General features: G+C 40.0%; 3 protein-coding genes across 5 annotated transcripts in view; 1 reads left to right on the plus strand and 2 right to left on the minus strand.

Annotated features, from left to right (window-relative positions):
* Positions 1 to 1,454: 1,454 nt before the first annotated feature.
* Positions 1,455 to 27,811, minus strand: LOC136833050 (ATP-dependent RNA helicase DHX30-like). The gene is given in 11 exon segments (XM_067094697.1): positions 1,455 to 1,761; positions 6,745 to 7,008; positions 15,558 to 15,768; positions 16,127 to 16,365; positions 22,032 to 22,255; positions 22,993 to 23,197; positions 24,216 to 24,936; positions 24,939 to 24,957; positions 26,552 to 26,683; positions 27,168 to 27,252; positions 27,624 to 27,811. Coding segments are annotated over 11 exon segments (2,499 nt in total). The 3' UTR covers positions 1,455 to 1,550.
* Positions 27,812 to 57,010: 29,199 nt separating this feature from the next.
* On the plus strand, positions 57,011 to 58,344 carry LOC136833051 (uncharacterized). The gene is made up of 3 exons (XM_067094698.1): positions 57,011 to 57,174; positions 57,466 to 57,652; positions 57,745 to 58,344. The coding sequence occupies exons 1-3, from the start codon at positions 57,011 to 57,013 to the stop codon at positions 58,342 to 58,344; spliced, it is 951 nt and encodes a 316-aa protein (XP_066950799.1).
* Positions 58,345 to 66,848: 8,504 nt separating this feature from the next.
* The window catches only part of LOC136833413 (uncharacterized), a 250,548-nt gene continuing 245,307 nt past the window's right edge, over positions 66,849 to 72,089 (minus strand). For all 3 annotated transcript variants that reach the window (XM_067095545.1, XM_067095543.1, XM_067095544.1), the window contains exon 3: positions 66,849 to 68,635. In XM_067095545.1, coding sequence (XP_066951646.1) covers positions 68,467 to 68,635 — 169 coding nt within the window. In that variant the 3' untranslated portion in view covers positions 66,849 to 68,466. The remainder of the gene's footprint in view (positions 68,636 to 72,089) is intronic.

Raw genomic sequence — 72,089 nt, forward strand, 5'->3', positions numbered from 1 at the left:
TTTTCACTGCAAATCAGTTTTCAGTGTGTCATTTTGGTGCACTTGTGAATTTTGATGAATAGGTAGCATATTTTTATGCAGTTGTCTACATGCTGGCATATCAAGGCTCATGTAGTGTGACTGGTTCATTTTTATTTGTTGAAAAGTAAGTTAATTTTTTTTTTTTTAAATTGGCAACATGTAGTTCTGCTGTAGATATTAATATTTGTAGGTTTAATTTTTATATAGCATGCTTGTTTGTTCTTGCTGTAGGAAGCAAGTGTTATTTAAAACTTTATGTACAGCATTTAAAAGTGCTGCCTTATGGGAGTATTTTTTTTTTTACTTTCCTGTAGTAGTTCTTAGCAGAAGTCTGGGATTTGCTACATGACTTTCCTGTAGAAGTAGAAGTGGTCTCACTAGATTGCTTCCCATGAAGTTCATAGGTCAACTGTGTTGTTCAGGTGGACCTTGCCATCAAGGAGACTGCCACCAGAAAAAGGATTATAAGAATTCTTAAAGATTATAGTTGGAGAATTTGGCCATGCAATGTTACTGTATAGCTAATTTTTTCAGTGTTCTCAAGCAGTTCACTGTAGACATTACTTGATGTTATGTGCAGCGTTCCTTCACCCCTAGCTGTAACCTCTTGCATACTTTGACTGTACCTCTGTTCTTATTCTCTTTCTTCCATTTTACTCTCCACCCTCTCCTAACAATTATTTCATAGTGCAGCTGTTAGGTTTTCCTCCTGTTAGTTCTCGGCTAGCACTCTGCTAGGCCCGAGTTCAAGTCTCCAGCCGGCTGGCCAATGAAGAATTAGAGGAATTTATTTCTGGCGATAGAAATTCATTTCTCGGTATAATGTGGTTTGGATTCCACAATAAGCTGTAGTTCCCATTACTAGGTAACCATTTGGTTCCTAGCCACATAAAATAAGTCTAATCCTTCAGGCCAGCCCTAGGAGAGCTGTTAATCAGCTCAGTGGTCTGGTTAAACTAAGGTATACTTGACTTTTTACACCTTTGAAACCTTTTTATTCTCAATTTCCCTTTCATTGCTAAATGATCCTATAGGCCCAGCGCTTGGTCTTGGCCTAAATTTTATATTCCATTGCATTCCAGACTTTGCACAATTGGGTTTTATTCATGAACATCAACCTAGTCACCTGGTAGAAACATGAATGAAGGGAGGGATATTTTGGGTAGCTTTTATAGGGTAATGGCATTTGTGCCAGGGGCAACTTCCAACTGGATGCTAAATCTCAGGGCTAACCAACCCTGGTGAGTGCGTGGCATACCATTGTCTTTAACCACTTACCACTGGGTTTCTTGTCTGCTTAACCACCATATAGATCAGTTATATAATGTTGTGGTTCAGCATAATTTCAGAATTTTTATTTGGACAATAAAAAATTTATGTCACTTAGCAGAGCACCTTCTTTGTGTGATAATGCAGGATACAAAAAGGCAAAAAAGTTATGAAATATATTACAGTAATTTACTAATAATTAACAAAAAATAAATTACAATTTATTTACAACAACTCTTGTCATACAAATCCATATCTCACTAATCATCATCATCATCATATAATATACTTCTCTTTGTATTTTTCTCTTCTTTGAAATCATAGTATTCTACTAAACGACTTACATATTGTATGAGTGTATCACAGGAAGCTTCAAAACTTGAGGATGGCACATCTAAGCCTCGAGTTTCTATTATTATTTCAACCAGCTGACGTACAGCATTACGAAGTTCAATAAGGAAATTCCCAGTTCTGGAAAAGGAAAACTATTATAAGAAAATTATCTCAATTCCAAAAAATTAAAAATTATAATGAGCAAGTCACTTTCTCACCACATCAATCTTGTTCGTTTTCATCAGAAGATGATGAGAATATAAATCAGAAGAGGTATTAAAAGTTGACACTGAGGCTGATGTCATGGAATTTTTAAAAACTATTGATATTTTTTATATTTAGTCATTTATATTTTTTCCCATATTTTTAAATATTACCAAATTATTAATCACTTGACAGTTTTATCTTATAACCATTTTCCATTATGGCATTGAATGACCAAAATGATTCCACTGCCAGGTCATCAGACCATACTTTCATACATCAATCAATTATTAGGCTTCATGGTAAGTACCGTATTTGACGGCGTATAAGACACTTTTAATAAAAAAATGGCTAAAAAATCCCCCTAAGTCCCTATGTATAAATGTAGGCTCAAAATTTAAGAATTTTTGGCCGAAATTATATGAAACGCCACGTGAATGTTGTAGCCTAGCCTAACATTCGGTGTTATCCTAATAACCTATTAAAAACCAAAGTTTATTATAATTATTTATCATTATCACACTTACCATTACCACAATTACTACTGCTGGTATTATAATCAATATCTACGTTAAAGTTATCGATATTTTCATTAAAATGTGTTAATATCGTTATCGCGTCGTCTACAAGCGCATCTCCGCATTCACATTTACAGACTTACGATGCGTGTGCTGCCACCTATTGGTGATTATCTCGAGATGCTTTTTGGATAACAAGGTCCGTTCAGTTGGTGCAGTTGGCAATTCCTGCTAACATTCTCTTTACAGCATAACAAAAATGGCTTCAATCAATTGGTGGTTGACAATTCCTGCTATCATTCTCTTTTAGGCATAATAACAAGGCTTCGTTGAGTTGATACTTAAGTAACTCGTTCTAGCATTCTCTTTTAAGAATAATAACATGGCTTTATTCAGTTGCTCACGAGACTTGAGCCGTTACATAGGGAACATTTTTATTTACTGAGTTTTACCTGCAAATATGGATACGGGGAAGCAGAGGCAAAGTTACACTCATCTAGCTACAAACTTCAGATTATAGAATATGCTAAAGAACACAGCAACAGAGCAGCAGCAAGATATTTGGTCCTCCTCCTACTGAAAAATGGTACGTTCTTAGAGGCTGCAAGAAAATAAACTACGGGAGGAAGAAAGGAAACCGTAACCTTCGTTTTCAGCCCCACATTGGCCTGCAATTGATGAGGAAATAAAAAGTGGGTAGTAGATCAAAGGAACTCAGGCAGGTGTGCATCTCACAAATGATCAGGAACAGAAGCCAGGAAATTTGCACACGAACACAAGGATTGAAAATTTTAAAGGCACAGAAGGGTGGTGTTATCGGTTTATGAAAAGGGAAGGTTTGTCAATGCAAACAAAAATTACAATTGCACAGAAAATGCCAGCCGACTATGATGATAAAATAGTAAAATTTTCATCATTTTTATTATAGCTGCCAGAAAAAAAACTCCTTTTGAACTAGGCCAGATTGGAAATATGGATGAAGTTCCACTAACGTTTGATGTTCCATCAAATAAAACTGTGAGCTTAGAAGGAGCAAAAGACTGCTGCAGTGAAAACTACAGGTCATGAAAAGACACATTATACGGTTGTTCTTTCATGTTGCGCCGATGGAACAAAACTGCCCCTTTTCTTATTTTTAAAAGAAAAACTCTTCCCCAAAGAAAAATTACCAAAAGGTGTGCATGTTCATGTTCATCCTAAGGTTGGATGGACAAGGATGGGATGAAGTTATGGTTACGAGATGTATGGGCAAGGCCGTCCTGGTGGATTATTAAGAAAACCTTCCCTCTTGGTTTGGGATCAGTTCCGAGCCCATAGAACTGGAAGTCATTAAAAGGAAAGTGGCAGAATTAAAACTGAGATAGCAGTTATTCCCGGTGGGCTTACAAGTCAGCTGCAACCTTTAGATGTATCTCTTAATAGGCCATTCAAGCAAAACATGAAGGAGCTTTTTGGAACAAGTGGATGACAATGCCAAACCACGACCTCACACCAACAGGAAGGATGAAAGACCTAGCATTGCAGAAGTCTGTGAATGGGTAAAGCAAGCTTGGAATAACATCAAACCAGAAATTGTTGTGAAATCTTTAAAAAGTGTGGTATCAGCAATGCTCTTGATGGAACAGAGGATGACGCATTATTTCAAGATGATGATGATGATGATGATGATGATGATGCTGAGGAGTTCCTGGGTTTTAGTGACGAGTCTGGCGGCGACGGTGAATTTTCTGGTTTTGAAGAGGAATAAGGGTGATGGCCCTAATTTTTATTTTTTGTTATGCTCACTTATTATGATGTCTTACGTTTTATTATTTTATTTTCCTAACTTTGGCAATAGTAAGGTTTCTGTGTATGGATTGTGTTTTCTTCTTCCCAAATATTTTCCATAATCATTTTACTGTACATCACCAACGCCGTTCTGCACGCTTACAAGATGGTGCTGCCACTAACGGTATTCATGTCAAGCCAGAGGCAGCTTTCAGCTGCAGCGATGAAACATAGTAAATTCAGACTTGATTGCATACTTTTAATATATAATGGATATATATAACATATATTACATGAGTAACATCTTTATTAATGTTTTTGTTGATTCTGCTGGTAAGAAACTGTTTACAAATGAATGTGTTGCAATCTATTGGTAAACCTATGAGGTAGCTTTCAGCAGCAGACGAAACATTCGATCATAGTAAATGGCTGATTGTATATTACATATTTTGATAAGTATAAATAAGGTAAATAACTTCTTTATTAATGTTTTGTTGATTCTGTTGGTAAGAAACAATATGCATATGATAACTAATACTACAGTTTTTACTTACCAAAATCATATGAGCATAGGCTAAAACATTTTTTCCCTCAATGTCCTGAAATTGGGTGTCGTCCTATGCAGACATGCGTCTTATAAGCCATCAAATACGGTAATTATTTCTTGTAAAACCCATGTAGACATTAGTTTACTAGGATGGGCAAGTGTAATTATGTAATGATTTACAAACAAATTTAGGTAAATTTAAGTGACCCCTGAAGCACATTACAATGGGAAATGAATGACAATGCACAAAACTGAATGACAATAGTGTCAAATAGACCTGGCTGAAAGTGGCGGGTACACAAAGGTAACTGGTGTTGGCACTGGAGACTGGAATACAAAACTGTTGCTGAAGCTGGTGTTATTGGTAAAGTAAAAAAATCAATCATCCCTGAAATTATACACAAACACTTGAAGTTTTTTATCTTGAAATATTACGTCTGATCTGCCTTCCCAATTACTTGTGGTGAATGCTCAAACGGACGGAAATGAAGTGTCAAATGCCAAAAAGAACTACCATGTTGTGGCGTATAAGACGACTTTTAATAAAAAATGGCCTAAAAAATCCCCCTGCATCCTATGTACATAATGTAGGCTCAAATTTAAGAATTTTGGCGAAATTATACCTGAAACGTCACGTTGTTGTTGTAGCCTAGCCCTGGCATTCGGTGTTATCTATAATAACCTATTAAAACCAAAGTTTATTATAATTATTTATCATTATTACACTTACCATCACCGCAATTACTACTGCTAGTATTGTAATCAATATCTACGTTGTTATTATCGATATTTTCATTAAAATGTGTTAATATCATTATCGTCGTCTACAGCGCCATCAGCATTCCACATTTACAGACTTACACAGTACATGTGCTGCCACCTATTGGTGATTATCTCGAAAACTTTACGGATAACAAGGCTGAAACGTAGTAAATTCCAGAGCTTGATTGCATGCTTTTATAATATATAATGGATATATATGACATATATTACACAATGTAGGTAACATCTTTATTAATGTTTTTGTTGATTCTGCTGGTAAGGAACAATGTTTACAAAATGAATGAATGTTGCAATCTATTGGGAAACCTATGAGGTAGCTTTCACCAGCAGACGAAACATTTATCGTAGTAAATGGCTGATTGTATAATACATATTTTGATAAATATAAATATGGTAGATAACTTCTTTATTAATGTTTTTGTTGATTCTGTTGGTAAAAAACAATATGCATATGATAACCTAATACTACAGTTTTTACTTACCAAAATCATATGAGCATAGGCTAGGAAACCTTTTTTTTTTTCCCTCAATGTCCTGCTGAAATTGGGGTGCGTCCTATGCAGACATGCATCTTATAAGCCGTCAAATACGGTACTTGTCTGACAAAAAATTAAAAAGCTGCTTCCTAACTTTTTTTATTTACATTAACCACTTTTAACATTCAATTTACCTATAAAACATTCACGTCTTACATCATCAATTCATAATTAAACCCAAGACTCCTCTGCCCACACAAAACTGAACATGTGTACAAATAGTGAACAAAACGACAACTTCAATTTTCTGAGTGCAGAATGACTTTAAGGTCCTAGTACTTGAGCTATGGCCATTAATTTCACTGATCCACCCACTCCAGCTTTCCTGCATTGTCATAAGACCTTGTCTAGGTGTTGATTCTTGCTAATTTTCAATACTGTTTTCAATCCTATGCTAGTTTTGGCTTTTAGTTTTTACATATCTTACAAATATATGATTGCTCCTGACATTTTATATGTGACTGAACTAAAGCTCTGCCTTCTAATGCCATCCAATTTAATTTTTAGACTCCTACACAGCTGATCTTAAGGAATTATTCATTACTGAGGAGTGAATATTGGAAAATTACAGTTGAAGAAATTTGACAGCTTGGTGGGAAGACTGTTGCAATTAGTCAAGACTAACATTCCTTATTGTGTTAGATCTGCAAAAGCAGACTAAATTCCTTTGCAGCTATGACCAGCATCTGGTCATAAGTTGGGAGCTTTCTTAAAATAAAATCTATATTGACATATGATAAAGACCTAAACTGATATGTGGACTTACCTCTGGTCAACATGAAATGACATTTTTAATTGGCCATCAACCGAGAGTAAATACTGTTCTCCTGCTAGGTGAAGAGATATTGCCCGTCCAGCAAACAATGCAACTGTGATTGGCTGAAGCAGAGACAAGTCTCTTGCAACTGTTCTCCGAGACGTTTCATCCCTGGTCAAGTGGACGCACAACAGATGGCGGGAATCATCATCCAGATTTTTTGGGATGCTGTGTAGTACGCAGTCACTGCCAGTGTTAATAACTGTCCCTTCCCTAGGAAAGTAAAAGTATGTTAAAATGTTTTTGTTGAGCTCCACAAAAAAAATGTCTAGCCCATACTATATAACTCGTCAGTTTTCATTTTGTAGCAAGATGCTGCTGGCTGCTTATTTTAAATGAGACATTGGTAACTTCAGATCTCAATTCTCATCAATAGGATTTGTTTTTATCACTGGAGCAAGGTAAAATTACAGAAATTGGATAGCCAAGTTACAAGAGACTGGAGGGAGCGGATGAACTTGGGCGGAAGCAAGCACAGATTATGGCAAATGAATTTAATATTTTAACACTGATATATTAACAAAAATAATTTTACAAAAACAGAAGAATATGCAGAAACATGCTAGGAAAGAAAAATATAATCAAACAAGTTTTTGTGCTATGAAGTACAGTATAGCAAATCATTTGACAAACAAGGGAACTGCCTGATCACTCGCATATAACAGCAGATCTTTGATATTCTTGTGCAACTAAAAAAAAGGTAGTTTATACAATATACCTGCTAGATATCTTTACAGAACAGCAGCAGCAGATAAGTTTACAGTACAAAACCACAATAAATGAGCAGGTGTGTTAAGCACACAAAACTCCATGTCTTCTATAAAACACATGAATAAAAACAGTGTTTATACAATGAAAAGAAATATTTAGCGAGTTTTTACTAAAATAGTATAAAGACACACTGCATAAATATTCGTAACTTCTCACTTACAGTGTTAAAGATTGTCTGTTCCAGAAGTTGTCTGAGTAAGAATGGCACTGAGTGACAAAGGTAAGGTATAAAACATATAGAATCCACAGTAAGTGTCCTCTGGAACTTCTGAACTTCAGACATGAGTATGATAAATAATTAGTTGAACAGTAATATTTGACTATGGACAGGTAAAGGCTTCTAAACTTGATAGCAGGGCTGTGAAGGTTACTAAAGAGGTGATTTTAAATAATATCTGAATATTAATCCAAATGGAGGGGGTTGGGGAGTTCCCCATATACTAAAACACAGGGTGAATGAATTATTCATCAATAAAACTAATAATTTTTTCTTTTACTGGACTATTTCATGATTACAAAATGACAAATTTTGAAAGTAATTTGTATTTTTCCAAACATACAAACCTGAGGTCTTTACATAGGAATTACCTTTAGCACAAGCTGGAGCTGGCTGTTCTACACAGCAAGGTTGTTTGGTAGTAGAACTACTGGTGGGAGGGGCAAGGGGTACCCTCACTACCCCCCTTTGCTGAGTTACACAGCCACTTGCCTAATAGCCCAAGTATCAGAATGAGGGGTGGCTAGAGGTGGGCAGTGTATGTAAAGACCTCAGGTTTATATGTTAGGAAAAATACAAATTACTTCCAAAGTTTGTCACTTATTCCTACACAAATACAAACCATTGGTCTTTACATAGGAAGACTCACTGATTGGTGGGAGGATCTGAGTAAGCTTCATAACCAACTGGATGTTTGCCTCACCTATGACTTTTTCTGGTCATGCCTCTGATCGGGGGAACACCATTGTGCTCGACTGTCAGACTTCTGGGCTTTTCAAGGTAATAGGTTTGGAAACACCATTATTTTGAAAAAGGCTTGGAAGAACCAACTGTCAGACTTCAGGGCTTTTCGAGGTAATAGGTTTGGAAACAACATTATTTCAAAAAAGGCTTCAAAGAACACTCTGTCGGAGACAATAAAGCTAAAAATAAGTAGTCCGTTAGTTTTATTGCCAATCTCTCTCTCCCCTTGCTAGAGAGAGGGTAGGACTTGCTTCTATTAGATCATATCAATAGAAAAAATAGAAAGGCTGATAACTCGTCTGCATCTGTGCCTGTCCAGCACATGACAGTTTGAAAACCCATCCTATGCCCACCGGAAAAGGAGAGGTAAGAGAAAGGGAAGGGGGGGGCAGTCACATATAGATGCTCTCATTTCTACAACCGTACATCTTAGACCAGATGCTACCTGTCCTGCTAGGGAAACTGGATGAGCTACACAACTTGTTGAGCAGCCACCTAAGGACCCAAGGAAAAGGTGTCCAAGGACCTATGGGCAATGTCCCTCAGGTAAAAGGAGATGAATGTCGTCTGGCGCGACCACACTCCTGCTCTCAGCACCTTGATGTACCAACTGGTTCTTCTTGAATGTGAGGGACAAAGCAATGACTGACTTTGTGAGCTCTGGGCTGGGATGTACCCGAATCCTCTTCGTCTGACGTTGAGTACGCCCGCTTGATAGTCTCATGAAGCCAGAAAGAGATTGTGCACTTGGGCACCTCCTGCTTGGTCTTGCCAGTGCTAACAAAAAGTTGTCAACACCCAAGCCTGAGTTGTCGAGTCCTCTTAAGGTAGCACTGCAGCACTCTGACTGAACATAGTAGCATCTCATCTGGTTCATTACCTACAAAGTCCTCTAGGAAGGGGACCGAGAAGGACTCGAATCTAACGTCAGGGACCGATGGATTCTGATTCTTCACTACGAATTCCGGGGCAAATTCGAGCAAAACATATCCCATTCCCCTTGAGTGTTTGACATTACAAAGGCCATGGATTTTGCCCACTCTGTTTGCTGATAACAGGGCAAGCAGAAAAACAGTCCTGAGGGTCAGATCCCTGTCTGATGACTCTCGTGGAGGCTCGTAAGGAGCATGCGTCAGGCTTCGAAGGACGAGAGTTACATCCCACTCAGGGGGCCTGATTTCTCTGGGAGGGCAAGACTTTTCAAAGCCTGTCATCAGCAAGGGGATGTCCCATAAAGGAAGAGAGAGCTATGCCTTTTAGGTGTAGGACTAGGCCCACGGCAGCTCTGTAGCCCTTAATTGCTGAAACAGAGAGATGCTTCTCTCGGCGAAGGAAGATAAGAAAGTCCACTACTTGCTGAATAGTAGCTCTGACTGGAGAGAAACCCTTTCCACAACAACAACCACAGAAGATAGCCCACTTCCCCTGGCAGATGTCTGCAGAGGATTTCCAAAGATATCCAGACATCTCCAATGCTGTTCAGTGAGAAAAGCCTCTCGCTCGCAGGAGACGCTGGATAGTCTCCAACCGTGAAGGGATAGGGACTCTGCGGACTGGTGGGACCTCTCTACTTGGAGATGGAAAAGGGGGTTGTGGTAAGGAGGAATTTCTCTTGGTGCCTTGGTTAGCAGAGCTAGTAGGTCCGGATACCATTCGGCATGTGACCATTTGGGAGCCACCAGGGTCATTCTGAGATTTGTGGTGATCATTACCCTGTTGATCACCTGACAAATAAGACAGAACGGGGGAAAAGCATATGCATTGAGATTGTCCCAAGGTTGCTCAAAGGCATCCTCCACTGTAGCCAGAGGGTCTGGGATGGGTGAGTAGAACACTGGCAATCTTCCTTTTGTGCCGGGTTGCAAATAGGTCTATTACTGGACGTCCCCAAAGGTCGAACAATCCCTTCACGTCTGGGTGTAGGGACCACTCTGTCCCTGTCACTTGACCCTGACCGCTGAGTTTGTTTGTCACTACATTCCTCTTGCCTGGGATGTATCTGGCTGAAACTCCACTGAGTTTGCTACTGCCCATTCATGCATTTGCACCGTCAACTGGTGAAGCTGGAGGGAAACTAGTCCCCCTTGCTTGTTGACATATGCCATTACCGTGGCACTGTCGCTCATCAGTACCACGGGGTACCCCAACACTAGATCCCGGAACTCTTGGAGGGCTGGGAAGGCTGCCTTGAGCTCCAGAACGTTGATGTGGAAGTGCCTGTCGTTCTGATTCCAAACCCCTGAAGTTAGTAACTCCTCCAGGTGTGTTTCCCATCCCTCCCTCGAAGTGTCCAAGAATAGAAGCATCTCAGGAAGGAGAGCGTGAAGCCGAACTCCTATCATGAGGTTCCTGTCGTCTAGCCAACAAGCTAAGTCCTGTCTCACTTCTCTCGAAAGAGGAATGAGAAGGGACAGTGGGTCCCTTGCTTGAGACCAGAACTCCTTCATTATCCACTCAAAGGAACGAAGGTGAAGTCACCCATGAGGGACCAGCTTCTCCAAAGATGACAGGTGACCGAGAATGACTTGCCACATCCGAGCTGGTTGTTCCTGTCGGGACAGAAACGATTGCGCTGCCTCCCTGAACCTGCTGACAAAGGAGTCTGAGGGAAAGACTCTCACTGGTGCCGTATCTATCAGCATGCCCAGGTACGTTATCCTCTGTCCTGGAGCAACTTCAAACGAGAGTCTGCCAGGACTAGCCAATCATCGAGATACCTCAGAAGACATATCCTGAGCGAATGGGCCCAAGTCGACACGAGGGTGAACACTTGCGTGAACACCTAGTGAGCGGCTGAAAGCTCGAAACAAAGTGCCCCGAATTAGTACACCGTCCCAATGAGGATAAAGTGGAGGCGCTTGCAGGAGGACTGATGGATGAGTATCTGGAAATACGCATCCTGCAGATCCACCATAAGCATGAAGCCAGACTCCCTGATGGCCGCGAGCACTAAACATGTCATTTTCATCCTGAACTGAGTCTGGCGAAAAATCGGTTCAAGCAGATAGATCTATGACCGGCCTCCATCCCCCTGATGCTTTCTCTACGAGAAAGATCCTGCTGTAAAAGACCAATCTGTCAAGACTTCCACAGTGCCCTTCTTCAGCACTGTCTTCATCTTGTTCCGAAGAACGAGGTCCTTCGGCGAGCTGGAACACACGTCTGTAGATGGACCGGAAGGTTGGTGAGAGGTGGAGGAAACTTGAAGAGGAAGTAAATAGCCCACCCGAAGGACATTTGTCGCCCAATGGCTCAACAGGCAACCCCCTATCAGTGGCAGCATTTGGAGGGGAACACTGCCGCTAGCGTCCTCCTCCCTTCTTCCCCTTACCTCCTCTACATGGCTTGGCAGAGGACCGAAAGGGATGCTGAATTGCAACCGTCCTACGGGGGACCTTAGGATTCTGAGGTTTCCTAGGACCCGTGGAGGAAGGGCCAGCCGGACCCAAGGGTCGGGCTGTAGTGGTGTGCGAAGGCCCAAAGGTCTTTGCCACTGCACGGTGGACAAGATAATCATTGTTATCCGCTCCTCGACAATCCACCTCGGCATCCACTTGCTCCTTGTGAAAGAGAGAAGTGGAACCCAGCAATGGTCCATTCCTCAAGGTCATGACCAACTCAGGACCAACAAACTTGGAGACTCAGGAGAGAACTGCATCTCTCCTTTTAAGCATCAAGTTTGCCCACAGGTTAGTTGTTTGGTTGGCTAGGTAGGTGATCACCCTACCTCCAGACAGGAACAGTCTGTTAAGGTTAGCCACATCTTTGTTAGTTGGCAAAGAAGAAGTGATAACCTTAGCCACGGTAGTGGAACAATGGTCCATCTAAAAGACTGCTTGAAATGCTGCCATGGCAGTCGTCTCCAAAGTCGCTGACTCCTGACGCAAGAGGGAGATGCCCTCCGCATGGAGCTGCTCCAACAGACCCAGACCGAGATGAACCAAGTCCAGGTAAACCTGTACTGCCAGAACTGACCTCTCCATGGGCTTATAGGATTTCTTCTGACAAGGGAGAGGTGGAGGAAGCAGCTTGAATGAGCAACTGGCCTGAAGTGAGTGCTCCCTCCCAGAGACAGAATTCACTTGGCCCAGGAATGACTCGGCAAGTTTTGACCATGGCAACTCAATCGTATGTGAGGATTCCTTGCGGGCGCCAACCAGTACTTCAGGGTCCTAAGGAACAACCTCATCGGAGGCCAAACTCTCCTCCCAAAGATTGTTGTACAGACGAATCAGTTTGACAATCTTCAAGTAGGACCTCTCCAGCTCAGGGGTGTCTGTGTCCTTGGGAAGAGGACCTTCTGGCCCTTCCAAGTCACCGTCCTCTCGAGTCATTCTCTCTGCAGGCGACAGACCCTCCTCAGAACCCCCATGTCCCCTTTCTGGACACCTGAGCATACATCCATTCTGGTCCTAGGACCAAACCGGGGGTGTACGAAGGGCTGTGATGGGAAGCCAAATCCTGATCGCCAACCCAAGTCCTGTCCATCCCACAGCTCCCGGTGTACCCCCAAGGGGTTGAAGGAGCAGGTGAGAGGGGCTTAGCACCCTTTGTGGACATGCCAGAGGCCAAAGTCTCAGCAGGAGAGGAAGGCCGTGAATGACCGTCAACCTGTGGTGACGATCAATGCACAGGCCTGGAAGAGCTCCTGTCACGTGAAGGTGAATGGGGGTTGTCCCTGGGAGAACACACACGATCCCATGAATGTGCTTGGAAGCTATCCTGGGAAGAGCAAGGCTGCTCGCCCCCATGAGAGCAATCTCGCACTCTTGGGCAAGAGCATGGGCTGTCCCAGTGATGTGGTGGAATCTTCTTCGAGGCTGAGGCCTCAATTTGCAAAGAAGATTGAATGGGGGACCTCCTCCAAGCTTTTTTGGGTGTGCGGACTCTACGGTCGGCATCACTGTCAGGGGACCCTGTCCTCCAATCGGCCGAGGCGCGGCTTGTGGGAAGCATGTCTCGCATTCTCAAAGTTCCAGGGGTGGGGGCAGTGCCTGCATGCTGCACACTCACTCTCTCTGCAGGCTGCGTCCCGGTCCGTAGACTGTGAACGCTTACCATACCCGCGTGGGTATGTTGGAACCCGGGCGGAAGAACCTTTGGTAGCACAGGTCGGGGAGACCCGCGCATGCTTAATATCCGAGGCACAGAAGTGTGTAACAGATGACATGCATGCGAAGACCCGTGATAGGGATGAGCTTCCAGGATGAATACTTGGATCCCTGTGTAGCTGAAGATTCTTTACCAGACCCAGGAGACATCCAGTGTCTGGTACTGGAGCCTTGGATGCTGGTGGACGTGGGGGATCCATGTACACAGACTCGGCTAGTGGGAACTGAGTTGTGGCTGACCCGAGCATGGGCCGCTTCCGTGCCTTGGATGTTCGGGGAGACCCCAAGACGCGGATTCCCTGTCCGGGGACAAGGCAGATGCGTAGAGAGATCCCAATGCTTCTTCTGTGGAAGAAGACATGCTGTGCGAGGGTTGATGGGCCTTCTTACTGTTGAGAGAAGCAACCTTTTCCTTCCTTGGGTCTGTCCACATAACAGGACCCTTGGAAGAAGGGGAGGAGGCAAAGGCAGGTGGAGAAGGTAATGACGAAGACAACAAAGGTGGACTTATCTAGAAGATCTTTAGCGTTGGGAGACATCGGCGGGAGTCTAGAAGTCAAAGGGACCAGGTGCACAACTGAAGTCGCCGTGACCGTAGTCCCAGTTGAAACCGCAGTCCCAGTTACTGATGCAAAAGAGACAGGAGGCAAATTGGAGGCACTTCAGTGCGCAATCAAGCTGCGTACCGATGGCTCCTTGGGAAGACCTAGGGAGGGCCAGAGATCCCTAAGTCCTTGGAAAGTCTTCCCGATCTCTCCCAGACCTGCAAAAGACTGGTTAGTACGGGCTGCCTCCCTTTGCTCCGAGGGGGATTGCTCCTCCCCAACCATACAAAGCAAGTCCTTGAGAGGTTGCAATCAGCCCCAGCCCTCCCTTGCAAACCACTCACTGCTGAAGCAACAGGGGAATGGAGGGAGTGACCTCTCCCCAAGAAGAGGTAGCAACAATGGCAAGTCACATGGGAAGAGACAAGGAGCTACCCAGTGCCCCTGGATTTCCTCTATACAGTAAACCGCATCCACTGCTCCAGGTACCATTCACAACACTCAATAAAAGGATCAGTAACTGAACACCCGTTTGCGGCATTTTGTGCAAACGGTGTGAGGGTCTACTTATATAGTTGACAGAAAACAGTTACACTGCCACTTTCCCACACCAAGGCAAAGATGGGGTTTTAAGCAGAGATGACTCTTGGGTTTGCATTTGCAAAATATCAAGAAAGTAATCATAATATCAACATTATCACACAAAGCACAACAAACAGGAAAAACCAGGATTGAAGTGCAGCAGAATAGCCAGCAAATATTCGGGTAGAGGAAGGTAAGGAGTGCGTCTGCTCTGGATGAAGGCCATAAGGCAAGTGGTTGCGTAACTCAGTGAAGGGAGGTGGTGAGGGTACCCATTGCCCCTCCCGCCAGTAGTTTAACTACTGAGCAATCTTGCTGTGTACAATAGCCTGCTCCAGCTTGTGCTGAAGGTTATAGTTAGTTATAAATGATTTGTTTAACCAGACCTCTGAACTCTTTTAGGGTTCTTCTCGGGCTGGAACAAGACCGATGGTTTGTATTCATGTGGGAATAATGTTAAATACTACACAAAATCATGACCACATTTTAAAAAGAATACTACTGAGGGCATTGTGGAAAAATTAACCTGGACAGATAATTCTGCTGGTCTTCAGGTAACCTTGATTCACAACTGATCAAGACATTTTTATAAATGACTAAGGATTGATCTGTGGATGTGGAAAAACCGGTAGAATTGAGCTCTGAACAACTGAAAAGGTCGAAATTAATTAAGAAAGAAATCTAGACATTAAAACAGCTAAGTGAATCTGGATAAGTGAGAATTATAAAAAGTGATAAAAACTTGTAAAGTTAATATACTTCAATCAAAACAATATAATTTGTAACACTTACAATGTCTTGATAATGGTACTGTCCTTTCGCAGTATTCCTTTAGACAACATCCCTCTCTGTAGGAGCAATACTCTGTTAACACCAGCCAGTAAAACCCCCAAAAGTAACTGATGATTCAGGTTGTTCACATTCCACGTCGAGTCTTCAGAAAACACATTGTTATCAACCATAAAGGCATCTTTCAGATGGTCACCATACACTCTCTTGATCCCTAGGGATGAAATTAATCACATCAAGAATTGTTTTATAAAAATTATTTATTGTTTATTATTTTTGTCACCATGAAAACACGCATTGTACTGAATGGGAAAAAGGCTATAAATCAATGTGCACACTCAAATATAAATTACAACCCTAAAATTTTCAATGAATTATAAATTTTTTATTTTCTTCATGTACGTCCACAACTTTCTGTTCCAGATAAATATTCTTATATACATTTACTACATTATAATTCTGTTAAGTCAAAGGTCTTGTAAAACCTACTTAATAACAACTACAATAAAAATATGACAATTGCTGATGCTATTACTAATATCTAGAAGTATTTTAGATAGACATTTACTAACCATTATTAAACAATAATCCACGATGACTAAGATTATTGTTATTACAATAATGAATGGAGTCTCTGTAGTTTGACAGTTCCTCCCAGTGCTGAATGAGGCCTAACATTGCCAGAAGATCACTTGTTGGGTTTACCGACTGTTTAATGTCTCGTATGCCAGAACGCATGTCAATGCTGTTATGAAATATACCCCTGCCACTGCTTAATGCGGCTGCAATTGATGCAACTGAATCTATACACCTGATGAGAAAAAAATCATAAATTAAATCACAATTATACCATTGCTGCACTGAATTCATTAACCCTAAACGCCTACTACAATGGGCGTATCAATCACGATTAAAATTGTCTGTTGCGCCAAGTGGATCGCACCCGTCGTCAACTTTACAAAAATTTCAACCTTCGGTCAACTTTTGACTCGACTGAAATGGTCGAAAAACGCAATTGTAAGCTAAAACTCTTACATTCTAGTAATATTCAATCATGTACCTTTATTTTGCAACAAATTGGAAGTCTCTAGCAAAATATTTCTGATTTATGGTGAATTTTTGAAAAAAAGCTTTTCTTATGCCCGCTGGTAACTCGCCTAAAATTTCAGAAATTCTTCGTCATTTTGTCGTAATTTTTGCACTGTTCTATATTAGCCGTTACATAAAGTTTTATATGTGAAATGTGCAATTTCATGTACAATACAACAGAAAATAACTCATGGTTGTAGCTTATCAGTTTTGAAATATTTTCATATAAATCACGATAACTGCAAAATTTCAAACTTTCGGTCAACTTTGACTCTGACCGAAATGGTAAAAAACGCAATTGTAAGCTAAAACTCTTACATTCTACTAATATTCAATCATTTACCTTCATTTTGCAACCAATTGGAAGTCTCTAGCACAATATTTCAATTTATGGTGAATTTTGAAAAAACTTTTTCCTTACGTCCGCGCCAGAAATTCTTTAAAATCATTTGTCATAATGTTTGCACTGTTTTATATTAGTTGTTACATAAAGTTTTATATATGGAAATGTGCGCAATTTCATGTAGAATACAACAGAAAATAACTCATGGTTGTAGCTTTTATCAGTTTTGAAATATTTTCATATAAATCACGATAACTGCCAAAATTTCAAGCAGGTCAACTTAACTCCAACCGAAATGGTAAAAAAACGCAATTATAAGCTAAAAACTCTTCCATTCTAGTAATATTCAATCATGTACCTTCATTTTGCAACAAACTGAAGTCTCTAGCACAATATTTCGATTTATGGTGAATTTCTGAAAAAAACTTTTTCCTCACGCTGCCTGCCTGAATAACTCAACCCGAACATCTCAGAAATTCTTCGTCATGTTGTCGTAAATGTTTGCATCGTTTTACATTAGTTGTTACATAAACTTTTATATATGAAAATGTGCACAATTTCATGTAGAATACAACAGAAGATAGCTCATGGTTGTAGCTTTTATTCAAGTTTTGAAATATTTTTCATAAATCACGATAACTGCCAAAATTTCAACCTTTCGGGTCAACTTTAACTTCGACCAAATGGTCAAAAACGCAATGTAAGCTAAAAACACTTATATTCTAGTAATATTCAATCGTTTACCTTCATTTTGCAATACAATCGTTTACTTCATTTGCAATAAATTGGAAGTCTCTAGCACAATATTTCGATTTATGGTGAATTTTTAAAAAACATTTTCCTTCGTCTGCGCGCGGTACCGCCGAACATCTCAAAAATTCTTTATCTCGTTGTCGTAATATTTGCACCATTTATATTAGTCGTTATATAAAGTTTTATATATGAAAATGTTGCAATTTCATGTACAATACAACAGAAAAATAATCATGGTTGTAGCTTTTATCAGTTTTGAAATATTTTCATATAAATCACGATAAATAGAAAAATTTTGACTTTCGGTCAACTTCTTTCGTCGAAATGGTCGAAAACTGCAATTATAAGCTAAAACACTTACAGTCTAGTAATATTCAATCAATTAGCATCATTTTCAACAAACGGGAAGTCTCTAGCACAATATTTCGATTTATGGTGAATTTTGAAAAAAACATTTCTTTACGCCAGCGTTTTAATTCATGTATCATTTTTGTGATAATATTTTCTCTGTGTTGCTTTTGATCGTTTTACAATTTGTTATATACCAAAATCATCGCAATTTAGTGTACAATACAACTAAAAAAATTAACTCATTAGCTTTAACCGTTGTGCTTACAGCGCGATTTGTATACAATTATATAAAGCGTTTTTTTTCGCTCATATATTCCAATATTTATATATGATAATATTTTTTCATTTCTGATGGTTTCCACTAAATTTCGGCAATGACAAAAAAAGGAGCCAAAAATGAACTCTTAATCTTAAAAACTAAGCGTGCTGTGATTTTTTGAAAAACTTTTTCCGCTCGAGCGCTAACTGACAAAAGCCAACATACGGGAGATGTTTTTGTAAATAGAGGCTCAGCGTTTAGGTTAATAAAAGGTGTTGGCAATATCCTTTCGAACCACAGATGTATCCACTTTTTAGTATTTTACTATACATCCATTCATTCTTCCTTCCATCTCGTTGACAAACCTCTCAACTGTTACTTCTTAGCACAACTGTGGGATTTTTAGCAACTTTCACCTTTTGATTCTTGTACTTCATGTGATTTATTTTCTTTATCTGGATCTCCTTTGTCTCACTGTCCAGCCAGTCCAACATGAATTTTTAAGTCATTCATATTTTTCATAAGTATAAAAACAAAAGCCCTTTATATATATACAGTATATATTGGATTATCTTTCAGTTGAGGGAGGGTATGCCCCTCACTTGCCTAACCTTGCCATTTACTTTTTCCTTTAGCTGCAGGGACACAGCAGGGCAGTTAAGGTGGGTCTAACCTATATAAAAGGCTCTGGTTTGTATACCCAGGAAAAACAAATTACTTTTATAAATTTGTTATTTTTTCCTCTGGGGATACAGCCATTGCCTTTTTTATATACATTATAGGAGACACCCCTTAGGAGGATGAATAGGCTGGAGAATTCATCCTGAACTAATCATGTGAGGCCTTAGACTTCCCTTTATTATTCTCCTCCTACATGAAGTAAGAGGGTCCAATGAGGAGAAGGACGAAGATGAGCTGAAGGACAATAAGAAGAGGGGGAAGCTGATGAAGAAGAAGAATGGCAGAAACTTTTCTTCCCTTTTCCCTAGTATGTCTTGCTTGTCTTCCACACTGAAGGGCTGGTCAGGCTGGAAATGTGCTGGGTTGGCAGAACTACTGCACTGGAGTATCCCCCCTTCTTTAAAGAAAACAAAGAGGCCACCATGGGGGCTGCAGGAACAGCAACAGACACATCAGGAGGAGGCCTCTCCCTTTCTGCAAGGTCATTGTAAAATGCTGCCAAAGACAGCCCTGGAGAGTAAGACAAATTTTCTGTAAATACTTCAAAGTTGACAACTCCTGAGCATCACTTGCTTCCTCGTCCCCTGGTGAAATGGCATGAATGGGTTTGCAAGTTTGGGGAAGCTAACCCTCCTTCAAGGGATAGATCCAACAGTAGGAGGAAGATGAATGGAAATTTATGTAAGACAAGGAGCTAGAGTGTTTTTGTGGAGTCACTAGGGAAATAACCTCCCACCCAAGACACCAGAGATCAGGTAATGCATTGTCCTTCTTCCTCCTTTTTATTTACCATACTTTTTCCAGTGAGGAGATCTTTACCCTATAATAGAAAAAATCTCATTTGAGTCTACCAATAACATAGTACAGTGCTACCCTGCTTTTTCATGCTTCAGTTTTCCATGCTTCATTTTGTCACGGATTTTTGTGGAACATATCTCACTTTTCTGCGGGAACTTTCACCAATTCGCGGATTTGTTCTATGGACCATATCTCTAAAATTATCACTAATTCACTTTTTTCGTAGAGCAACACTATTTATTCACTAATTACTGTATTTTTCATATTGTGTTCATCACTAAATACTGATTTTTATGATAAAAATGATTTACAGACTGAGCATAACAGAAGGGTAATGTAAGATGTATTTGAAATGATATTGCTGTAAAGTGTTTTTGGATGATAGAGCATATTGTACAATATTTCAGATATTTGCTAATCATTTTCAATTTATTTTCCAGTAAAAACACTGGAAAATAAAATGAAAATAATTAGTGAATATTTGAAACATTGTACAATATGCTCTATCATCCAAAACCACTTTACAGTAATATTTCAAATACACCTTACATTTCCCTTAAAGAGAGAGAGAGAGAGAGAGAGAGAGAGAGAGAGAGAGAGAGAGAGAGAGAGAGAGAGAGAGAGAGAGAGAGAGAGAGAGAATCGAATCGTGCACCTGTTACGCTCAGTCTGGGACCCAACCTGGAATGAGATTAACAGATACATTACTACAGTATAAGTACACTGTAAATTATTTTTATGGCCCAACCTGAAATGAGATTAATAGATACATTACTACAGTATAAGTATACTGTAAATTATTATCATAAAAATCTGTATTTAGTCATGAACACAATACAAAAAAATGCAGTAATTAGTGAATACACAATGTTGCTCTATGGAAAAAAGCTAATTAGTGATAATTTTAATTGTTTTTACCAGCATATAAAGAAAATGGGACAACTTCAACACTATGAGAGAAAACAACTAAGCTTATGTATACAGGGGTAACTGGATTACTTGTCAAATGTTCTGTAAGACAGCTTTATTTAATTTGTATTAAACATTTTATTGATGTTTTGCTGTTTTACATTAATATTTTAAAATTAGTAAATCATTGTTAAACGCATTTTAGGGGTCGTATATACTTAAGAGTAACAGTTGTAAAAGGGTACTAATCTGACTTAAGGTGTTTTGGGATGATGGTTTGGGGTGTACTTTTGTTTGAATTGATACTAAATTGGTTTAGTATGATAATTTAAGATACATTTTTGTTTGAACTACTAAATTAGGCAGTGAACTTTCAAAATAGACAGTTATAAGTGTAATAGTTTAAGGGGTATTGGGTATTTGGCAGTAATAAGCATTTTTTGAGGGGATTTCGCATTTCTGCAATGGGTTCTGGAACCTATCCTGCGAAAAAGTGGGGGAGCACTGTAATGAGGCAACCACATGGTTGCCAATGTTCCTTGTTCTTGCAATAGCCATATTTCTTCTTCATTCCAAGAAAAAACAAGACCAAAGTGACACAAAAATACATTCTAAGAAAAAAAAAGGTCAGTAACACAAAAATACAGGGTCAAAGTGACAAAAATACAAGGACACATCACAAAGCACAAAAGCACTGCAAATTCAAAAGGGTAGCAAGCGACTCATTTGATATCCAATGAGCACATAGGGAAAGGGAAGAGAAAGTGTTAATGTTTGCTATTTCTAGTACCTGAAGAAAATGAGTGTGGTGTAGTTGGGTGAGTAAGGGGTATACCCCCCTTCTCACCCATCACGACCAGTTAACTACCTTTTTACCAATATTTAGTGACTGATCCAGCTCATGCAGAAGTTTTTACCAATATTTAGTGACTGATCCAGCTCATGCAGAAGAAATAAGTGCCATTTGCAGGCACAACTGACAACAGCAGCAGTGCACCTAGTCATGCAGTAACAAGCTGGAGGCAGGATACACACAAAAAGTGTGAAAAGAAAGGCAGCATGTCTACACTCAACATAAATGCAAAGTAGCAATAAGTACTTCAAGTAATAGGGAGTTGGATGACCACATGCAGCGGAGCTGTTCCTTTTAGAACTTTCTGCACCATACACCTGGACGTATTCCACAATGTTAAAGACTATTGCATGATGAATGGGTTTGTATAAAGCCTGTTTTATTATAAAACATAGTACTGTATTCCTTCAAGGGTGAATATTGACAGTCAACAATACTAACTTGAATATTGATGCATAAATAAGAGCCTTTGACAAATGAGGTGGGGTTGAAAAATGAACCACACGCCGTCCCAAAGGAGTGAGAGTTTCAACAGACTCCGCACGATTGGATTTAAGTAGTCCCAAATCTTCAAGATTCCTTACAGCTTTTCCTATTAGTCTAGGAGAAGGTACACTAAGGGCATCTGAGAGAAAAGACAGGGCACTTTCTTCTCCACAGTGTGCCTGTAATAAGAAATGTTTCACTGATAATAATCTACTATTCCAAAAAATTTTTACTGGAAAGTCAAAAACAATGTACCAATACTGTCTAACACAGGAGGTAGGCTGTAATTTGCCTGTTTTATAACAAATGATTGCTGTGAGCTTGTGAACTTCAGCTACTTTTTAAAAAATATTGCACTGTCTTGGAAAAGTACATAGCAAGGAAATTTATTACATCTGAAATTGAGGCAGTACAGAATATCATAGATATAAAAAGGACAAACTAAAAATTACTGTTATGTAACAAATATAATTCTATAACCTCTCAAAACCCAATCCCAATATGTTGATAAATTCAATATCACATGCTGTAAAACATTTCATATGACATTATAATCATATCTAATACAGGTAATAAATACCTAATCTCAGGGCCCAGATTCTGTACAATATATTTTACCAGATTCATCTACTTTACCTCTATATCCAATAACTAAATTTTTAAAAAGCTATTACCTATGAAAATAGAAAATTAACTTTTCCACAAACGCATATTTCTTATCCTCAAATCTCATTTAATTTTTTCCTTAGAAATTGTTAACAAAAAACCATATTGGTAAACAAAGAACTTGCTAAATAAAGCTTCAATTAAACCTTGAATATCTAAACAGTAATATAAGTTCTTCAGAAATCTAGAAAGACTAATCCCTATATACAAACTAAAAATTCTTCAAAAAAATTTTTTTTTTTTCACATACCTTACACTGTAGTATCACATGCTCTAATGAAATCCTCAAAATTTCAGGTACAGGAAATCTGCTCATATCTTTATGAATGTTCTCAGAGTAGAGGTGAAAAACCTCACCTGGCTGCACCCTTCCTGCTCTCCCGGCTCGCTGCTGGCCATTGGCTTTTGAAATCCAATGGTTTCCCAAGACACTCAAATCTCTTCTACTGTCATATCTGAAAAATTTTGAATTGAATAAAACTCTTGATAATTCTGTGATATCGGCTGACTGCAGCTTTGTTTTTCATAAGTAATCTATAACATTTCAAATATTTTTATATATATAATATACTGTATACAGTATATGGAATGGAATCTAAAATTTAAGCCAATAGCCAAGCGCTGAGACCTATGAGGTCATTCAGCGCTGAAAGGGAAACGAGGAAAACTTCGCAATTGCACTATGAAACAATTGGTAAGAGAGGGTGGAAGAAAATGGAACAAAGAGACTATGAACGGAGGTACAGTAAAAGAAATGATGGGTTGCCGGAAATAATTTGACTTTGCAAGAGCTTTTGTTCAGTAATGCCTACTGTGCATCACTTGTGGTGCACTGATGGCGATAACCCCTACAGGGCATTTCAAATGTACTTAAGACATTAACTGTTGATGCAGCTGTCTATGTATCGTGATAACAGAGACAAGACACTGCATGGCTCTAAACAGAGGAACAAGGATACATTCTCATGAGAGATTATCCCAAGTTAACTTCACAACAGCTAAAATGCTATGCTACAGCATTCCTTTGTTTTTTTTGTCTGCTCTTGATGTTTATTTTTTGTGGCAGCCCAAAACATATAACCAAAAAATAATGGCACATCAGGAAATATCATCAAGCACAGGTAGACTATCATACCACATTTTTAAAAACAAAGGTATATATATGGGGGTTAAGCAACAATCTTGAAGAAAAATACAAGATTAAATGAGTTTCATGAATTCTACTGACCATCACTGACATCAAGCATTACTAGAATGGTTAATACCAGAGTATTTGTCACATATTTAATTGCCAATAGTTCAAATACATACTTGTTATTAGTAGACATTTTGGATTTAAGTCCCAGTGACATATGATGTCAGTTTTTTATTTTATAGATATAAATGGATCCACAAATGAAAAATACAATGTTCTTTTGATACTTGCTAACATTTACTGGTATCAACAAACATAAAGACAATCATACCACCTACCTTTGTTCTTTATGGCATCCAGTGTCAACTACATAGACAACATCTTTTACAGTCAAACTTGTTTCTGCAATGTTTGTTGCAAGCACCACTTTCCGCATACCACTGGGAGCAGGTTCAAAGATCTGTTCTTGTTCTGAAGAAGGCAGACGCGAGTGCAATGGCAGCACCCACAGCCTATCTTTCAATTTTTCATTTTCTTGTAATCGCACTTGCACTAAATTTATCAGAACTGCCAGCAGTCTCAAGCACAAAATTGCTCCTGGTCACTAGAAGGAATCCCTTGCTTTTATAATATCTAAAACTAAATCTACATTAACAACTGGATGTGAACCTGGTTCTGTAAGTGGCTGAAGTTGGTATTTCTTTGAGTTTAGGTTCAATTCACTGAAAACATCCAACAGATAATGGCGTGTTAAAGGATACAAAGCACCAGGTACTTCAATCAATGCAGAATCGCTTTTCCCAAAATAATTGCGAAGTTCTTCCGTACTTAACGAGGCACTCATCAAGACTAATTTAAGATTGTTATTAGAATGAATCAGTCGCCGCAAAAGAATTAGGAGCAAATCTGTTGGTACGGATCGCTCATGTACTTCATCTACTATGACATGCGATATGCCTTCCAGAGTAGGATTGGAATGGAGTCCCTGGAGCAGCATGCCAGTCGTTAAAAACATTACACCTCCACGATCCTCGACACGTTTATAATTCAATCGTATAAATAAACAATGCTTTCACTGGCCTATAAACATTCAGTGATTGATGTAAATTGTATTAAAGTCATAATCTTACCAATCTTTTTATAAATAGACCAAAAGAATAGATACAAAGTGTCAAGCAATAAGACTTAATCCTGCTTTCAGAGTACATTATGGTGGTTAAATATATGTACTGTACATTAGTTTTATTTAGCACTTTTGAGGCTTCTGAGGTGATCCTGTTCGAGATCTATCATGTTATCTGATGTTTTCCCTAATTTACCCCTTTAAGAACCTACCTAAACTTCCTCAAAATCAGAATTAAATGTAAAGATTTTTGTCTTGTGACCATTATACAAATGCACTGTATTTTGGGGATGCACACCATCAGAGACCCTCAAGAACAAGTTCAAATCCACGAATACTTAAAACCCCTCAAAAATGCATAACTGCCTTATTTGGATTAGTTCAAAACACAAAACCTTCTAAAATGCTTATACCTGAATATTTTTTTAGTTTTATCACAACGGTTCATTTAGTCACGAAAATGATCAAAAATAGAATAATTTGTGAATATTTCTCTATGAAAAATACTTTGAATAGGCAATTTTCAGTGAATAATGTGGAAGACGTTTTTGTATGTTCCACAGAAAATCAGCTATACAGTGAGTGACTGTTTCATACACAGGTGGGGCCACTAGACTTGTACAGCATGATTTTTGCAAGCACTGCCCAAATCAGCAAAAGCAATGTTTTGGGCATGGGCATGTAGTTTTGTTATGGGTGATGCTCATTTTTTTTCTGTAATCGATTATTTTCTTCACTTTTATGGTCTGTGCTTGATTAGTTTCACTGCAGAATGTATATTTTTTTTTCTTGGCAGTAATTTATGCTGAAATTGGCATTCATAAGTGAATACTATGTATAGTACAGTAAACCCTCAGCATCAGCGTTCTCATGGTTGAACTCACACATCCATTTTCTCTGTGGAACATATTCTCTTTCAGAAAACATTCACCACCAACAAGATTTTTTCACTGAGAATATTCACTAATTACTGTATTTTCATATAATTTTCATGAATAAATGCACTTTTTGTGATAAAACTATTAAAATTCTCCCTGTATAAGTCTATTTTTGGAATGGTTTTCTGGTTTAAGCTATCAAAATGTGTCTGCAGTTCTAAGTGTTTTTAGGGTTTTAAGCATTCTGCAAGTTGATGCATCACATGAATTTTACATGTAAATAAAGCCATAGAAATAACAAACATCTTTTGCTTAATAAATCCATCTATACATTAGTAACCTGAAAGCAAGTTTCTTATTGCTAAGCACTTTGTATATGTATAGACTCTGTTACAATATAGCTTGTATAATGACTGTACTATGTACAAGACTCCTGTTACAATATAGCTTGTATAATGACTATAAATCCTGAAGCTTGTAGAAAAACATCTACTGGATAAAAAGGGCCTGGAATCACTTGTAAACTGCACTGAATATCAACATCAAAGCAGCAAAGTGAGTGGCAAAGTAGCAGTTGCCCAGACTTTTTAAGATGAAGGTTTGCATATTTAAATTTGATCATTTATAAGTTTGAAAGGATAATATTGACATTAATAAAATTGTTGTAACACACCTGTTCTCCCCTTTCTTGAGCAATACATTTTGCTAGAGAAATTGCTGAAATTCTTCTAGGCTGTGAAATAAGAATATTACAGTCAGCTCCTCTTTCTTCCTTTATCCACTTGTCTAGGATCATCTGAGGAACCTGTTTACAATAAAATAGAAAACCAATAAAGAAAATCAAAATACCAGCAAACAATTTTTCCAGATTTAATCAAATATCCACCAAACTGTTGTTTCAATTAATTATAAACAACTTGCCCACTCCTGTACCCCTAACAGTTACCTAAATTACCAGATTTACAGGAATATATTGCCTATAATCTACACTTCTTCATTTATTTTGAATGACAGTCCCACCCTGCGGATATCAATATGACTAGTAATATATCTCAGGTCTAAACATTATTGAGTGGCTGACAATTTACATCCATTTTGAGACAGGTTCAGTGACTGTGAACATAACCAGGTCACATGTTTGGGACTGTCTGTATAAAGAAAATCAGAAAACTACATCATCTGGAACTGTTTCCATAGGCAAAACTTGCATACATAATAAAAAAGACAAGAATATACAGAAAATATTAAGTTGTTACACTACAAAATACTTAGCAAAAATATTAACTAACCTGTGTACTTTTACCACAACCAGTATCTCCTGCCACAATCACAACTTGATGTAAATCCAGGGCTTTTTCAAGGTTATCTCTATAGTAGAAAAAAAAAAAAATTGGTCACACAAAAAAAGAAAAATTACTTGCTAAAAAAGTGTTAAAGTACTTCTACAGTGACATTAGTATTGGTTACTCTAATAGAAACTATTGAAATGATAAAGCACAAAGTACAAAAAATATGCAAATACTGTAACCATGAACAGAAAGAGTCTGAAAGGAAATAAGAAAACTAATTTTAAGTATAGTCTTTTTAAAGTTATAAAATTATTCTAACATCATATATGGATCTTAGAAAAGCCTATGCTGCGACAAGAAAATTCTTGCAGCAGTGATAGGATTTCCCTTTTTAGGATTAGATGAGAGACAAGTTCTTTGGACATAATTAGCTTTCCTTTCTTCTATCTTATGTACCATAACTGAATTTCAACCTGGCCCAAATCCTCATCTATACCCTTTCTCCATGATTTCCGGGGCTTTCCAAAGGTCAACATCCTGCCACTCCCACATCTACTACTACTGTTAACTGACTGCTCAACTCCATTCTCCCATCCTGCCACTCCCGAGGCTTTCCAAAGGTCAACATCCTGCCACTCCCACATCTACTCTACTGTTAACTGGCTGCTCAGCTCCATTCTCCGCCTAAGCTTTTTTCAATCTTATGTAGTTCTTTAAATATTACGATATTTCCATCATTATCCAGCTTACATGGTGCTATATGCCTAATGGTATGAAACAGTTTAACAAGACCAAAAAATAGTTTAACAATACCAATGAATCACATTTCTACTCTCATACTGTAGTCTCTACCTGAAGGATTTAACTTACATAAGGTGAAAACTGAAACAAGGTACAGGTAAGAAGTTGGACAGCTAAATATGAAATGACCAAAGGGAATGGATGAAAATACGAGGCAGAAAGCAATGTAGTTGGGATGGAAAGACATTGTAAAGAACCTTTAGTACCATCTACATTGTGCAACATAAGTAGCACTGAGTAATATCCCCTGCTGACCAGATGAGTTTGAGCATCTCCTGTTCTTCCAATCTCCTATTAACTGAATTGAAAGATCTAATATGCTAAGACATGGATCCTATAAAATGATATTTTAATGATAAAATAAAGTTTGTTCATACTTACCTGGCAGATATATATATAGCTGTATTTCTCCAAAATCGACAGAATTTTAAACTACGTAGCTGCGCAGTGTGGCCAGGTGGTTAGTACTCATTCCCACGCTGGGAGGCGGAATCGGAACCATTCCATTTCTATTCAGATTTTCTAGTGCCACTGTCTCCTGAGGGGAGGAGGGGTGGGCACTATGATATATATATCTGCTAGGTTATAAACAAACTTTATTTTATCATTAAAATATCATTTGTTCATGAGACTTACCTGTCAGATATATATATTTTCGAATCAACCATTGGTGGGAAGAGACAGAATAGGATTTAGAAACAAACTATGTAGCGATTGATACCTTGGTTCTTACCTGTTAGCATAGCTGACTTATTGATTACTGTCACCCAAGCCTGCTTCTGCTTTACTAGAGAGTCTCCAGCAAGGTAGTGACCTATAGAGCTGGTGTGAGTTCTAGATGATCTGTCAACGGGGCGTGACCACAATGGGACTAGACCATATGACCATACTGAGGGCAAAGAAGCAAAAAAACCAACCACCTGACCAAGCCTAACTAAGTTAGAAACCTAACAAAGGCTAAAGAAAGGGGGAAGTCCACCACCAGCAGTCAACCCAACGACCAAAAACAACAAAAAAATTAACAAACACTTCCAACCATTTTCTAAAGGATAGGATGAGTCATCTTTCTGCCCCCAACATTGCATTCATGAAACGTATGGTCCCAGCGCAGAGCAGTTTTTCGCAGGACGTCTTCACATTCCATAAAGTCATGAGAACACAGAGTTGCAGCATACCAAAAGTGGCACCCAGAATGTCGTTGAGGGACTGTTCTTCTGGAAGGCCACTGAAGTTTCACTTCAAGCCTTGACAGAGTCTCATGAAATCTGTCTTGCAGCACTGGAATGGGCTTCTTTAATTGTATTCCTCAAAGAATGCCAGAGCATTCTTCGACATAGGTAAGTCAGGTCTCTTCACAGAACACCAGAGATTGTCCGAGGGGCCTCTACTTTCCTTTCGTCTTGTGCAAATAGAATTGAGAGCCCTGACAGGGCAAAGGACTCTCTCTGGCTCTTGCCCAGAATCTCAGCCATACCCTTGAATCTCAAAACCTGGGCCAAGGAAGACGGGTTCTCATTCTTTGCAAAGAAAAATAGGGCTTAGAGAACGGGAACAAATGCATCAGGGCCTCTAAAGCCTATATGTCTTGCTAAAGGTTGAAGTTCACTAACTCTCTTCGCAGTCGCTTGAGCAGTTAGGAAAATAGCCTTCTTTGTAACATCTCTCAAGGATGCAGAATTTAAAGGCTCAAACCTATCTGACATCAGGAACCGAACTACATCTAAATTCCAAGAAGGAGTCCTGGAGGGAGGCACCTTAACAGGTCTCAAAGACCTAAGAGATCGTGAAGGTCTTTGTTGTTAGTCAAGTCCAGGCCTCTGTGCCTGAAACAGCCGATAGCATACTCCTATATCCTTTGATAGTCAAAAAAGACTGCCAGTTTTCCATCACTCCCAGAAATGAAGAGGAAGTCTCGCTATCTGACACAGAGGTCGTGGTAGAAAATGCCCTTAAGTTTACACCATCTCCTGAAACGGTCCACTTGGACTGGTACAAATTACTGGAAGAGAGTCTCCTGGCGCTAGCGATAGCCCTTAGCCACTGGTAGAAAAACCCTCGCTCTTGCCAACTTCGCGATAGTCTGGAATGCAGTTAGACTCAGAGCGAAGGTTTTGTGGTACCTCTCGAAGTGGGGCTGTCTGAGCAGATCTACTCTGGGCAGAGTCTCGGAAGTCCACTAGGAAGGACATGACCTCTGTGAACCATTCTGCTGCTGGCCAAAACGGGGGCGATTAACGTCATTCTCGTCCCTTCTGAGGCTAAAACTTCCTGATGACTCCCCAGAATCTTGAATGGGAAAGGCATAAACGCCCATCCCCTTCCAGTCCCAGAGAAGAGCGTCTACTGCTACGCTTCCTGGGTCGAGAACAGGAAAGCAGTAAAGAGGAAGCTCTTGTGGTCCTGGAAGTCGAAGAGATCCACTAAAGGGACGTCCCTCAAAGCCTCAAAGTCCTGACACAACCTCTTCAGAGGGTCCACTCTGTCGGCAGAAGTTGATGCTGCCGACTGAGAAGATCCGCAAGACGGATATTCTCCACCCCTGCAACAAAACCTCGTGAGGATCGTGACCTGGTGAGCCTGGAGCTAACAGCAGGATTTCCTTAGCCAGTGAACAGGGACCGGGAGTGAGTTCTCCCTGTTTCTGAGGTAAGACCAGGGCTGTGGTGTTGTCGGAGTTGATCTGGACACCCGACCTGACACTTGGCCTGGAAGAAAAGAAGGCCAGGAAAATCGCCTTTCAGTTCTTTGAGATTGATGTGACAGGACACCTGTTCCCCTCTCCAGGTGCCTGACACTTCCTCCCCCCTAGTGTTGCTCCCATCCCGAGATGGACGCGTCGGAAACAACACTAGGTCGGGGTTCTGAAGGTTGGAGAGAAAGGCCTTCTGCCAACTTCGAGGGATCGAGCCACCACCGAAGGTGATTCTTGACAAGAAGCAGATCTTCAGAGAAACTTCCAGATCCTCCTTGTCTCTGCCAGTTTTCTGCAAGGAAAGAATTGGAAGCAGTCTGAGATGCAGTCTCCCAGGAAACAAACTTCTCCAGTGATGAAATGGTCCCCAGCAGACTCATCCATTCCCTCACCGAGCATGTTTCTTCCCAGGAAGGCTGAAACTTTTTCTAAGCACTGCTGCTGATCGTTCCTGGGACGGAAAAGCTTGAAAAGCCACTGAATCCATCTGAATCCCCAGATAAACGATGGACTGAGTCGGGGTCAGATGGGACTTTTCTAAATTCACAAGAAGTCCTAGGGACTTCACAAATCCAAAGTCGATTCCAGGTCCTCCAGACACTTTGTTGATGTGGCTCGGATGAGCCAATCGTCCAAATAAAGCGACTACTTATACCCTCCAAGATGAAGCCATCTCGCAACATTCCTCATTAACACCGTAAAGACCATAGGAGCTGTACTCAGACCGAAACAAGAGCTCTGAATTGGAACACCTTCCCTTCAGGACAAACCTCAGGTACTTCCTCGATAGAGGATGTATGGGGACGTGAAAATAGGTGTCCTGAAGATCGAGAGAAACCATCAATCTCTGGTCTTAAGGCTCCTATAACCGACTGGGGCGTCTCCATTTTGAACTTCTCCTTCACCAACGAAATGGTTCAGTCTGCTGACGTCCAGGAATGGTCTCCATCCCTGACTGTTTGGAACCAGGAACAAACAGTTGTAAAAACCTGGATTGTCAGCTCTGGACTTGCTCCATTAGCTCTTTTTCGAGCATTTGCTCCAAGAAGCTCGAAAAGGATCTGTTGCTTTCTTGCTGGTAGGAAAGGCGACAGATCTGGGGGCGTAGACAACGGAGGGGGTTTCGAGAAATGGATCTTGTATCCTCTTTCGATTGACTTGAGGGACCAGTTGTCCGCCCCTCTTTCTCTCCAGGCTCCCAAAACAGGAGAAGCCTGGCTCCACAGGTGTCTGGAGGTCCGCAAAGTCACTTCTTGCCCCTTTGGGAAGAGGGGCTCCGCCTCTGGAGAGACCTCTTCCTCGGAGACGATCTATCTAGGAAGAAGATCCTCCACTAAAGGGCTTCTGTCTCTTGGAAGGTCCTGACCCTGCCCAGGAAGAAGTCGAAGGGACTGCTGGACGTCTGGAAGATTGAGCAAGGAGATCTGAGTAGCCTTCTTGCAAAGTGGCGGCAGATCCTGACTAAAAACTGGGGAAAAAGATGGCTCGACAACGGGGTGAACAACAATTCTGCCCCTTTGTGAAGGAGAGACCACTTTGCAGTGAAGTTGCAGTACAAGGCCCTCTTCTTTAAAAGCTCCCGTACAGAAGTGGAAGCCAGTTCCTCTGAGCCATCCCCTGACAGCCTTGTCCATGCAAGCTAGACGCTGAACAAGTCTCCCCAGACTGATGGAGTCAGGACCGAGCCTGCAAGTCCAGGGACTCCCAGGCACCAGTCCAGAAAGTTGAAGACTTCCATTGTTCTGAATAGTCCTTCAGATGGTGATCCGTCTCAGACAACGACCAGGACACCTTGGCTGACGAAAGGGAGAGACCTTCTAGGTGCGCCACAAGGCTGGCAAATCTCCTGGGAAGAGTGAAGGAACTCTTGAACCAACATCCTCCTCGGTCTCGCACCACATACCTGCCTTGCCACCAATCTTGACGGAGGCAGGGAAAGAAGTCTTGCCTTGGCCTTTCTGAGTCCATCCACTGTTAACCTTCTTAAAGGCCTTCTTCGTAGCCAGAGAAGAAGGCCATCTTAACAAACCAGAAGACTCTCCTTGTCTTGGATGAGGTTAACTGCAAAGGAGGAGAGAGAGGAGCAGAGGGTTGAAACTTGTCCCAAACAAGTCCTTGAGCAGCCGGTCAAGACTGGTAGTCGGAAGAAGCTGGGAGTAGCAGGAGGTTCCTCAACTGCAGGTTCCGGCGCACTTGACAGCTCTCCTCTTCAACTGGGAGGAACCAAAGAGATCTGAGAAGACCCGGAGGACAAGGACTGCAGTCCAATCTGCAAAGGGACTTCTTGGAAGAAGTCCCTGCCGGAGAAACGAAGCTCCCTGACGTCACGAAATCAACAGAAGAAGCGCCCTGACGAGAGCGAGCTGGTGAGCGTCAATCAGAACGGGAGGCCTCAGGCGTCAGCCGAGCGCCAGCATGAGGCGTCCTGCTTAGCGTCCTGCTGGGAAGCGTCACAGCGAGAAAAAAGCAGAGGCGTCAGGAAGCTGCTTGCGGCGCGTCACGCGCTGCAGCATGGGAAGCGTCCTGGCGAGAGGCCAAGAGGATCGAAGTGGCGGTGAAGCTGCACCATGAAGGAGACAAGGGTGGCGATGGAGGCGAGACCAGTAAAGCGCCGGCAGGAGAGGGTGACTTTCTGGACCTCTTTGGAAGGGCAGGGAAGGTTTAGGGTCGATCCAGCCGAATACGTGACGCAGATCTGCATCTCCTTCTGCCATTAACGGCCAACTGCCGCTGCATGTCAGCAGAAGCTCTCTTGGAGGGAGAAGTCTCCTCTTTGGGGAAGAGCTGATCTATGTGAGAAGAAGACGAGGGGCAGGGGACGCCTCTTCCTCCTCACAGGAAGCTAACAGCCTCTCCTGGAGCGACTGGAGCGCTCAAATCACTCCTCGTCCGATGACGCCCTGGTCCTCTTCTGTGGCGGATGGTGGAAAGCGTCACTCCGGTGAAGAGCAAAGAGTTGAGAAAAGGGACGGAAGCGTCCTCTTCTTGAAGCTTCTCTTCAGCGGGCGAGACCTTCCGAGCTCCACCCCACGGCGGGGAAGGCGCCTCGGGAAGACGAAGCAATCGGATTCGTGCAAGCGCACGATCCCTTGGCAGCCTGGGAAGCGCCAACAGGTCCTGCCAAGGACGCCAGATCGGTGGGGCCCCGTAACCCTCTTACGGCTTTCGACTTGCCTTCTCCTGAGTCCTGGGGTCCTGACAGAGGTCCAGGCCTAGAGGCATTACGGGGACTGATGCCCCCCTCCACAACACTAGGGCACAGACACTTTCACTGCACTTCACAGCACTTTGAAGAGCGTGTCCCTTTTAGTTTCAGGTTACGGAATGGAAGACATAATCTCCGACAGGCATCTCCTTCCAAGAGACACAACCTCCAGGGCCCGAGGCAACACCACAGGGACAGGTGCATACTATAACTACAATTGGGGTTAGCAGGAGAAAAACACTACCCTGACTCCTACAACATACCTGGAGGAAGACCTCCTGATCCTATCACGCCAACTTGCGTCACATAGGAATCATAAGTCCTTCAGCTTGCATCAGACAAAGATTCACACTCCTTGCATCGATCATTAAACAAACAAACATGCCCGCTACACCTCATGCAAACAGTGTGAGGGATCTACGAAACCTTCAGTAGCCTCACCTTACAGTCACTGCACACAGCAAACTCTATAATAGCAGAACTAGATTCAGACATCTTAATCAAAGTAAAAACAAAAGCAAAATCCAAAACAGTCCACAGCGTATGCCAATCCACAATCCAAGTCAAAAACCAAAAGTCAAACAAATACTTGGAAACAACCAAGTTTTATCGAAATCCAAAGACGGAGGTACTGAAAACAGGTGTTGACAGTACCGCGACACAGAAAATCTGAATAGAAATGGAATGGTTCCCGATACCGCCTCCCAGCAGCGGAATGGGTACTAACCACCTGATCTCCCACTGCGTGTGAAGTTTTGAAATTCTGTCGGACTATCAGAGAATACAGCTATATATATATCTGACAGGTAAGTCTCATGAACAAAATGAATTTTTAAAATCAGTAAATACAACAATTTCAAAGGAGCATTGTAAAGTTTATGCAATTTACATGATTGGAAGAGAAAGGCTCTTAAGCGAAATCCACTAAAGGCTGAAAGAAAATTACTACTGACATAAGGTAAATCTTTAAATATTTTCTTTACCCCCTTTAACCACCTGTTAACAAACTTGCTACCAGTTCAAACTCCTGGTTGTTCATATACTATGCTATATTTTTTCTTTCAAAATGATTTTCATTCATACAAAAACAGAATGACCTCACTGGTATAGTTTTGATTTATTTTTAAATAAAATGACCTAAAACCTCATTTTTCATTTCCCTTTTGTCAGTAAAAAATCACAATGCTGAAATCAAAACCTGTTGATAAAACTCAGGCGTTTGTAACTATGAAAATTCAACAGAACTTTTAGTTCAGAGTAACTACTTAATGTCAAATTTAGTTTAAAAAAATACTTCAGGCTGCAAATATTTATATACAAAATTTGAGCTATAAAGCAATAATTTAACCAATGAAAATCTCCCCAAAGTGGGGGATTCATTTTATCTGCACATAAAAAGCAAACTGAGGATTTTCAGATCAAACCCCTGAAGTGTTAAAGCATCTTGTCCCTAGTTAACTACCATCACAATTATTAAACAATGTAAACAAAATTTTTGATGTAATAATAAACAAAACAACTGTAATAAAAGGAAAACCATAGATAATTCAAGTAAACCACTTTTACAATTATTAACTGTAAACACAAACTGCAATGTGCCTAGGTATTTCCTTATGATTTTATTTAAGATGAGCGAAATGTCACTTTTGTTACTAGTTTATCCAGAGTAACTATACTAATAAGGCAAAATATTGCTCAGTTTCTTGTTATTGATACTAATTATACAATGCCCCCAAAACTGATAAATACCTGAAGTAACAAAAACGTCCAATCAATGGAAGTCTAACTTCCCTGTTCTGGCACTAAACATTAGCGGTTTTAGCCACAGTCTGCTTGACTTACCTACTTAACCTAATTTTTACATGAAAAGCCCTTTCATACTTTCCTCTCTTTTTGCTAGCCATATGATATTAATTAAAACTCCGCTTTCTTTAAATGTAAATTAAAAATACTTTTTGGAAGAGGCTATCTTCATTTTCAGGTTCTACAAGAATTATAATTAGCTGAATCATGAAAAGTGAAAATACCCACTAATGGTGGGTCAAATAAAATTTTTACATTATACTGTAATGGGACCAGACTGTGTCAGCAGGCTATGAGCGCCAATACCCACATCCTAACACAAAAGTTAATAGCTGAAGCTACTCACCTAATCTGTTGATGACTTGAGAACATAAAATTGTAAAACATTAAATCAAAATCTTTCCAAAGACTGCAAACAAACATTTAAAAACAATAAGGGCAACAAAATCCAGGGTCATAGCAACCGCAAAAGAAAAGGGGAGACAGCAAAGCCTTTAATATGGCCCCAAAATACAACAAAAGCCTCTTTTCCTCCTGGTAATAAGTTTATGCGTTTCAATTCAAGAGCTTAGTTTGATTTTGGCGATTTTATCGCTGAAGCTTGGAGCTTTTACAATTCACATAAGCCTCTTACCTCATTCAAAGAATGTAAACAAACAGCGTTTGAGTCTTCATTCTTAGCTTCAAGCTGACACTAGCCGAAGCTGTTTATTCTAAGCTGATCCTCAGGATTTCATTCTGTAATTAGTTAACACCAAAACCTCGGCATATTTCAAAGTCTGAAATGGGATTACATGGATTTCTGAAACCACCTTAAAAAATTACCATTACAAACATATTTTAAAATGTCTCTTTTCAAAGCAAATCTGTTTAAAGAGAATGCTCTTGGAAAGAATAAACAAATCAAAAACATTAATAAATACCTCAAGATCAAGTCTCAAGACTTAAAATACAGTTAACATCACAAAAAACACTAATTTTACCATTTTTGGAGCTTTCACATAAAAAAAGATGGATCCTAGATATTCAAAATTATTTCACTTGTCATATAGAACTATTATTTTTGTATTATTTGTGTAAATGTAAAGTCAAAAACAGCCATCTGTTTGGCTTCATGTTAATCATTTAATGCAAACGCGCTCGTTCAAAGCGGAAACTTATTCTGATTAATATACAGGAGACATCAATGATGCATTTTTAAGCTGCACACAAAATCTTATAAAATTCATTACGTTGTGATATATATTAAAACTGAGATATATCTTTATTTGGACATTTATGAAAATGAATTACAAAAGACACAAAATTAGTCTCCAAACAATCAATACATCACCTTGATAAATGAGATTCCCAAGCACTCTCCCTAAAATGTATAACAGTCACAATGAAATTTTCTTAATGATGTGGTAACTGGATATAAATGATGTTCTTGGACTCATGATTGAATTTCACTTTACCAAATCAGCAAATAATTGTACAAGACAAAATGGTCTTTATTAGGTGCAGAAACTAAAACTATAATTTTAGGATGGGTGAAAATCATAAACGTTTATCTAAATGTTGAAACCTTTCGTTAACAGAAAGGGATTAACATTACATTAAATTTATATATTTTTTTTGCTAAATTAATTTAACCATAAAAATCAGTTAAACCAACTTTCTGAGTATTGGACTTAATCATCTATGACTTTGGAAAGAAGGAATATTAATTGTTAAATGTTAATCTACAACACTAATGGTTACCTAAAATACTATCTAATGTTATAAGATGAAATCTTAATATTAACTGAACCATCTTAACAAAAGCCACTTCTTCTCCCTAAAGTTGCACTCTGAAAACCTGATTTCTTATAATTTTGACCAAACTTTTATTTCAGTCCTTGCTACGTAACTGTATCAAACCTATTCAGTGAAAGATGTTAGATTATAATAACCACCTAACATTATAAATTGAAAGTCAATAATTTTTCCCCTAAAGCACAATGTACAGAAATAATGATTCAAACATTTCTCAAAAAGTAAAACTGGAACACCTTGAAAACAAAACTGTTTCCCAAACATTTCATGTTATTATAATTATATGGAGTGGTAAGTTACTTTAAATAGATTTCAGCCATTTGCGGATCCATCAGTTATCTGAATAATTTGGATATAAATCAATACTTCTAGACGCACTTGTTGAGGAAAACCGAATGCTCAGGTCACGTAACATCATTCAAATTACGTGTTTCACATTTAAAATTTCTTGATATCTGCTCCTACAGACAGAAAAATAACAGAAAATTATAAACTAACCAAATACCATGACAGACTGCAATCAGGCAAAAATATTGCCAAAGGGAAATGTACCCATAGCTATAAGGTACAAAATCCAGTTTTATATATTAACATTAAAAACCAACTTGCCACTGTTTCTGGGAGCCAATCCTAAAAGCTAAATGACAATTTTAGTACGAGATTTTTGAAACACAAACTGGAAGTTGCTATTTAGACAACAGGGAAAATATCATATACAAATTGAAACTGTAACTAAATATCAAAAACATTTGTTATATAACTAGCCTACTCACTGAAATAAACTTGTGAAACCTCTAACCAGCTCATAGTAAATTTTTTGTAACCTAGACAAGAGTCCTATTAAAACCACCTGTTGATAAAAAATGGCTGATTTGAGACAAAACCTTCTAAAAATCTAAATTAAAATGTTCCAAACACTTAATTTGGACAATAAACACTTATACAATAATGCTCATGACTTCTCTCAAAAATCATCTTATCAAAATCTTTCTCTTGTTACTCTCTTTCCTGTTAATCTGGACAACTCAATCAAAACAGCATCCATCTAAATTTGCTGATGGAGGAATGATTGCCAACAAACTTTATAGCTGAAACTCTTTAACCTTTTGGGACACAGAAATAAAATATTACATGTAAAACAGTTTCTATTTTGAAAACTATCAAAAATGATTTCTACTTGTTTGACATTTGACTCAGAAAATACCAGGCATTCTATTTAGCATCACTAATAACAGATTACAGCTTCATTTTACTAAGTCTACTGAATTCTGGCTGCTGGGACAAATCAAAAGATATTTAATTAAGACCTGAATTAGGTAACGTTACTTTTGAAAAAGACAAGCCTGGCTTCATTTACCAGTTAATGTTTTCCCAAATGAGATAGTGTATGGACAGTTTTTACATTTTCTATTATATTGTACCTTAAGTTGGCAATTTTAATAAAAACACAGCTGATCATATACCATTTATTTTATGCACACTCCTTTCAAAATGATTCATTTTACTGCATTGTATCTTGACATAAAAACATAAACCATCCTCAAAAACCTTCATGTCTACAAATCAGAAGCTTAAATTGCATGTACAAGCCATCTACAGTTAACTATTTACCCACTATATTATTTTTCAAATTTAATTCTGGATCCTTGCCAAACAGTGGAGCTTATAAACTTGATATATCTTCTAGATTAAATCTTAGATTCATAATTGAAATTCCCTGATGAAACCATATTGTTGTATTAAAATGAATTATTAAATTCTAATTGCAGAATTCATTTATTAGGAAAAAATTCACCCATCATCACTGGTTCTTGAGTTACACCAAGATTTTGAATACTGCTATCTCAGGAAGGAGGAGTAACATCTTTAAAAAAGATTAACTTGCAGCTAATAAAATTTCTACATCACCGTATATAAAAGTCACACCTAAAACCAATGTTAATCTTGAAAATAGCAGAGGCCGAGATAATTGCAGATCGACTAAAACATAACATGCCTTGTATACTGTGACAAAAGTTAGTAAACTGACACTAAAAAAATGTAAAAACACACCAATTTCATTTTTAGAAAGATATTGAACTGAAGCTTTATTAAATATCAGTTACCCCATAAACCTTGATGAAAACATTTTCCCAGATTCGTGGAAAATGACTTGTAATGAATAAAACCCATTCAAATGTGGCCATTGTTTTGAAGAAACAATGGCACATGAAAAGTCTTCAGGAAATTTGAGGATTCCAGCTATTTGTATATCTGTAAAAACTGGCTTACCAAAGTTCTTTCTTGTTCCTAATTGAGGAATAAAAACAAATATTAACCTATTAACGCTATTCTCCACTTAAAAGCTGGTGTAAGTGCTGTTAAATGATACTTTGACCCAGTATTACTGATTAAAATCCCTCAATTACAAATGCTAGCTTTTTCAGATACCACAGTGATTAGGAGGATGAAATGCATCAGTACACCAGTGCTGCTATGTTTATGTTGTTTCCTTAGACAGGCAAACCAGTGTATCACTTTCTTCTCACGAATTATTTTGTTCTTTTAGCTAAGGGACCTTAAATGTTTCCCATTTGCAGGCACAACAGGAATTTTTGTTTTGATATTCATTCCCACCTCAGAAAATTTTTAAACATTCTCTTCAAAAGAAATCAGATATCTTGGTAGTCTTATAATCAGCTTCTTTTTTGATTTTCATCTTGAATATATATTCTTATTTCAATTCTTCTTCTTCTTCTGGGCCAAAATCCAAGCACTGGGACCTAAATCAAATTCAGTCTGGCATAATGACAGTAAAATTTGAAAATGTAACCATCTAAGTCATTACATGCTGTAAATTAAATTCGTGTTTTCATCTGAGATGCTTTATTGATGGAAAAATTTCAAGAAAAACACAGTAAAAATAACAAGGAAGGTTGCAGCTAATGTTTTGAATGACCACTGCAACAGCTGCGGTCCGATATAAGATAAGAGTGAACGAGATGCACTGCAATTTAAACTTGTGAAAAATGATTTAACTACTGAAAAACTTATAGGTTAAAAGATTTTGCCTTGAAAATTATCTTTTTTTCCTACATTTTGGTTTTTAATGATGGAGAGGTGGTGTTGTTTACATAGTTCAATTCATACAAAATCTACAGTGTGTAAACAAGGTTAAGGACAGTGGTTCCTACTCAGGTTTTGGTGGGAGTAAAACAAACTCTGTGGACTGTTTATGTTGGACAACCTGGAATAGCTTCTGGATTATAAAGGCTCTGAGAGCCACATGTTTCAAGAAAGTGAAGGACTTAAAGAAGAGGGATATTCCAAGTGAAGAAACTATTATAAAAAAGTATCGTAACCTAACCTAACCTAGTAGGCCATAAATGTGCTGGTGGCTCAAGAACCACAAGGTTTGGAATCTTGAATTTCACCCCCATTTTCCTAAATTAGCTGCTCCATTTTGCAAAAGTTCCCCTTTCTGAAAAATAATGCAATAACATTCTAATATCAGCATACAATAACATATCATGGTCTTTCTCTTCAGTCTCTCTTCCGTGGTCTACATCACTGTGTTGACATTCCTAAAGGGTCCCCACCTTGTTGGATGGAATTCTGAGGTTTATAACATTGCCAAAAAATTGGTGGAAAAGTGAAAGCTCTTGATAAGCCAAAAAAATACTAAAAAAATAAAATTCCAAAATCTACTGGTAATTTATTCAGACGTTATTGCTGGTTTAATATCTGTGGAGATGTGGTTTTAGGTATGTCATTTTTCATACGTGGTACTTTCAAATTGTGGATGAAGAAACACTGAAATGATAAAGAGGTTCTTAATGTCTTGTGGAGTTACAAATTCACAGAGGTTCCCAAATTATGTGGTTATAGGAAACCCAACGTCCCCATTAATTAGAAACATTACTCCTTCAGACAGAAAGGTTTAGTCGTTCATTTGTGATGATACTTATAGGAATGACAAATTTGATGGCTATTAGGAAGGTATGATAAAAATATTTTTGCATGAAATGTGAGAGATTCTAATGTTATATAGCCTATATAACCAGGTTCATATGCTCACAATTTGTATGTCTTTCATGTATTGAGCTGCCTTTAAACCTCATCTCATTGTGTGTGTCTCAACAGCTGACTCTTTTCTGTGACCTTTGTGTGTGTGTGTGTGGGACATGTGTGTGTGTGTTAACTAAGGACTGCTTTCCTGGTCAAAAAGGAAGGAAAATGACAGGATGGGTCAACACTAGAAGGTGGCACTGGGCTTAAGAAAACGATCTTTCATGTGTGACCATAAAACAATGGTTTGTTTCGCTGGTGCATAGAAACTCAGACTACCCCTAAACCTTGTGAACCAGGGTGAATTTTTTCTTGGATCTTAACCTGCTGGAAAAGTCAAACTGGCAAAAAGGCATGGTCGTACTGGGTCTTAACCTGTCAGCACATTTGATCAACCACTGTGCAGTCACATTCCTCAGTCTTGTCCTGCGCTCCTTTGAAAGGACTCTGGTTGTGTTTCATGCTGACCTCTTTGGCCATCCTCTGGTCCAGAGATTGTGAAACTGGGATGTACAGTATTCTGCAGTTCTAAAGTCCTCAAGTCAAACTCTTAATCAATGTTGCCAGAGGGTATCATTGTCCAGGATAAGATGTGAATCCTTCAAGGCAGTTTTTGGCATGACCATTCAATTGTGGATAATATGGAAAGGTAACCAATTCTCAAACTTCCCATTTTCCATTAAATCCCCCCAGAACTTGTTTGTTACACGTAGATTCTGCTTCCTCCATACATCCTGAGGAGGAGATTTAAAATACAAAGTGTCTCAAGCAGCGACAGAAGATCCTGGTTGTATTAGAAGCAGTAGTATCACCTTTGCATGGGACAACAACAAGCCATCCTGGGAGTCGGTCAGCTATGACGGGAAGTGTTTTCCATAACAATAAAGTCTGCCTAGAAACAGACCTAAATGGGTTTGTAGAGGAGTTTTGCATAAAGAGCATCACTAGTTTCCTGCTGCTGGGTTGGCTGCAACACCTGACATGACTCACAAGCTCAATTGTGCTGACAATGTCCCGTTAGTGATACCAGTTGCCGAAGACAGCCTGTCTTGCCCGGCACTTAGTAGATTCAACACCCCTATGGCTGTCATGTAGGCGAGACAAGGTGCGGCAGCAGAGGGCAGCAAGAACTATGACTTGCTCCATACAGGATGAGGTCACCATCAGCGTAGAGTTCATCCCGTATGTCCAATATGGGAGTGAGTTCATCCCGTATCTTCCAGTATGGGGCTAAGAGGTTTTCAGATCATACCTATTGGAGGGAATCCTGAGGCATTACAGTTGAGTAGGTGAGTCTAGACGGTCTGCTCTTTGCTCTTTTAGTAGATCCTGAGGTCCTATACGACATCATGAGCTGGCGACTCTCCTGAAGAGGTGACGGTGTACAAAGCTATGACTGTTCGGAGATGGGTGGCGGGAGGGGAACCTGTGATTTCGTTCTCAGGTGCAGGGTGGCTGCCTGGGGCTTGAGACAAGGCATCAAGAATGTTCAGAGACTTGCCAGGAAGCCACACAGCTGTGAATAAGTAGGGCGAAATTTTCTCCTCCAGACGCTGGAGGCGAGGATTCTCAATGGCGTCCAGCGAGTAATGGTTCAGGATAGGTATTAGGGGACAGTAATCCGTCATTAGGGCAAAGTTCTGTAGGCCAGCAAGACACAGCCTACATTTTGACATCGACTAGACCATAGCCAGTATCTCGAGCTCAATAGTGGCATAGCATGTTTCAGCATCAGTAAGGAATCAAGAGCCACACTGAACTGAATGAGGTGTCCACTACCATGGTCCTGCAGAGGGGGCATATCCAATGCCATTAAGTGAAATTTGTCTGAAGATGTTGGCAGGTCTGGGTTAAAAGCAGCGAGAACAGGTGGACGGAGGAGCGCCCGACTTGATGCGTCGAAAGGCCTCATCATGATCAGGGGTCCCTGACGTCTCTTGGGAGGCTCATAAGAGGCGTGAGGCTGGGCTATTGCAGCGGTAACAGTGAGGTGATTCTGCCATTTGGTGACCAGGCCCATGAATGATCTTGAGGTCAGCCAGGTTAGCTGGGTTGAAATCCTGATGGCACTGACTTTTCTTGATCAGCTGAATGCCCTCTCCTGAGAGTGTTATCCGCAGAAGTTGATGGTGGAGTGCAGCAACCAAAAACTTGTCTTTGTTGAGGGTAATCCCAAACTTGCAGCACCTGGTGAGTATCTTGTGGATACGGTAAAGGTGTGAAAGGTAACCCTCATCTGGGAAGGATGTCATCGACAACCTTAACCGCAGTTCTGCCGGCTCATGACTAGGGCCATATCGCCAGCAGGGATTGAATGCATCTTCAGTAACGCTGCAAAAGCCCATTGGTCCTCCGTGTTTGAACTGGACCATATGGTGTAGTAAAAGTAGTCAAATGTTGATCCTCTTTGGCCAGTTCCATTTTGCCAGCATTACCACAGAGGCATCAGCTGTCGTGAAAAACCGAGCCTTCAGGTCCACACTATGAATGGCGATGAAAGGTGTGGGCGAAGGTGGGCTGGGCGGGAAATTTGGCTGTTCAGCTTGGAGAGGTCGACGGTGATGTGTACTCCTGTGACATTCTTGGCGACAACAATGAGGGGGCACACCATTCAGAAGGGTCATCTGTGGGTTTGATTATTCCTGGGCTACATGGAGTCAAGCTCTTCCTTGACCTGGTCCCTGAAGTAAGGAATCTGTCTTGGGGTGTGGATAGCAAAGGACACAGCACCATCAGCTGAGATGAATCCTCATGGAGAACCAACCATGGGCTTTCAGAGGAGCTGACTTCAAGTCTTCTTTGAAACCAATGTATCTGAAAATTCTGAGGAAATATTCAAAGCAGCCGAAGATGCCAGAGTGGCTGAAATAAGTATTCTTTGCATCTATGACCATGTCTGACTTCAGCCAAGGAGCTTGGAAATCCAGAAGAGGCATTATGGCCAACTCTTTGACAATGTGCATAAGACAGTGGAGTCATAGTTGTTCTCGGGACATGAATCCTAGCAGAACAAGACTGCTTACCTAAGGTGAGAGGCAGCCTGGAACACACCAAGGGCAGGTGCCAAATTTGGACCCATCTGCAAATCATTGTAGTCAGTGGAAGAGGTTGCAGGCTGCTCTTGGGGATTCCTAAATTCTCTAGGTGTCGCTGGCCAATAATGGTAACATCACTGGCCCCGGCACATGCCAACTAGGCTTAGGAATCTCAAACACACCAAAGGACCACCCAAGGTTGGCAGGCGAACAGCGGCATGGGGGAGCCGTTGAACACTCGCTGGCCCTGGCACATGCCAACTAGGCTAAGGAATCTTGAACACGCCAAAGGACCACCTAAGGTTGGCGGGCGAACAGCGGCTTGGGGGAGCCGTTGAACATTGCTGGCCCCGGCAAATGCCAACTAGGATAAGGAACCTCGAACACACCAAAGGACCACCCAAGAATGGCGGGCGAACAGCGGCTTGGGGGAGCCGTTGAACACTCGCCGGCCCCAGCACATGCCAACTAGGCTAAGGAATCTTGAACATGCCAAAGGACCACCCAAGGTTGGCAGGTGAACAGCAACTTGGGGGAGCCATTGAACACTCGCTGGCCCCAGCACATGCCAACTAGTCTAAGGAATCTCGAACACGCCAAAGGACCACCCAAGGTTGGAGGGCGAACAGTGGCTTGGGGGAGCCGTTGTGTTAGGAAAGTTAGATAGAGAGAGAGAGAGAGAGAGAGAGAGAGAGAGAGAGAGAGAGAGAGAGAGAGAAACAACAATTGAAAGCCTGGATTGTTGTGCAGAGACTAGAGAGTGCTGAATATGTAAACCGCCTTGAAATCTTAAAACAGTGAGCAATTTTAGCTTGCTCGGATTAGTCAACACCTCATCAGAAGCAAACATTTCCAGCCACTTATCTATAACCCTTCTTCAATAGGAGGCGTTTACACATGGGAGTGAGGGCTGGACAAAGTGATGTAATTCAACACCCTCCAATCAAACATTCTGAAGGAGTCTTGCCCTCATGGATCATTTCCAATCAAATCCTAAGGAGAGATTTGAACAACACCCACCAACATCCTTCAACCAGCTGTTTGAGGAGGCCTTACAGATAAAATCTTTCAATGGGGCACTGAAAGGGACAAGTTGGAGATTACAAAACCCTGGGGTTCAGAGAAGCGAGAAGCCAGAAAAAACAGCTTTCGGGAGTTCAGTCCATCAACCAGGAGAGACATATCTCCCATTGCTTCCGTGTTCCCAAACAGCCTTAACCCTTAAACGCAAGACTCTATTTTACAAAAAGTGTCTGCTGTATGCGGTGGGGTTTGGGGGAGTGCCAAGCAAAAGGAAGTTTTTTAAAAATCATACACGCTTAGTGTTTAAGATTAGTAGTTCATTTTTGGCTCCTTTTTCTCATTACCTATAACGAAGTTTAGTATGCAACTATCAGAAATGAAAAAATATCATTATCATATGAATATTGGGTCATATGACACGCAAAAAAAAATTTCATATATAATTGTATACAAATCGGCGCTGTGAACAAAAGCGGTTAAAAGCTAAAATATTTTTTTTGTTGTATTGTAGGCCATAAAAAATTTTTTTTTAAATTCACCATAATTCAAAAGTATTGTGCTAGAGACTTCCCATGTTTGTTGCAAATGGTAAATGATTGAATATTACTAGAATGTAAGTTTTAGCTTATAGTGCATTTTATAACCATTTTCCGGTTTGAGTCAAAAAGTTGACAAAGGTTGAAATTTGACTTACTGTGATTTATATGAAAATATTTCAAAATAGATAAAAGTGCAACCATGAATTATTTTTTGTTGTATTCTACATGAAATTGCATATTTCCTTATATAAAACATTATGTACATCAGCTAATGAAAATTGTATGCAAAATACGACAAAGACTAAAGAATTTCTGAGATTAAAGAGCTTCTGATCATCTCTTCCAAACACGTGTGTGTCTGTGTTAAATGCCGTCCATCAGAGTGGCGAGAGCGTTTGGGCGTCTTACAAAACAGAAACATACACACAGTTTGATACAGAAGATTCATTGGAACATTATGAGTGCATGATTAGAATGCTTACTGGCAATGCAAGTAGTGGTGATTGTACATACATCACGACAACAATGGTTAGGAGAAACAGAGCGGAAATATTGTATGGTTGGAAATCGCTGTCCACTAGAGAGAAAGCGAGATGCTCTTGTTGTCTTGTCCACTCTGATGGACGACGGACACATGAACACACGTTTGGAAGAGAGACAGCGTCAGGCTCTTACAAGATTTTCAGCAGAGTTAGATGCGCGGAGGTAAGGAAAAAGTTTTTCAAAAAATTCACCATAAATCGAAATATTGTGCTAGAGACTTCTCGTTTGTTGCAAAATGAAGGTAAATGATTGAATATTACTAGAATGTAAGAGTTTTGAGCACAATTGCATTTTTTCGACCATTTCGGTCGAGTCAAAGTTCAGCCGAGTTGAAATTTTGGCACTTATTGTGATTTAGATGAAAATAAGTCAAAATTGATAAAAAGCAACAACATGAGTTATTTTTGTTGTATTCTACATGAAATTGCACACATTTTCATTTATAAAACTTTATGTAACAGGCCAATACAAAACAGTGCAAAATTATTGCGACAAAGTATTCAAAATTTAGAGATTTTCAGCAGTTAAAGGACGTATGAAAAAGTTTTTAAAAATTTCACCATAAATCAAATATTGGCCTTTAGATTCTCGTTTTATTCCAAAATGAAGGTAAATTTGAATATATATTACTAGAATGTAAGAGTTTTAGCATACAATTGCATTTTTTCGACCATTTCGGTTGAGTCAAAAGTTGACGAAGGTTGAATTTTCGCATTTATCTTGATTTATAGGCCAATGTCAAAATTGATAAAGCTACAACCATGAGGTTATTTTTCATTGTATTCTAAATGAAATTGCACACATTTTCATATATAAAACTTTCTGTAAAGTGAATAGAAAATCGGTGCAAATTAAACAAAATGACTAAAAAAGAATTTCATGAGATTTCAGCAGTTAGCAGTGCTTTCTTTGGATAAGAAAGAAGTGCTGCATGCGCAGCTTAGTCACCTTGTAAACAAAATGGCACCATGTGAGAATCCGTGAACTCCCAGCATCCCTCAAGTGCGATTTAAAATTTTTTGCAAACAGAGGCCTATATATATTTTCCCATATAAAATCTTTTGTTGTCGACGTATTTTACGCACTGGTACCCACAGACAACTTTTTGTCGATTTAAATAAGTCCAGTCGGCGTTAAAGGGTTAACTGAACTGTCTGACAAGAGTGATTAGAAGATCATAACTGTAACCGTAATTTGTGCTTAATTTTGTGGTTAACTTTCTTTATTAAAGCAAAGAAACTACTGTCTCGTCTCCATTACGCCTTTCTGCGAGATATCATTACCTAAAAATAATTCCCTTTGAAATAACAGACTCATTAGTGTCAGACGCCGGGAGAGGTGCTGTGGACGGCTCTTGCGGCAACTTAGAAGAATCTTCCAGGTAAGAAGGGAAATAAAAAATGTCGGGCACGACAGTTGAACACTCGCTGGCCCCGGCACATGCCAACTAGGATAAGGAATCTCGAACATGCCAAAGGACCACCCAAGGTTGGCGGGCGAACCTTGGGAGCAAGAATTAATATCACCATATGACAGGAAAACACAGATGGGTTGGGGTGTCTGGGGGCTGTGGAAGAAGGGTATCTTAAACGATGACAGCTGCTCTGCCGTGCATCTTGGGTCTTGCAGGAGTTGCAGCGGGCAGCACTGTTGCTTGGAGAACCATCCTGGTGGTTCTTCTTCTCTCTGCAACACTTATCAAAGTGCCCAATGAGGTGGCAGGGGTGACAGTGGGCTTTGCTGGCACGACATTTAATAGTCCTGGACCAATTACCAAGGCAGGCACAGCTTTTGCAAGTACTGTTGGTAGCAGGATCCTCATTGGGGCCATGCTGTCGAGCGCAGGACTGGCATAAAGTAGGTGGTGTCAAAGCTGGTTCTGAAGGTAAGGTTGTTTCACTTGCCCTTTTCTTCTCACACCTTTTGTAGGCAGAAATGGCGTGCAACTGGTTAGGTGCGGCACATATGGCAGAAGTTGCATATGACTGATAGGTCGTGACAACATCTTGTAATGAGGAGGCAGTGTCCAAGGAGATTATTTTCTGAACTAGCTCTGCATGTTGAATGCCCATCAGAATTATCATTTTCAACTGAGTCTCCTCGCATGCAGCTGCATTCCCTGGCCACAAGTCGACTTCCTCTGCAATGCATCGAAGCCTTATGTAGAAATCTGCAAAAGATTCTCCTTCCATCTGTCTGCACTTCTTTTTGCAATTCCCCTCGGCAGAAGATCCACTCATTACGTGAAGCCCTTTCAATACGAGACTGTGGGCATCCAACACTTCATCTACAGACTTATCTGTGGAGGGTGAGATCTGTAAGGTGTGCTCCAACACACAATGAGTTTCAAGGGCTAAGCACATCCGCAACTGGAGCATCTGTTTCTCACTAAGAAGCTTGAAAAGACTGACCATGATAGCATAATCATCCCACTGGCATCTCCATTCCCTGAACATTTGGAATGTCGCATCAGCCTTGAGTGGGGGTGGCGTTTGCGCAGTAGCTTTTTGTGGTGGGGGAAGAGAAGGTTGACTGGAGGAAGAAGTACCCATCTCTGTACCTGGTATGGGGTTTTCTGCATGGAAGGGTTGGGCAGACAAAAGCGCCTGGATAAGGGCTGTAAATCTTGCATTTTCCTCATCTATGCACATATTTTCCTCTCCTCTGCATAACTCCTCTTGTGTTCTTCTATCTTCTTCTTCACATCTTCTTTGTTCTCTTCTTTCTTCATCTTCATGTCTTCTTTGTTCTCCTCTTTCTTCATCTTCACGTCGTCTTTTCTCTTCTTCATATACCGGCAAAATTCCTCTAAAAACTTGATAAGTTGAGGGAAATCTGTTCCAGTCGGTTGGGTGGAGGGGAGGGGATGGTAGTGGGGGCGAAGGAATAGTGGATGGTGGAGGAGGGCAACTCCTCTCCCACAGTGTTCCCACTGTGGGGGAACACTGTGCTCCCACTGAGTGCATAGGCTCCCACACTACTGGCTTCTGACATCCCCTGATCTTCTGTCTCTTCTGGCTGACCTAGAAAGTCTTCTAGCCCATCCACTATGTGTAATATATATGCAATGAATGACACCTATGGAAATAATAAAAGATTCTTCTTTTTAAACTACAGTTTCAATAATAAGTTGCTGGATCAGTGAGTAAGTGTCTGCTCTGCTGTGACTCAGTGGTCAGTTAGTTACCTGGAAACAATCGAAGGGACCAAATGTACAGCTAAGCGCTCTCAAGGGTTTTGCATATCACAGTCCTATATGAAATGCACGAAAGCAAAAAGGACACTTTGCACAACACTTCACTCATGAACCACTGATCACTACACATAAAGCACAATAAATTCACAATGAAAAGCTGGGTGGAGGCAGGAAACAGCACAGACGATAGCGCCATTGATTACTGGCGCTGGAAGCTGTGCACTTGCAGAAAATCCTCTTGAAAATACTTCACTGACACTTCAGTTCACTGCGCCATGTGTGTGTTCGATGTGTTATCCTTATCACTAAAGGTTGGGAATAAAGGAAATACCAAAATATCAAAAGTAAGTTCTTAATGTCTAGTGGAGTTAACAAATTCACAGAGGTGCAAATTATGTGGTTATAAGGGAAACACAGCAGTCCTATACTGGTGAAACATTACTGCCAGACGGATAAGGTTTGATCATTATATATTGTATATGTGATACATATAGGAATGACATACATTTGATACATTAGGGAGGTATATGCATGAACATGAAATATGAGAGAACGTAATGCATATATGTATAAAGGTTCAAATATCATACTATGTCTGTCATGTACCTACAACGTACGCCTACAAAAATGCTAGAAAGCATCTGCAACAGATATTACCTTGGAAATTGACTTGTTGCTTATCAAGAATTTACAGTTATTTTTTGTTGGTTGACTGTAATTAACCTGTAACTGAACCTCAGAACTGATCATTTTTTGTTGGTTGACTGTAATTAACCTGTAACTGAACCTCAGAACTGATCATGTTTTTGTACGCTGGCCATCCTGGAATGCTAATGCGCATGTGCAGTGTTATAGGGGAACTTTTGGTAAAAAGTGGGGTAGTACTAGCTCTGTGTTGGACATTTCCTTTAAAACTGACTTTTCCTATACAGTAGTATTTTAGTTGCTTATCAAGAATTTCCAGTTATTTTTTGTCGGTCGACTTTAATTAACCTCAGAACTGATTATGTTTTTGTATGCTAGCCATCCTGGAATGCTATCGTGCATGCGCAGTGTTATAGGGGAACTTTTGTTAAAAAGTGCTTTCCTTTACCAGGGGGTGCAAGGACCGGAGGGGCACCCCGATAAGTAACAAGGCTACTAGATTAGGTTAGGGTAGGGTACATTAGGTTAGTATGGTTCTTTTATAATTCTTTTCCTTAACCAATGCCTTCTTGAACATATAGCTACCTAATGACTTTCATATTTGCGGAGCCGTCCAATATAGTACAGTCCGTGTGGAGCTATAGCCTAACTTAGAAATACCAAAAGTGGTTGCCTTCACCAGAGGGTCCGGGGGAAGGCCCCCAGCTAAGTAACACGGCTTACTAAGTTAGGTTAGGTTAGGGTATGTTAGGTTAGTAAGGTTCCTTTTAAAATAGATTTCCTTAGGTAAACCCTTCTTGAACACATGGCTCCCCAGACTTTCTTATTCGTGGAACTGTTCAATACAGTCCGTGCGGGGCTGTTACTTAGAAGTACCAGATCTCATATCCTACAGTAACCATATTACTGCAATTAAGCTAGACCTCATCTGGTGATCCCCTTCAAAATAGTTTGTGTTGATCCACTCTTCACAAAATGATCTCATGTTCTGGATTACTATGGGTCCTTTAACCTACTGATACAGCCTATGCATCTGGTATTGTTAATGTCATTCCCTTTACTGGTAAACTGGGGAAGGAGTGAAAGGGATAAACGAACTTGGTCAAAATTCGCCGGCAGCCATTCACGAAAACTGTCCTTCAATAGAATAAGAACGTAGCCTAGTCTAAACTTACTCCGTTTGGCATTTGTACTACATTACAAGTTTAAAATAACGTCTACACAAATTTTCCTCCAATAATGGTTATGATTAAAGTAGCATGGTCAGTACAAGAGAGCTGATAGGTTAAACATAAAGTTATGCCATACCTATGTATCCTAACACGGACTGACTCTATCCTGGTTGAGGAATCGACATATCAGGAATCGGACTGGCTGAGCCTGAGTGTATTTTACATAACTACAAAATATATTTTACAATGAAAATACAAAAGCAAATGAATCTGTACTGTCATGACAACAGTAATTACCTTAATAACAGACTTGTATGCAATTACGATTTGATCACGTTTATGAAATTCTGGAAAGTCTCGTCTGCAACATGAATGTAAACATCGGTTTAGATACGGGTCATATAGTTGATACTTAACACTTATAAAAAATATAAATTACGTATATTTTCGTTATATTTTAAGAATATCATACATAATATTTAAATTATAAATATTTTTAATAATTTTTGTGATATTTAATCAGTCTAACTATCTAAAAATTATGTATAATTAGTTGTGCTATACGTAATTAAAATTTTTCTTCTGCTAATTTTTTGCAGAGCCATCTAGCGGGAATAGTACCGGTGCCCGACTGCGGTATTGTAGTAACTAGTCGGTGTAATAGTTTTAAAACAAGTTTAGAATAACCAGAAAACCAACCAGTTTCAATCCATTTGATATTTGTTAAATAACACTTTATATGCAACAACTCAGAATCAGTATTCATTGCTAGTTCTATTTCTCGTCCTCTTTCATCCACAAAACTGTTCAGGCCAGATTTACGAAATCTTATGCAATTTATACATTTTAACCATAGGATTACATTTCCGAAAGCTTTCTCCAACATAGCCAGCATTCCGGCTATATTTACAATCAGATTGTTTATGAGTTCTTCCTAATTTTGGGCGAAGGCTTCTCCATTTTTTTATAGCTACGTTGCCAATTTTTTTTTTTATATTTGGCGCAACATCATCTCTCTCTCCCCACCTCAGTTTAAAAATTCATAATTATTTTCTCCTCTACAAATCTAGTGTCAGCAACTCGAGATTCTTCTAGAGCCTCTGCTACATCTTTCCTTTGTTTTTAGCACTGTCCATTATCTGCCGACTCATCAACCAAAAGATTATTTCCAGTACTCCCCTCTTTTGACCGTGTAAGCACAAGGAGAATTGAAAGCTCAATTCAAAACTGGGAAATTTAACATTTATTTAACATTTAATGAGATTTGATTTAACATTTAATGAGATTTTTTACCGATATGTTAGACTAAGGTATACTCCATCTGGCTCCTTCATAAAATCAAATATTCCCACCACGTTGTATGGTATATGAAGGCAGCATAGCAAAAAATATAATTGGTTGCTAAAATTTTTTAAGCCAATTATTAAAGGCCCTCGTAATTTTTCTAGCATTTAACAACAATAAAACAACACGTTTTACAAAAATTTCCAGCGCTGTTAGCTGACCTCAGGGCATAAAGATGTTAAACAGCCCGTGCCTACAAGGGAAGCTCAGTAAACACTCACTGACTCATTAAGGAGTCTGTCGCCTTTGGAACGATGGAAGGGGTCCTCGTTCCCGCATTAATCTTCATCCACAGGCTCGAGAAATCGTTCATAGTGTCGTTTTGTAAACCGTCATTGCGGATATCAAAAAACACTGCAACGCGCCCTCAGAAGCAACAATGATACCGGAGAGAACAATCACAAAGAAGGCAAAGATACGGAAGAGAGATGCGCACATCCTGCAACGGCAGGAAACCGAGAACCGTGACAGATGGTTTTACCTGTTTTAGACTCATGTAGGAAGGAAGTAAAATATAATTTAAAACACAATCTTATTTTTCATCAGTATTTCATGGGTATCTTGTATGTTGTAAGAATAAAACTGATACAAAACAAAGAAAAAAAACAATGAAATATTCCGAGTAAATGGCAAACCTGGAGCTAAGTCTGTAAGGAAAGACGATATGAATAGAAAAATGTTATGAATACTCAACTGGAAAGAAACGAAGGACCATATTATTAGATTAAATGCTAAGCGCTAGATGCAGGAGCCACACAATACTAGCGACACATACTGTAAATGAAATTGTGACTTTTTATTTAGTGAAAGTACTGCTCCTATTATCAAACGCCAAGAGGTTAAACTCTTGACAGAAGCACGGATTAAAAGGGGTAAAAAAGAATAAGTAATTCAGTTGTTTTCTCTCTTGTTATATAAAACTTTTGTACGTCATTTTAAAATTCTAATCATCATATTTGGAGGAAAAGAAAATAAAATATAGGAAGGGTGGTTTCAAAACCAGAAAAAAAACCAACAACTGAGGTGCCGCTACAAGAGCAAAACTTCAAAGGCACTTATGACAGACACTTTACTGCGTTTGAAATAGATATAAGATTCGTTTAGCAGCCATATCAATCAAGAAAATAAAGAGAGTTTGATAGTTAACATCCTTCTATTTGAAGATCTATCAAAAGAAGAAATTAAAAATAGGAGGGAGTTTATAAAAGAAATATATGCTGTTGCAAAGTTAAAGGCACCCCTTTAACTTCCGCCAACTACTACTACTACTACTACTACTACTACTACTACTACTACTACTACTACTAATTTTGTTGACAGTGTAAAGTCCCCCGCTAAACGGGTTTTCTTTGAGGAACCTCCCGTTTTCTACGGTGCCCTTCGTCTGACCTTAGGTCAGGATAATTAGCCTCTTTTTCTATGTAATTGTACATTCATTACCAATCCATATTTGCCCTTGTCTATTGTGTATGTTACAAAGTATCTTTGTATTTAATCTACTATTTTTATTGTCACGTTATTTATATGTACCTGTCTTATTTTTGCATAATGAATGATTGACCTCGGGTCACTTGTATGTCTTTGTACTGACGTCCGCACGCCACTTTATAAGTGGGCTGCTTCCTCAGTAAACTAGCAGTACTCGTCTACCTGCTCTTTTCTTTAGCACCCTCTCACAGTGGTGACCCCCAGTGGTTCCCGGAGCCATTAACGGACCCAAACGGCGAGTCAGTCTTGGCCCAATGAACCACCCCACACCCCCTAACGGACTAACTACGGCGCTCTAACAGAGCGTTCGGGCGTTACCGACCCTCGTCGGCAAATCCAGCGTCATTAGCTGACCCACACGGCACGCTCCCAAGTGTGTATTGACACGAGTGTTAACTCACACTCCAAGTGAGAGCACGGAAATGAGCATGGATGCAGACATCCCTCCCACATACAAATAACCGCAAACTTCTCAGAGACAGAAATCTTCCTCGCGCAACTCCCATTAGTGCCCTCCCGCACGCTCCTCCACGCCAGTACCCGCTCCTCGTGCGATGTCCCTCCCACCAGATCAACCAAGGGCCGCCTCACCATAAAGTTGCCACCGTTCACCCATAACAACCCAACATCATGGCTCTACAGGATCGAGGGGCAGTTCAGGGTGGCAGGCCTGACCAACGAGGTGCTGCAGGCAGACATAGTAATCAACGCCCTGCCGGAGGAGATATATAGGAAGGTCACCCCATGGGTGACTTCGTCTTCGAGCCCTGCCACCTACCAGCACCTGAAGGCCCCTCTTGTCGAGACCTGCTCCCTGCCGGTCTCCAAGAGAGCCGCCCACACCCTTGACCTTGCCATCAACCCCCAGCAGGACAGGAACCTCCTGGAGACATGGCATGCCCTCCAGCACCTCCTCCTCCTCCCCGAGATGGACAGCAGCGGCAGGCACAAGATCAGCCTGTCGAGGGAGATCCTCCTGTGGCAGCTCCTCCCAAAGGGTCAGATTATGGAGCCCTACACCCTGCCAGTTGAGGACCTCATAAGAACGGTGCAGCAGCTAGTGGACTCCACAAGAGCAGCGAAGCGGGCATCCATGCCCGCACACCTGTCAACTGCCTCCAGCCGGGGGAACATGACGCGGAGGAGTTCAACACCGTCGCCAGGAGGCAGCCACCCTATCACCAGAATAAAGAAAAGCTGGGGCTTTGCTACTACTACTGGAAGTTCGGCAAGGACGCTCGGAATTGCAAAGCCCCCGTCTTTTTGCCCATCCAAAAAATGGGGGAGGTGGCGGCCACCCTCACAGGGCGCCATGGCAGCAGAAGCACCCAGGAGCCCCGCACCAGTAGGATTCTACGTCTGCGACACCATCTCCGGCAGGATGATGCTGATCGACATGGGAGCTGTCCCGCCTTCCAGAGAGGACCGCAAACACCCGCCGGACCCGGCTGCCTACCTGACGGCCGCCAAAGGGTCCCCCATCCTCTCCTATGGCACCAAGCTCCTGTCGGTCTCCATCCTGTGCCAGAGGTACAAGTGGAACTTCATCATCGCGGACATGAGGACCCTATGTCTGGGTGCGGACTTCCTGGCCCACTTTGGACTGGCAGTCAACGTCGGCCGCAAAAACCTGCTGGACACCGAGTCCTGCCAGTCTCTGCACCTGGTGCCAGGCCCCAGCGCGCCAACAGTGTGTTCTGTCGCTCCCCACCAGTACGCCTCCCTCTTGAAGGAATTCCCTGAGGTGTTCAAGCCCGAACTTCGTCAGGTGCCCAGAACCCCCGCCAAGCATGGAATTTACCACTACATCAAGACGAGGGGGCCCCGACGCGTGCAAAGTTCTGGAGGCTTCCCCCTCAGCACCTTCAGGAGGCCAAGAATGCTTTCGCTGAGATGGGGTATGGGCATATGCAGAAAGGCCTCCAGCCCGTGGGCCTCTACCCTTCACATGGTGCAGAAACCGGTCGGCTCCTGGAGACCCTGCGGCGACTACATGCGGCTCAACCTTGCTACAGAACCAGATCACTACCCCCTCCCAAATATGCAAGACCTCACGGCCTCTTTCCACGGGGCCAAAATATTTTCAAAATTAGATTTGTTAAAGTCCTATTTTCAGATACCAGTAGCTCCAGAAGACATTCCCAAAACCGCCATCATCACGCCCTTCATGTCCTATGTCTTTGCCTTCTCCACCTTTGGACTGAGGAATGCAGGGGCGACTTTCCAGAGACTGATGGACAGCATCCTTGGGGACTTGAACTTCTGCGTCTGCTACGTTGATGACATCCTAATTTTTTCCAGGTTCCACAAAGAACACCTGCGGCACATCCGGAAGGTCCTGCAGTGCCTGCAGGAGAACGGCCTCGTCGCTGGGTTCAACAAGTGCCAGTTGACTTCCTGCCGAAAAAAGGCATTGACTTCTGAGGCCATGAGATATCCCCGAAGGCATCTGCCCACTTGCATCGGGCTGGTCAACTCCTACAGGAGGTTCATCCCCGGGTCGCGCGCACACCATGGCCCCTGACAGAGATCCTGGAAGGCCATCCAAAGTCCTTAGTGTGGGGACTCAACCAGCAGCAGGCCTCTCCCACCGACGCCTCCGCCAAGGCAACAGCCTTGACCCACCAGGACCCCAGTGCCCACCTCCAGCTAACAACGGACGCCAGAAACGTCGCCTGTGAGAGCCGTCCTGGAGCAGATCGTCAACAGAGCCCCTCAGTCCATCACCTTCTTCAGCAGGAAGCTCAGCCCTACCAAGTCCCACTACAGCACTTTCGACAGGGAACTCTTCATTGTGTACCAGGTGGTGCGCACTCAAGTTCCTCTTGGAGGGTATGCCTTAGTTTGATGGACCACCAGCTGCTGGTCCATGCCTTCACCAAGATGGGGGATGCATGGTCCTCCAGGCAGCAGCGGCACTGTGGCCATCGCAGAGTTCACCTGCACCATCGAATCACCTCCCCGGCAGGAAGAACCCTGTAGCGGACGCCCTCTCGAGAATCGAACTCAACACAGTGCATCTCGGGATCAACTACGATGACCTCGCCCAGGAACAAGCCACCAACCCAGAGATTCCAGCCTACCGCACCGCCATCACATTGCTGAAGTGGAAGGACGTGCCCCTTGCCCCTGGGAGGCCAACACTGCTGAGTGACGTAAGCACTGGCCACCCCCGCCCACTGGTGCAAGCCTCCCACTGACGTCTGGTCTTCGACATCATCCACGGACTGTCCCACCCCTCCGGCAGGACGACGGCCAAGCTTCTGGCAGAGAAGTTCATCTGGCATGGCATGCAGAGGGACGCAACGGCCTGGGCGAGGCAGTGCATTCAGTGCCAGACCAGCAAAGTAGGGCGTCACATCAAGTCGGGGTTGGGCGACTTTCCCAACCGGGAAGATGGTTCAGGCACATCCACGTAGACGTTGTGGGTCCTCTTCCCCCATCAGGAGGAGCCAAATGCCTTCTGACCATCATCGACTGCTCCACCAGATGGCCCGAGGCGACTCCCATGGAAGAAGCCACCGCCAGTTGCTGCGCCGAGGCCCTCCTCTCCAGCTTGATCAGCCGGTTTGGTGTCCCGGACCACATTACTACAGTCAGGGGTCCAGCTTTCCTGTCCGAGCTGTGGACCGCCCTGGCATGCCTGCTGGGGACCACTCACCACAGCACCACCGCCTACAACCCCGCAGCCAATGGATTGGTGGAAAGGCTCCACAGGTCCCTGAAGGCGTCCCTCATGGCTCGTTGCACCGCCGAAAATTGGAAGTATCAGCTGCCCTGGGTCCTCCTTGGGATGAGGACCACCCCCAGAGCCAACGGCGACCAGTCCGCAGCAGAAAAAGTCTAGGGGAGTCCCTCGTTGTCCCAGGCGAACTCATCACGCAGGACCGGGACAACCTAACAGCACAGAGGCAACAGGGTTGGAAAGTTCGCCCCCTGCCAGCGGACGTATACCGACAGGACGTCCCCCTTCATGCCTCCTGGTCTGTCCTCCACCACCCACGTCTTCGTCAGAACGATGCCGTCCGCCCGCCCTTTACAAGGCCCTACAGGGAGCCTTTCCTCGTGCTGGAGAGAAATAAAAAGGCTTCCCGGGTGGCCATCCACGGGAAGGACGACTGGGTGTCGATAGACCGCCTCAAGCCCGCAATCCTGGAGGAGGATGTTGACGGCACTCCCCGGTTCCCCCGCTCACAAGGAAGTCGCGCGGGCGCCCCGGGAAAGGCCCGGGCCCAGGCAGGTAGTCTACCAACCACTCCCGCACGCAACACACCAGAGTCGAACTCACCCCCACCTGACGTCAAGGAGCCGGTGCCCTCTCCGCCGCCCCCGCAGATACTTTCCGTGATCAGACGTTACCTACGTCTTGGTTGGTGGGGGGGGGGAGTATTGTAAAGTCCCCGCTAAACGGGTTTTCTGTGAAGAACCTCCCGTTTTCTACGGTGCCTTTCCACTGACCTTAGGTCAGAATAATTAGCTCTGCTTTTTCTATTTAATTGTACACTTGGCAAGAAAAGTGAAGATCCACTTTTTTTAAATCTTCGGACATACAGTATATTGCTCAATAATGCGACATCTGGCAACTTTAGAAAGGGGAGGAGCTTCAGTCTTAGTGTGTTGGTTTTTGCTTTGACCTCCTATAACTTTCAATCATATTCTACGATTCTGACATCATTGATACTTAAATGCAGTAGTAAGCTTTACAGTATTCGTTCAAGTTGTAATTTGCAGTGACAGTTCTGAGCAAATAAAACATTTTTCGACGTAACCTACCAATTAACCTTATACAAATGAATTTATGACACCACAATGAACGGAATGCTTGCATAATCGGAAACGCGATCTTCCATAATGAAATCAAGAGTTAAATTTGAGCAACGTGGGAACAATCAAGGAACGAATGCAATGTTACGATGAGAGAGAGAGAGAGAGAGAGAGAGAGAGAGAGAGAGAGAGTTGCTGTTGTGTAAGCCTAGGCCCTATGTAGAGCTACCATTTCATTATTTTTTTTTTTAGAGATTGAGCGATACTATATTTGTATAGTATGTTTTAGCGATGGAGAGAGAGAGAGAGAGCTGAGAGAGAGAGAGAGAGAGAGTTGTTGTGTGTAGGCCTATATGTAGAGCTACTCATTTCATTATTTTTTAGAGATTAAGAGATACTATATTTGTATAGTATGTTTTAGTTGATGGAGAGAGAGAGAGAGAGAGAGAGAGAGAGAGAGAGAGAGAGAGAGAGAGAGAGAGAGAGAGAGAGAGAGAGAGAACTAAATTATTTTTTTTTAGAGATTAAGGCAACGCAGAGAGAAGAGGGCAACGTCAAGAAACATCCAGTTACTTGTGTTTTTCCCGCTGAAGTGCTCCACACATCATAGAGAACGCTCTGCAGATTTAAATAGATTTGGTCAACTTACCAGCTGTCGCAACATTTACTGCCATTAATTCCAGCTGACTTTAACACCGTGAAATACAAATATGAACGTGTGAAAATTAAAGAAATTATCACTACCTCGTATGATGATGCAATAATAAGCCTGTCCATAACGGAAAACGAGTAAATATTGCCGTTCTGATTAATAGTACTACAACGAGATATCCACACACTATCTTTTAGAATCTCTATGAACGAAGTCATCTGAGAAATTCTGATTACTTCGGACATGCATGGTGTTTTAAGTATCTGAACGTTTTTGTTTTGCAGATTTAACATATATGATATAATTTGCATTGTATTTTCATATTCTAGGGTAAATTTACCGAGATTATGTGTTTCCTGTAAGAAAAAAATTAAAATTCGAGGAACGAAATCTAAAGAAAACTGTATCTTCACTTTTCTTGCCGAGTGTACATTGATTACCAATCCATATTTGCCCTTGTCTATTGTGTATGTTACAGAGTATCTTTGTATTTAATCTACTAATTTTATTGTCACGTTATGTATATGTACCCGTCTTATTTTTGCATAATGAATGATTGACCTCGGGTCCCTTGTATGTCTTTGTACTGACGTCCGCACGCCACTTTATAAACGGGCTGCTTTCTTAATTAATAAACTAGCAGTACTCGTCTACTTGCTCTTTTCTTTAGCACCTTCTCACAACAGCAATAAGAGAAGAAACCTGGTATGATGACACTGAAAAAACAATGCTGATCAGTAGGTCTAGACTAGGCACACTAGAATTAAAGTAAAGGAATTGGCTTAAAGAGGAAGATACAAAATGTTTGTGCCGTAAGGAAAAAATGAAAACTTAGAACATTTCTTATTCTACTGCCCAGCATACAATGAGATTAGAAACAGATACAATTTTGTGTAACATTCATGTCAGGAAAATAAGAGGAATCGATAGTTAATATACTTTTATTTACAGATCTGCTGAAGGGGGAAACTGAAAATATGAAAGAATTTATAAAAGAATTATGGCTTTACAGAAACGAAAAACTTAAACAAACTAGCAAGGGAGCCGTTTCAAAGGCATATCCAACCTACTACTACTACTACGGAGCCGCCTACTTTCAATCCAGAGGAATGTCTGATTTTTCCAGGGTGTTTTTTGTTAGTGATTAATTCCATAAAATAACGTAACAAACGTCATGCATGGTGTGTGACTTTCTCCACTTTTAGCGTTTTTTCTTATTGTGCGGGTACGTTATGCTATAATTGATTAAATCTGAACCGTTCCCGTAGGCATATGATGGGCTAACAGGAGGTGTCAGTTGCTGATAGGCCTAAAGTGAACCAAAAATTCTTTCAGTGGTAAGTACCTCAATCCAATACTGGCTTTCATTAAACTTAGGTTATTGTATAGCATAGAAGGCCTATCAACTAGGGTACCGAAGTCCATTGGTTAAAAGCTGTAACAGGCTAGTAGGCTAGTCGTAGACGTATGTAAATTAATTTCGTAAAGAATATCTGTATGCATTTTTCGGCATTTCAGTTTAGAAAATAAACATTGATTTACCTAATAAATATTTATAAAATAGCCTACGGGGATATTTGTATAAATAAATATTTATAAAATAGCCTACGAGGATATTTGTATAAAATCATCCAGCAAGGTTAGGATAATTGGGACTAGGCGTCACATAGGCTTGGGCTATCCCCATAGGCCTGTGGTGCACAATTATTATTGTTTTTCTGGGTGTTTGGTGAATTGATCTTGAGTCGATAATGACTGATACTGTACAGCAGGCCTGTTGCCATTTGCCAGAAAACACTTGAATTTTTAAGATTTTATTTACTCATTTAAAATACTTAAAAAAAAACAGATGTAGGCCTACCAGATACTATATGATATGATTTTATGTCTTGTGGTCTGTAGTTCTGACTCAGATAATCTTAAAATGAATTAAAATTTAAATAATGAATTAGAATGTAGTTAATTTATCACATCTCTTGGGATTTTTATTATATTATGGCTTTATATCTCCTATATGTTGTAATTTCATCATCAGACTGACTTAAAGTGAAAACAACCAGACTTGGGCATAAAATTTTGTGAAGGCATGCATGAGAAAGATCAGTTCCGAAAGTACACTTTAATTTTGCATCATGTGATCAGAATGGACATACAGAAAGCTTGTCTCGAAGTTCAATATGCTTTACTATGGCATAGGCTTAAACAGCAATGAACCGTTTATATAATTGGAAAGGCACCATATTGAAATTTTGTGTAATGCATGATTTTATGTACTCTACCCCTATTACTTTATTGTTGGCATTTTTGTGGCAAATTCTAAATATTTTTAGAGAATTTCAGAATGGCAGTTTTGCTTTTCATATTTGTTATTTTTTTTTTAACATACTGCAGTACATTATAACTATTCAGAACATGGAAATTAACTTTACACAGACTAGGGTCAAATAAGTATATCAATAAGTAAGTTCTTGATGGGGAATCCTAAATTTTTTTTCATATTTTTATGAAAATTTTAATGTTATAGCTGGTATAGAAGTATTGAATTGTCATTGTAAAGGTCATTTATTTTATATTATTTAGTTTGTTGTATCTAAATTACAATGACCATTGCTTATGCGATGCTAGGCTGTAGTTTAAGTCAGTATATTAAATGAGTATAGTATTTAGAATTTTTTTCTCATATTGTAAGAACCTACTGAGCTGTTTAGGATAAATTTTATGAAATACTCGACAAAATTTGAAAATTTCTCTACCTCTTCATCTGGTACTGATTTACTGTAGTTTGGGCAATAAATTGCTTTTTTTTAGGTTTATACTCCGTTTGTATTTTCTTTGTTAAACTGGAACCAAGAGGCACTAACAATTAGAAAAGGGACTGAATTAATGAAAAAATGTATCAGTTTTGCACTGGAGTGTAGGGAGGTATTAAAATACTGTACCAACAAATATATGTCCGGCAGCATTTTTTCCTCTTTGATTTGAGTGTCTGTAGTCTCTCAGTGATGTCTCTGGTTGCCCACCGGTTTTCTTAGTTATTATTTTCTTCACCTCTTCCCATATCTAACCCAAGTGGGACAACAATGATTACAAGCCTACTGTAAGTGCATTGTGAATTTTAGTGTAACCAACTAAGGGAGAATAAAATGAACACAAAGCCTTTCTTGTATATTTATTCTTTCAGTTCACAATACTAGCAACATCCCCATGTTGGTAGTTAATGGCTCATATGAAGAGACTTTAAAATACAACAGGATTCTTGTAAAGTGGACTAGACACCTAAGGCTAAATATTACATCATTTCTATAACATTTGTTGTTTCTGTAGACATTGTAACTGTCGTCTCTCTGGATTTGTTGTAAAGGTTAATTAATTATATATATATATATATATATATATATATATATATATATATATATATATATATATATATATATATGTTAAGAGAGCATTATATATATATATATGTACTTATATATATATATATATATATATATATATATATATATATATATATATATATATATATATATATATATATATATATATATATACATACACACACACAGGATTTACTTAAGCAATGTATGTACTGTGTAGATGTAATGCAGAGGGTCAGGAAACTTATTAAGTGTTTTACAGATATTTTTATACATAAGGTGTTTATGTGTGTGTATATACATAAATTCATACAGACATACCCACATACTGTATTTACATAAGTTAACACATATATGCATGCATTTCATTCATTTAACACTGATATAAATTCTTAAAGCAGAAGAATGAGAGTTGGATCTGCTGTATTTTGCTAGCCAAAATTATTATATTAGATTCCATCTTCACAGTGTAGCTGGGATGTTACTTGCCAGTGTAATGTTTTTCACAATTTGTTGGAGGTCTTTCCAATACAGAGAGGATTGTAGGCATTAATTTTACAAATAAGTAAGCTATTTATGGAATTTTAATGGTTAAAGTTGTGCCAAGGATGATTGAAAAAAACAGCAAAAACTCTTAATTACTTTTTTCTGGGCAAGAAATGAAAAAAATTGCAGTGTACAAAAGTGCACTTTTCCAGTGCTTATAACTCCTCTGCTGAGTTAATCTTACTCTTATGTACATACAGCATCAGTGACCCCTGGTAGTTGTGATGCCAGATAGTTTCGCATTTATTCAACATTCATATATGTCCAGAGGAGCAAATAGACATAAATTGTGAGAGATGCAAATAGGAAAAAGAAATGCCAAAGGTGGGAGAGAAGTTTAGAAAGACAGGTGTAGTAACAATGTATATGGGAAAGAAATTGTGTAGCAATCAATGCATGTTAATTGCATTGTATGACAGGCACTTTAATATGTACTCGTAATCATGTATATGACAGCTACATAAACACATGTACTGTTTCCTATCACAGATTCTATTTAGGTGTCTGCAAAAGTTTACCTCTTATTCTTTTATCTGAGAAGTAGATAAAACAGTGGTAACTAAGACACCATGAAGTATAGATGCTTACTTGGATAATTAAAATCACAGAAGTGATTTCAGCTCCTTTTTGTATATACTTTAGACCTCTTCAATATAACTTGAATATGTGAGACAATGTCTCTGTAAGTACTGTACATAAATCTGCATGTATGTGTACATAACTCGCAAACACTTCACACATAGGCTAATACAATATACATATGTATATGTAATTAAATATGACTCAATCTTACATTCACACTCCCAGGCACACTAATGTGCATATAGTTTCATACAGTAAACCCAGCACAGAGGATATTGCCTCAAAAAGGGAACATTTAAGAAACTTTGGAAACAAATAAATACTGTATACAACAAAGACAACATCCTGTTTGATTTGTGGACATGCATAGTAACTTTCACTTAATGATGAGATAAAACCATACAGAAAAAAAAAGAACAAATGTAACATTCAACTAAAAATAATTGCCCATTGCAAACATTTGAGTTTTCAGCTGAGAACTCGAGGAGCATTGCAAGGTTACAATAACAATAACAACAACAAAGAAAAGCAATTAAATATTAACAATGCAACACCAGAAGTGACTGATGGTGCAGACTCTATGTAAAAAGTAAAATTAAAGTTTAATAAATTATTGATGAAAAGAGACTGGCCATATGGTTGCTCCATTGCAACAAATCAGATCGAGATTGATCTGCCTTGGGTCGGTGTGATGTGACTCACAGCAACACAAAAAAAAGTATAGTTTACTCTTACGGTTTTTAGCTTAAAATGCTCGACTGATATATGTAGCAGGAACAAGAGTGAAGGGTTACATGAGACAAATATCAGCATTTCAGGGACTGTAGTGTTCAAGAAAGGTTCATGAATTTGCAGACATAAATGATTTTCATTTTGTTTTTATGTACTTAAAAACATATCTTATAGTTTTATGATGACCTTGCTGTCGTTATTTGTGTTAGAGCAGATTTTGTTGAAATATAACGGCTGTTGTTATACTGCATATATATTTGTATAAGCTGTTTGGTCTCATCCATACCTTTGATATAATTGATTCAGATCCATTGAAAATGTTTTAATTTCCAAATTCTTCTCAGTCCTTTAGTACAAGTTAATCCAATATAGACATCAGTTTCAAAGTTGCTCAGATGCACTGGATGGTTTTGAATTGAATTGAATATAGAATTTAGGCCAAAGGCCAAGCACTAGGACCTATGAGGTCATTCAATGCTGAAACGGAAATTGACAGTAAAAGGTCTGAAACGTGTAACAGGAGGAAAACCTCGCAATTGCAATATGAATCAGTTGTTTGGAGATGGTGGAAAGTAAGATGGAAGAAGGAGAATATATGAAAGGGGGGTACAGTAAAAGGAACTAAAGTAATGCCTACAGTGCACTGCATAAGGTGCACTGACAGCACTACCCCTATGGGTGGATGGTTTTGGGATGTTTAAAGGACTTTTAGGAAATGTACCTTTTGAGGAAATCTTTCCAGATACATTGAGAAAGGAAACATACATTTTTCTGGTATAAGATAATGTGGAAACACACATTTTTCTGGTATAATGTCAGCTATATTCATATGACACCTCTTTTGAGGATCATAACTTTGGGAATTGTGGTTACATTTTCCTTGTATGCTGTGTACTATATGTAATTTAATTTTTGTGTTAGTAGTCTTGAAAATATTTCTGAGATATTTTCAAGTAACAGACAGAAATGGAATCATTTTTCAATGCAGTTTGTTAATTTAAGGAGAAATAATAAATTAAGAACAGTGCCCTGCATTTTGGAGAATGTCTAAAATGCTTAAGGGTATAATTTTTGGCAGGGTGATGGGTGACGGTGAGGGTAGGAACAATGCAGCACAATAAGTAAGGGTTAAGGTTATGATCAGTTCGTCACTTACTGCTGTTAAGTCTGGGGCACCCTTCCAAAGGTCATGGATTAACAGCTGCGACTGAGGTCACATACAGTATTAGTATTGCAGATTTACTTAGTCATCTGTTATAGAATAATTGCCCATGTTCAATGCCCTAGTCAAGGGAAAGGTTATAACATAACACTATATTCCCTTGTCATGGTCTGATTAGTTTTAATAACTCTTAAATACGACTGATCACATTTGACCAAATGGGTCCAATTAGCAAAATTCTTCATTGTAACATTTTGAAGACCCTTCTGCCCAAAAATGCATTGTTAATGTTTTCTTAGATGTACTCCCAAATCATAAATAAAATATTTATGTAAAGTGCATCTAGTAATCTTTTTTTTTATTTTTTATTTAGTCTACCAGTATCCATTAAATAGACTAAAGGAGCACAAAGTAGTATTGAGCACACAACCATCTTCAAATGTGCTTTGTGGTGAAACCTTTTAAAGTTGAAATTTTCCAGAAAAAAACCAGCACACCAGCCATATGATTGATGCTCTCTGATATAAAAAAAAAGCTTTACAGCTGTCATTTTTTATAATATTTACAGACTCTGTAGCAGAATCTGAAATGCCCACTTTGCCTTCATGTAGCTTAAAGTACTTGAGAAGTCTAACTTAAAGACACGTATACCAAAAGATCCCCTGTAAAATATTTCAATTTTAGGTGAATTCTAAAATGAAAAATAATATTGACGTAGAGCTTCTTGAATTTATGGTTTGTGAGCTCGGTGAGATGTGAAGCACCAGGAAATGTAATGATAGAAAAATAATGCAGTAACAGTGCTACTGTACAGTGACAGTGAGATAATTCATATAACTAAGACTTAAATTAGCTACCTGGATGCTGTTACGAATAGATGATAAATTATAACCTGGTCAATAATTGGGTAAATAAAGGATTAGATAAATGCTAAACAGTGATCGAAAGGATGTCAGTTGTAATGAATGTTTTCTGAACTTAGGGTTGATTTGATGTGAATATAGTTGAAACTAAAAGCAAAATTTATGAAAGATTGGTTAACATAGCCATGTACATGAAAAATATTGGAAAAAGCACACTCAATGAAATGAGATGTAAAAATCATGAACGATATGCTTTTGGTGTAAAAGAATCCGGTAAAAATGTAGCACCTGATATTTTGTAGCTAACATTAAATATACTGCTTTGTTTAACCCCGTGAAGAAAAGACTGTGAATTGTAAAGTGATCTTAGAGTAGAGATTTATAATCCCAAGGTCCCAAGGGAAATCCCAAGAGGAAGTTCAGCACTAGTACATTCAGTGGAGCCACTGAATTGTTAACAGCTCACGAAACTTATCCCACACACACAAAAAAAAAAAAAAAAAAATCCCCGCTAAATTCATACATCTTTGCACTGAGATGCAAAGAGTTCTTTGTAATCATAAATCTTGAGGTAAAGTCCCACTTGTAATGGGTTATATTTGTGGTGGGTCAACGTTTTATTGTTTTTCTGAAGTAGTTCTGTGGCTTTTCCGCCAGGTTACATACGACATTGTGCCAAATTATGTACAATATTGGCTTAGATCTTGTAGTTCAAAAGCCGTCAGTGACAAGAGGTATGTCGAAAAACAATGTGGTTATCTGCTCTGCAGGAAATAATAGCTACCTTGTTACAATCTTACAAATTAAAATTCTCTCTTTAAGATGAACATTGCCATAAAGCCTATTTATTTTCAGAATTTCCTTAAAGCTTGACGATAAAGATGGTAACTATTACATTGTACCGAAATATTGGCTTTGTTGTCGAAAGGTTTGAATAAACTTCATGATTTCACATCACTTGCACGTAATTCACATTAGAATTGTCACTATAGTTCAGTCAAGGATGACATTTATTGATTTTGAGGGTAGCGACTCACATTCTGGAACAGAATACTTCTGTTTTTGCATTGAACTTGAGGAATAAGTCTGGAAATCTGTACGTATATTTAGTCTTTTAATGGGAGGTTGTTAAACACTACCAATGTCTGGCTTTATATCTCAGGAGTCACTCCAATGCAAAACAGAATCAGACGAGGTGTTTTTTTTTCCAATCAGAAGCGTTCTTTTGTACATCTCATGTCTGTAGCGGATGTCTTCTCTTCGCTTCTCTGTGCGTTGGCTGTTATCATCACTATTCCTCGCCGTACCAGTAGTCGTAGATATATAGTAAGAGATCTAAGGGCTGGACCAGACAGGGGTATTCAAATTGACACTCCACCTCTGCGTCTTCTCGTTCTTCGCCGAATCTCGCTGCTCTCTGGTATAGCGTCAATTCTTCCTCTGGTACTTCGGGAGCAGACCTGCAATGAAAAATGCCTTTTAGTTATGGTCTAAACATTATTGCGGCAGTAATGATTCTCATGACAGTGTTTATTGCAGCTGTAATGATTCTCATGACAGTTTTATTACAGCTGTAATGATTCTCATTACAGTCTGAATGCGTTATATTAGTTGACTAAAAATTTATGTCAGACAGGTCTAAATTTCCCTAAAGTTTCAGAGCGAGAGAACGAAAGATTAGAGTTATAGGTAGGTTTCCTAATAGCTTTTTAAAATGTTTAAAGTAAAACATCACTTCAGCCGTAATGATTCTCATTACAGACTGAATACATTATTATAACCTTGCTAAATATCAATATCAGACTGTCCTAAATTCAATCAAACGTTCAGAGTGAGGGAAAGAAAGATAAAGATTATAGGCCGGTTTCCTAATATTTTTTTTATGGTGTCTACAGTAATTTCTCTTAAACACTATTGTTACCTTTTTGTTATTCTCCAGCAAATTATTTTCTTTTTTGATCAAGGAAAAAAAAATCAAAACATCTGGAGATTCTACTGGTAATAAAAAGTGCACAAGGCCTGTCAGCTTGTGTCTAGCTAGGCTACCTTCTGTTTTCAGTATTATTATTATCGGTTGAGAGAGACAATGGTAACATTGTCCAAGAAAAACTTGCTTCTCGCGGCTGTTGGCTACAATTTCATAAATTACTGAGGGAGGAAATTAGGTGATTACAAGATTTGATTCTCACTTTATTGATTTGCAAATACAATGTTAGGACATTTAGATAAATTTGCTCTCTCTCTCTCTCTCTCTCTCTCTCTCTCTCTCTCTCTCTCTCTGGCTACAATTTCATAAAATTACTGAGGGAGTGAGATGGAGAGGTGTTTTCTAATTGCAAGTCACGTGAGAGATGTTATTACATTAAATTATCCCCTCAGAGCCTTTTTTCAATAGCTGTTTCTGCTTTTTAGTTGCCATGTGCGTTGGGGTGTCGAATGATTAATGAAAATCAGCCCAGACGGGGTTTTTCCTCAGATTGGCCAGTTACCTGTATCATTTAATTCCAGTTGCATAATACCTGCTTGGATATTTGTGGACTGTCGTTCTGCAAATCAGTTCCACGTACAATTCTTTCTCTATGCAATATGAAAACATTGTTTACAAACTTCTACAACTGATGGTTCAGTTTTCGCAAAGATGCTCATTAAAAGAAGAGGGTTTTTATATCTAGAAAAAATAATACGTATCTTTTCGAGATACTAGGACGCATTCCGTATAGGTCCTTCTGTGTTGGCTAAAACAAGATGTAAACATGGTTGTTACTGACGATAACAGAATGCATATTTGTGAGAGAGGGAGAGAGGACCTTTTACATCTAGGCTGAGGTTTAGGCCCAGTTGGCAAGTTGCGTGCCGTTCTTGCAAACCACACGCCCGCTAATCTCTCTCTCTCTCTCTCTCTCTCTCTCATGTGTTTCCCAGGCTTCCCAAAAGATTACGTAATTTTGGAAGGTACCACTGTAACAGTCACAGTATGACAGTTTATGAACTATGCTGCCTAGCAGAACGGAGTGTGCACAACGCTGCAGTTTTACTCGAAAATAATTAGTATTACTGAGAAAAGTTTACGTGAAAGCATTGGTGTTGCTCTAGGAAGCACTGTGCATAAATACTATCACTGTTTGAAGAGGGATATGCTTAGTACTAGTCCTGCTTCGAAATGTCTAAGCGAACACTTTAATACTGCTGAAGAAAGTTGCGTGTAAAATCACTACATCATTGCTTAGGAAGGTGTGTTGTAAAGTAGGACTATAAGTAATACGAGAAAACGTTGCGTGCAAAAGCTCTTTCCCTACTGAGAAAGAGTATGCTAAAGCATTAATGCTGCTGAGAAAGTCTTTGTGAAAGCATTATCCCTGCAAGAAAGGAGATGTGAAAGCATCAGTAATGCTAGAAAAGTGTGCGAAGGCATTATCATTGTTTGGAAAGGCATTACTTCTGAGAAAACGGGTGCTTTAAAGCATTAGTGTTGCACAAAAAAGGGTGTATGTGAAAGCTGTTGACAGGGCTTTTACCTCGTGGGGGAGGTGGGTAGAGCATTACTTAAGGTCCTTTGCAGCGTCCCTTCGGTCCTATCTGCAACCCCTTTCATTCCTTTGATTGTACCTCCGTTCATATGCTCTCTCTCTTCCATCTTGCTGTCCTCAACCCTCTTCTAACAATTGTTTCTTAGTGCAACTGCGAGGTTTTCCTGTTACGCATTTAGAACCTTTTTACTGAATGACCTCATCATAGGTCCCAGCGCTTGGCCTTTGGCCTACATTCTTTATTCAGTTCCATTCCTTAACTTATAGCGTAGAGGAGCTAGTGTCTGGGGACTTTTGAATTTGACTATATACTCTTTGTTTTCGATAATGTCTTATATTTTATATTTGCTTCTGCTTGGGCAATTGCGGCATTATAGGTTTAGGCTAAACATTTAGAATTTTCCCGGGAAATTGAAGTAATTTACTGGTGTCACGTTAATATCGATGGTGGACAAAATTGCATTTGCAGGTTCGTGAGCAAATAAAAGAGCACACACACACATATACATGTACGTATATGAGATATGTATCTGTTCGCATGCTCACGCGATTTATGTATACTAGCACATTAGCCTAAACATAACAGTTGAGTAACACTCTTTAGTTAGAACAGGAATTCTATCCTGATTGAATTCCCACTGAATTTGTTTCCCGTCGACAACCGCAGAGGAGGATCTGGGAGGAAGGAATTCCGTATTCCGCCAGCCAGGAGGAATTAGAAGGAATTCTGTATTTCGCAAACCAGGAAGAATCAGAAAGAATTCCGTAGTCCGCAAACCAGGAGGAATTAGAAGAAATTCCTTAATCCGCAAAACAAGAGGAATCAGAAGGAATTCCGTAATCCGCAAACCAGGAGGAATTAGAAGGAATTCCGTATTCCGGAAACTGCATGGCTTATCAAACGCTACAATCCCGCCCCCAGAACACAATGGATGGCCCTTGACACGTGAACGGACAATTAGCAGATAATCCGAACAGGGACAGACCCTTCGGTAACAATAGCGGAATAAGGCCGATCCAAAGGGGAGATGATGAAGTTTTTTTTTTCTTTTCCGTGGGCGGGCGATAAGCCCAAGAAGGAGGGGGAGGAGGAGGAGGATATGGGCGTGATAAAGAAATGTGATTTCAAGAGAATGGACGCCATAGCTTCGTGTCTGCTGAAGTGTACGGGACTTGAGATATCTGCATTGACCTTTTGCTTCTCTCTCTCTCTCTCTCTCTCTCTTTGTTTCACTGAGTGTTGTCAATCTAGTTTATTTCAAGAATGTTCTGGTGTGAGTATTTACCAGACATAAACAAGATTTCTTTCTTGTGACGGTTCGTCTATTTTCAGATTGGGATTATCTACATTGACCTTCTCTCTCTCTCTCTCTCTCTCTCTCTCTCT

This window comes from Macrobrachium rosenbergii, chromosome 51 (assembly GCF_040412425.1).
Source record: "Macrobrachium rosenbergii isolate ZJJX-2024 chromosome 51, ASM4041242v1, whole genome shotgun sequence".
NCBI classification, from domain to species: Eukaryota; Metazoa; Arthropoda; class Malacostraca; order Decapoda; family Palaemonidae; genus Macrobrachium; species Macrobrachium rosenbergii.

Coding starts and splice junctions, on each gene's coding strand:
- LOC136833051 (XM_067094698.1), top strand. CDS start 57,011: ATGGCCCCTGACAGAGATCCTGGAAGGCCATCCAAAGTCCTTAGTGTG. Junction 57,175..57,465: donor GGACGCCAGAAACGTCGCCT/GTGAGAGCCGTC, acceptor CCTCCCCGGCAG/GAAGAACCCTGTAGCGGACG. Junction 57,653..57,744: donor GGCCAACACTGCTGAGTGAC/GTAAGCACTGGC, acceptor CCCCTCCGGCAG/GACGACGGCCAAGCTTCTGG.